At 53.8% G+C, this 69,613-nt stretch overlaps 2 protein-coding genes across 2 annotated transcripts; one reads left to right on the top strand and one right to left on the bottom strand.

Annotated features, from left to right (window-relative positions):
• The first annotated feature begins 26,569 nt into the window (after positions 1-26,569).
• ACOT11 (acyl-CoA thioesterase 11) lies at positions 26,570-46,701 on the top strand. The gene is made up of 16 exons (XM_021684451.1): positions 26,570-26,575; positions 26,896-27,106; positions 28,099-28,168; positions 32,774-32,834; positions 33,981-34,079; positions 34,558-34,693; positions 36,585-36,741; positions 37,181-37,300; positions 39,191-39,335; positions 40,265-40,324; positions 41,117-41,179; positions 41,554-41,637; positions 42,317-42,450; positions 44,892-45,023; positions 45,680-45,806; positions 46,546-46,701. The coding sequence occupies exons 1-16, from the start codon at positions 26,570-26,572 to the stop codon at positions 46,699-46,701; spliced, it is 1,761 nt and encodes a 586-aa protein (XP_021540126.1).
• A 156-nt stretch (positions 46,702-46,857) lies between these two features.
• On the bottom strand, positions 46,858-57,524 carry FAM151A (family with sequence similarity 151 member A). The gene is given in 9 exon segments (XM_021683935.2): positions 46,858-47,531; positions 48,003-48,081; positions 48,083-48,147; positions 48,900-49,039; positions 49,722-49,946; positions 51,336-51,495; positions 52,501-52,649; positions 56,261-56,411; positions 57,398-57,524. Coding segments are annotated over 9 exon segments (1,770 nt in total).
• Between the last annotated feature and the right edge of the window lie 12,089 nt (positions 57,525-69,613).

Raw genomic sequence — 69,613 nt, forward strand, 5'->3', positions numbered from 1 at the left:
TGGAGCAATGTTGTCACCTCCACTTCCTGTCTTGCTGGTATCACTACCTCGCTCCATTGTTCCTCTCTCCGGTCCGCCTCCCCATTTATCCCACAACTTCCTGTACTCTGCCATGCTGAGGCCAAGGGGCCCCCCGAAGGAATGGAGTCTTTAGCTTGGAGAACAGGAGGAGACGATTCATTCATTCATTTGATCATGTACACATTATTTGCTTCCATGCATTCACTCTTTCCCCTCCAGTTACTCCTTCATTCATTCTCGGGACACTTACTGAGCATCTACTATGTTCAAGACCCTGAGTGTTTGGTGGGAGTGGGGGCAGGATGCTCTGATGAATCAACTCCATCCCTGCAGCAACCATTCAAGGTCAAGAAGGGGAAATTAGCACAAATCAGCCCAACTGAAGAGAAAAAACAGTGTGAGAGAGAAATGAAGGGCTGTGAAGTGTGTGGGGGGGAAGTGGTGAGGGGAACAGAGGGGACTGAGGAGGAGGATGGAAGGCCCACTTAGGAGGGGCACAGAAGACTTCCTGGAGGTGGTGCCGTTTGAGCCAGGCCTGGATGGGGGACAGGGTTGGGATGTAGAGCTCTCAGAGGGCATCAGGACAGAGGGAAGAGCAGGACCAGAGGGACCCCCAGGTGTGTGAGAGAACAGTCGGGAGCTCTGTTCATGGCTGGAGACAATTAGAAGAAATGAGTCTGGATGGGGCAGAGGACAGGACATGGGCTCCCATCTGTCTGCCTTCTGTCACAGGCCAGGGGAGCAGCCTTGTTCTGGGTGACCCAGAGCCACGGTCATGGGGTAATGGCAAGACCCTTGTGGCTATTAGAGCTCTTTACTTGTTCAGTCAGCCTTAGATGGAGTGAGCCCTTCAATCTTGGAGGTATGTAAGTGGAGGCTGGGATAGTAGGGGTGTGTGTGTGTGGGTGGAGCAGGGGAGAGTTATAGGTTCTGACCCATGGAGGGGTTCAGCTAGGGCAGTTCTGAAGGTGGGAGTTGGAGTGGATGACATCAGAGGTCCCTTCCTAGCCAGAGTTTGGGGTCCTATCTGGAAAGGCTAAAAGGCCCAGCTGAGGGAATTCCTGGGAGTTTGGTTTTGTATTCACTCATTCATTTCCTCATTTGACCCTATGCCACTTCCTCCCTCCTTTCCTTCCTTCCTTCCCTCCTTCCTATCATTCAGTCACTAAACCCTTGTTCTGGGCAGACCCCATGCTGAGGACTCAGTCTGATGGGAGAGACAGACCATGCCAGACAGTGACGACCTAGTATCACTGTGGCATACAAATGGAGGTTACTTCGCTGTGTTTTGTCACTGAGTGGGGCAGTAGAGCTGGGACATGGGCCTGAAGAATGAATGCAGACATGTGTCTTCCAGCCAGGAGGGCCCCATCTGTGGGGCCAGATGAAGGACGTCACGTGGGGAAACAAAGTGCTTGTGGGAGAGAATACTCAGGGTCTGGGGCCTAAGAGGTAGGCTTTCTTGATTCACAGGACTCCCCAGAGGCGAACTTGGGGACCAGGCCTTTGGGTTACATGAGCCTATGGGGTTCGGGCACTCCTAGAGAAGTCCTTGGTCTGCATAAGCTGTAAGAGGCTACGGAGAGTGCTGGTTACGCCCGTGGGCTCTGGACTTCGATCGGGGTTCAAATCCTTATGCTAACTCTTATCAACTGCATGACTTTGGGCAAATGACTCTTTGCCTCCAGTTTTCCTCTGTAGGAGAATGATAATGGTAGTATCTTCCTCCTAGGATGAGGCCCAAATGTGGTACCATATCTGAGGTGCTTGCACAGGGCTGGGCGTGCCCAAAAAGCTACAACAACAGTGACAGTGGCCATGAGAGGGATGGACGGTCACGAGCCACCTCAACAGTCTCTGGGTCTCATTCTCCCCACCTGTGTCTCCAGCTCATTGGCTCCCACAGTACGGTCCCTGGACCAGCAGCATCAGCAACCCTTGGGATCTTATCAGAAATGCAGATTCTTGGGCTCTCCGGGAGCTTTTGCTTTCAGCAGTCTGAATTTTAAAACACCCTCTGCGTGATTCTGATGCAGGCTGAAGTTTGGGGACCACCGACCTCACTCTCAGTTAAGACCTCCTCTCTACCCACCTTTCCAGGACTGTGACTCAGCCAGGGGTGTGGTGTGTTTCCCATGTTTAGGGCCCTAGTCTGGGGGCTGATGGGGAGAGGGCACAGAGATGAGTAAGATGTGGTGTCAGCCCTCACAGGGCTTCCAGGATGGTCGAGAAGGGGAGGCAGATACCATGGAAATGTTCATTGGAGCCACAGACCGAACAGAGCTGCCGAAGAGACACGAGTCAGTTCTGTACTAAAGAGCAGAGAGGAGAGAGACCTTTGTGGGCTGCAGAGCCCTCTGCAGAAAGGTCTGGCTCTCTGTGGCTTGTTCCTGACAGTATACTGATTCAACCTTGCTGGGAGTCCTCTTGTAAGTCTCACTGAAGCCTCTCTTACTTTGTGCTTTGCTGTGGGGTGAGATGGACTGGGCTCTAGGCTTGAGGTTAGGAATAGTGATTCTAGACAACTTCCTCATGGACTTTGGGTGGCTCACTTGTCATCCCTGGGCTTCAGTGTACCCCTCTGTAAGATAGGGGGACTAGACTGAGTCCAGTGAGTCTGAGACATTGTGGGCCCCTGGCGAGCGGGTAGGCTGGGGACCAGAAGCTCTCTGGGTTTCATTCCCCCGCTCTGTACCATGTGGCCCCGAAATTGCCCTGCTTGGATGCCGTGTGATGACCTGTCCCTTCTCTGGGCTGGTTTTCTTACCAGTCCAGGGAGGTCTCATGATTCTGTCCTGTTCACTTCACATGGCTTTTATCCTGTGGAACACGTTCTTCATTCTTAGAGGCTTCCTGATACCTCAGCCCAGTTGCCTGGCATTCGAGGCCCTCCTCGACAGATTCCCAGCTTTTTTTCTGCAAGATGAGGATCCTGTTCTGTTCCTGTTAGGCCTTCCATCTCACCCCTCTTTTCAGACTATCCAGACCCATTCAGTGTCCAGGCCAGAAAGCACCACCTCCTCCAGGAAGCCTCCTAGATTGCCCCAGCCCTCAGGGCCATCCTTGGACCATCTTGCTGTCTTTATAGTGTGACTTTAATTTCTCATTCGTTAATACCGAACTGTTGACAGACCCCTAAGCTCTTCGAGGGAAAGGCTTAAGTTCACAGGGATGGACATGAGAGCCCTTGACTCCTAGAGCAGGGAGGCTCGGAGACAAGAGGGAACTTGTTCAGAGGCACACAGCACATTAGTGAGAGAACTCGGCCCAGAGTCCAGGTGTCTTAGGCCCAGGGGGAGACATCAGTAGGTGTGTGGGGAGTGAGCTCGAGGCAGTGAAGGGCAGAGGCCTCAGACTGGGCTGACCTGTGTTCCAACATGGCTCTGCACTCAACAGCTGTGCCACCTAGGACCATGTCATGTGCCCTCCCCAAGGGACCTCCCGGTGGGTTGGAGTGAGGACAGCACTAGGCCTTGGACACAGCAGGTGCTCGGTTATCATGAGGTGCTCATTATTACTCCTGATCCATTTGTCTACCCCAGCTCCCCTGCCTGGCTCTCCCCTGCCTTCTCCTCTTAACCACTAAGGACTTTATTTTATTGGCCCATCTTGAAAAGTCCAAGTGTCAGTGTCAAGGCCTCCTCGGGAAGCCTCTTGCAGAAGTGAGAGGGACAAGGGAGAAATCTGGGTGGTCTCTCAGTCGGTGGTGGCTACAGAGGGCCTGGGCTGGGTGCCCAAGGGGCTGAAGCCTGTGGAGCTCATGAGGTGGAATTTGGCAGAGGTCACTTTAAGAAGTCACACTGCTTATTTTAAGGAAGGAGGGGGTGCGCCCTGTCCCTGGCCAGTAGCTACACTGGGCTGCTCTTGGGGGCAGTACTCCTGAGGGGGAAGAGTCCTAGCAAGTGGGTCTGATGTCTCTCTGGGAGGCTGCTGGACGCTCCCTGGCTTCCTGCCACCTCCAGCCTGACCCCTTGTGGACGGATGGGAGCCTGGTGACCGGTGTGCCAGTCTAACTGGCTGGGGCGGGTGGGGTGGGGACTCCCAGCCCCTGGGAGGGACCCCGGAGCCAAGAGGCCCTGTGAGCAGGATGTCAGGGGCTGGAATGGGGGTGACTAAGTTTGGCTGTGGCTGGAAGTAAAGCGAGTGTCCTACTAGGTGCCCAGTGGGCAGCCACAGGGCCCCCTGACGTGGCCGGGGCCCAGTTGGCAGCCGCTCTCCTTCCGCTCTGCCAGGCGGGCACAGGAGCCTCGGAGGGGGGTGCTCCGGGCGAGGGGGGGCAGAGGGCAGTGTGAGGAGAGGCAGGGCTGGGTGATAACAGCTGGGCTCAGGAGGGGCGGGAGCTTGGGAGGAGGGGCGCGAGGAGAGGCTGACCGGCTTCATTTGGAGTCGGAGCCTGGCCGTGGCTCAGGTGACCAGCGTCTCTCTCAGAGGGTGCCACCGACCGTGCCACAGGCTAGTGGGGTCTCGGCCGCAATGATCCAGAATGTCGGAAATCACCTGCGAAGGGTATGCAGGGTGGGCGGGGGTGGGGGGCTGATTGGAGGCCAACGGTGGGTGGGGGAGGGGGCTGCAGGCTGGGGATCCTGAAAGAGAATTGACGTTTCCGTTTTAAGTCAGAAGTTCTCCATCTTCGCTCTCATTTTCCACGGGCCATTTTCTAGCTCTCCTTGGAAGGAGAAACTGCAGAACTCCTAGGCTGGTTTATTAGAGGTAACAATCCCCAGACAAGCCCCAGGGGCCGTGCTGAGGGGAAGTTCTCTGCGTCTGGAATTCTATTCTGGGGTGTGTGTCTCTCCCAGCCGAGTCCTGTGTGTGCTTCTGCCGGACGTCTGCGCTCCGTGCCTCTGTGGCATGCTGGAGTTCAGGGCTCCAAGGCCCGGAGGCCACTAGAAGTTACAGGGCTGGGTGGGGAGGGGGTCTGAGTGGGTGAGGGAGGGTGTGGCAGCCCGCGATTCTCGGGGACAATGACCTTTTTCAGAGAGCAAGCTCAGGACCAGGCGTGGGCTCTTGGACAGGTGTCCTGCTAGATGGCCTTGCAGTGCATGTTTCCCTGGAATGTCTTACCAGGGACTTTGGAGCTGAGATTAGATGTTGAGGCATGGGACAGAGCCAAGTGCTCATCACCGCCTGGCGGGGGCCTTTGATCTGGTGAACGGGAGAAGGGTGCAGGACAGACTGGCGGAGGTTGTGCTGGGCGCAGAGTGGGTGTCCTCTGAGGACGTTCTCAGGAAAAGCCTTTTTAAAGGGGGCGGGGGCAAATAAATCTCTTACCTATCCCCTCCCTCCATCTGCATGACCAGCGCTCACCTCAGACCTCAGCGCCCTCCCCCGTCCAGGGCACCTTCTCCCTGCTTCCCCGATTCCACATCCAGCCCCTCCCATCCCCCTCCACTGGAGGGTTGCTTCTAATAGGTAAATGTGATCATCCCGCACCTGCTGAGCCGGCTGCCTTCAGTATAGCCTTCCTGTTCCTTACCCGATACAAAAGGCTCATACAAAAGGCTCTTGGTAATCTGCTTCGGCCTGCCTCTCCCTCCTCATTCCACCTTCCCCACCCCGATAGATTCAGCCATACTGAACCGCTTGCCACTGCCTCAGTATACCACCTTTGTTCTCTCCTCTGTGCTGTGGTCCCTACTGTGCTTTTTGCTCTGGTGGCCCCTAGCCTCCCCCCGGTCCTCCTGGAAAGTTACCTCTGAGCCTTCAGATCTCAGCTCAGATGCTGGACTCCTCCAGAAAGCCTTCCCAGATTTCTCAGGGCACAGGGAGCCTCTGTGTTAGTTCCTTCTCACACTGGATTGTGTGGTGCACTTGCATGTCCATCCCTCCCACCAGCCAGTGAGTTCCACAAGCCTGCTGTCAGTGTGCCTAGCAGGGGGCTGGGCATGGTCAGAGCTCCAGACAGTGTCTAATGAATGCACGGGCACAGGCAACTTCTCAGTGAGGCCGAGGGTGGGATCTGAGCAGCAGGACCTCTTGCCCCCCATCTCCTGAGCTTGGAGCAGACAGCATTTTCCAGGTGGGGCTGTGTCTTCTCCTGTGCCTTTCATGATTTTTTTCCCATTGATCCCCATCAATAATTGGGGGAGAAGGCAGTGGAGGAAGGATGTATCCTTATCATCATTTTACAGAGATAACAACATCGTAGTCGCAAATCTGTATATAGTGCTGACCATGCTACGCACTGCACCAAATGCTTTGTATATATTAATTCGTTCAGTTCTCTATGAGGTAGGTAAAGTCATCATCCCCATATCCAAGATGAGGAAACTGAGGCTCAGAGGGGTTGAGGACTTGCCCAGGCTCAGAATCACACTGGCAGGAAGTGGCAGAGCTGGGATTTGAACTCAGGCGATCTGGCTCCCAAGTCTGAGCTCTTAAGGAACCTGAGGCTCAGCCCTGCGAAAGCCAAGTGAGACTCCAGCCCACATGTTTCGAGTCTGAGCCCACAACGCATTTTGCTTCCCTACACTCTCTCATCCACTCTCCTGAGTCTGGGAGCGGGGGTAGGTGTGGGGGTGGAATTGGGCCCATGAGGTGACATGGGTGACCTCATGCCGGCTGAGAACACTCTAGCCTTGATTGCCACCTATGGACCATTGCCTGCATGGTAGATCTCCTTGGATGCCCCCATTTCCTCCCGAATTCCCTTAGTTCCCCAATGATACGGGACAGTTTGGGATGGTTTTCTGAGTTGTAACCAAAGCTGTTTTTAATGAAAAGCAAGCAAATAAAAAACCCCACCAAACTCTCTTCACGGGGGACACAGAAAGCCAGGTTAACTGGGAATAGAAGGGGGCCCTCAGATAACCCACAGCCCTGCTTCCCAGAGTTTGGGGGCCCTTGTCAGTATCCCGTGACACTGAGGATGGCGAACGTTTCGGAGTTAGGTGGTTCTGGCTCTTCCCTGCCCCTGGGCACCCATCAAGGCCTCGGAACACGTGAATGAGTTAGGGAGGTGGTAAGCCTGCCAAGCTGAGGGAGCGAGGTGTGTGTGTGTGTGTGTGTGTGTGTGTGTGTGTGTGTGTGTGTGTGTGTGTGTGTGTGTGTGTGTGTTGGGGGAGGGCACTGATTCCCTGTCTGCGGTGCGGGTGCTGGAAAGGTCCTGCTGTCCCGTCTCAGTCCTTGCCTCTCTGTGGAGACCCTCCCCTCCCCCACCCAAGTCTGTACTGGGCCCTGAGTCCCACACTCCTGGGCTGGTGAGGACCCACTGGTACCCTACTGGGAGACTGGGAACCTCTGCTCAGCCTCAGTGTTAGCCGGGTCAAGGTCACCTTCTGGGAACTTTACTTACTCTGGGAAAGCTGATGGGGCTGTCGATCCCAGCTCCCCCGAGAAGCCCCGCAACCCGGCAATGTCGCCGACAGGGAGGTGGGAGGGTCAGAAACAGCTGCGGGCATCTGCGCATGCGCTTGTGCAGCCACGGACGTACATGCTCCTCCCCACTCGTGGTGGTGGGCCCACTGCTTCGCCTTGAACCTGTGGACAGCGGGAGGTTCTCCCTAGCCCAGCTCCCTGGCCTCATGAAGGGTCTAGTTCAGACTGTGAGGAGGTTTCAGGCACTGTGTTTGCCCCCTCCCCGGATTAGAATCTTATCTTCACCCCGTTGCTGTAACCTTGGGCCAGGTGCTCCCCCTCTCTGAGTGTTCTCTGAGGTCCCCACCAGCTTTGACATCCTGGGGGCCTGGACTTTTGTGAAGGGTTTGTGCACCATCTTGAGGTTGGTCCTGACAGCGAAAGGCAGGGGCCTGTCTGCCTTGAGAACCCCGCTGTGAGGAAGAGGAGGGGAGACCCACAGGAATAAAACAACCTGCCTATCATATAGTATGAGTGCAAAAACTACTGAATGAATGAGTGACTGTGGGAGCTCGGAAGGGTGCTGAAGTAGTCCCAGAGGGCTTCCTGGAGGAAGAGGCAAGACTCAGACACTTAGCTTCAGCCTGTTCAGGAACCCCATATGAACCCTGGTCTCAGCCATGGACAGACACCCTTAGTGTTTGTAGTCTGTCTGGAGGACTCTTCTTCATCTTTCAAAACCCAGCTCAGCCATCAGTTCCCATTCCCATCTGCATCCTGCCTGCCCCCAGAATGAATGGTGTCTCCTCAGGATATTGTACTGATTTCAATTCTTCCCTGCCCAGGGATTAGCCTGTGGCAGGTACTGAGTACTCTGTGATGAACCCAGGCTGTTGTGTGGAGCTGACAGCTAATGAAGGAGACACAGTGAGAAAGTAGTCGAGTAAATATAGGATCCGAATCTGTGCCAAGCCCCGCGAACAGTAATAACAATAAGAGTAAATGCCACGTAGGTGCTCCCTGTGTGCCAAGCATGCATTAACTCATTTAGCCTTTATAACAACGCTATGAAGTAGATAACCTTACTATGCCCGTGTTGAAGATGAACCTGAGATACAGAGGTTAAGTAACTTGCCCAAGGTTACACAGCTATTAGCCTCAGATTGCAGGAGAACAGGGGACTGTGAGAGAATAACTGGAGAGGTCAAGGGAGGGCTCTCTGAGCCAGTGACAACTGAGCAGAAACCTAGCAGTTGAGAAGGAGACAGCCAGAGGAAGGCCTGGAAGGGTATTCCAGGCAGAAGGAACAGCATTCATTGGCAGGCTCCAAGGTGTGGGGGGCTTGGTGCCTCTGAGCTACTGAGTGGAGGCTGGTGTGGCTTGGACAGGATCGAGTGAGGGCAGAGCAGGTGGGAGGGCCTGAGACAAGGCTGCAGTAGGCTGGGGGTCTGGGCCTTGCAGGCAGGGTTTCGGCTTTGGAGTGCTAGGGGTTGTATTGTCCTGCCCACCAGACTGTGTGGTACTTGGGGATGCTCTGGTCCCCAGACTTAGTGCCAAGGTACATAGTCCCTGCACACTGTGCTCAGAGAAGCTCAGAGACCTAGGGATACACATCATCATGGTTCCCGTTTGTATGGCCAGCACCACGAAGGTCCTGGCCACCTTCCCACCCACTCCCTGACCCCTCACAACAGGCAGGTGGGTGATAGGCTCAGGCCCCTGGTACAGACGAGGCACGGAGAAGTGAGATGATGTGCCCGGGCTTGTACAGCTGGCGAGAGACTTAGAATCCTTACCTGCCAGGCTGAGACCCCTTTCCCAGCGCCTGTCCTGGCCAGGGAAACATCGGGAACCTCTGCACATCCAGAGAGTGGTCTCACTGTCACCCTCAGACCCACCCCATCACAGCCTCCTAGCCCACTTGGCAATGCAGATTCAGGGCCGATCACCTGCCCCCCTGCCTCGCACATACCGGAGGCTAGCGGAGGCTGCACCCCTGCCCTTCACCTGTGTCGGGTCCAGGCCGGGCCAAGCCGGCCTCCCCAGCACCTCTGCATAGCTGCTCATGAGTCTAGAGACCTGCCTTACAGACACTAACTCACTTGACCCTGTAGGCCTTAGTTTCCTCCTCTGTGAACCCGGGCTGTTCCTGTGGATCTTGCTAGATCACAGGCAAGCTTAATGACTTTGGAGGGGTGCGGAGCTTGGCACACAATCGACCATAGTAGATATGGGTCCTTCTCTTTTCATTTCATCCGGACTTCTGTTTCCTCAGTGTTTCAGAGACAGGGTCGGTTGGTTGGATGAGGTGGTAAAAACTAACTCGTCGAGTACCTGCTGGTGTGAGGGGTACTTCAGCTTCCTGGTAGCGCTGCTACTGGGTATCCGTCTGGCTTTGCATATAAGAAAATGAACGCTCTGGCCTCGAGCCACTTCGAGCTGGTTAGAGAATTCAAGGTCTTGTCTGGGCCCAAGCTACAGCTGGGAGGGGGCCCTGGTGCCATGACTCTTCTCCATGTCCTGGGCCGACCTGGCTAAGCAGAGGAACTGACCCCTCTGCCTTGTGCCTCTCCTGTCCTGTGCCTCCAGGGACGGATGGTGCCGCCGGCTGGAAGCTCCTGCCACTCTCCAGGAGCAGCCTCCCTGCGTGGAGGAGGTGGTATCGGGGCGGGAGGGAAAGGACCAGAGTCTGGCACTTTGGGGACACTGGGATGAGTCAGACTGGACCTGTCCTCAGGTGCCCCCAGGCTGATGTGGAGACAGAGAGAGGTACAAACCACTGATGACATCAGAGTGTGGCCAGCTGTGACAGAGGGAAGCCCAGAGGTGGCCCTTCACCAGCCTCAGGGGCAGGGCAGGCTCCCTGGGGGAAGTGATGGGTTAGCATGGCCTTGGAAGTCTTTTCGGGTCGGGAAGCCTGGTCCAGGCAGAGGCCTCTGTGTGTGAGATGTGGGAAAGGAGCTTGTTCTGCTAGCAGTGGGGAAAGAATTCGGTAGTGACTCCTTGAGGACGCCCTCTCCGGCCCCCTTGTCCATGTAATATGTATGTCCTGCCTGGGGCTTCTTCCATGGAAATAATTTGCCCTCAGCAAATTAGACATTAATTAATGAATGTCGGTAAACATTAAGCATTAAGCATCTCTTTTGGAGACGCAGCTTTGGTAGTGAGAAAAGCAAAGTCCCAGCGCCACCCTCAGGGCACAGGGCCCTTAGGCAAGTCCTTCAGATAGCCCGGGTGTCAGTTTCCTTTTTTGTGCAAGAGGGATAATTGTCCCCCACAGGGGAGGATTACATGATATTATGGATACAAAGCCATTATATAATGTATATAAAGGCCTGGAACATGGTAGGTACTGGAAAAATTATGTCAGGGAGGCTGGGAGAAAGGCGAGATGTGGGTCAAAGGGTACCAACTTTCAGTTACAAGATGAATAAGTTCTGGAGACCTGGTGGACGGTGTGGGGACCACCGTTAACAACAATGTATTACCTACTTGAAATTTGCTAAGAGAGTAAATCTCAGGTGTTCTCATCCCCCCCGCCCGCCGCCCCAAACAGGGTAATTGTAAGGTGATGGATTGTTAATTAGCTTGATTGTGGTCATCATTCCACAATGTATACGGATGTCAAAACATCACTTTCTGTGATCTAAATACACACAGCTTTTATTCGTCAATCGCTGGGACTCTAGGGAGCCATGGGACCTGGTCACATGCTCAAGGAGTCTCCTATTTCTGCATGTCTGCACCCACTTTACAGTCTGGGAAGCGCCCTACAAGCTTTATCTTGTCCGGTTGTTCAGAAGCCCAGCGAGTTGGCAGGCAGTCCCCAGTGGCACCTCTGTTGTGGCCCGTCCCTCACTGCCCCACGGCGGTGCCAAAACCCAGCCTCTCCACTCCTTGCCGGTGTCCTATTTGTGACCTCTAGAACAGGCTGTGATCTGCCCCCCGGGGGTGCGGCCCTGCCAGGTGTGGCCCATTCCCAAGCCTGGAAAGTGGTCAGAGGTCGAGAAGGGGTGTGGCTCTTAAGCCTTCCTAAAGCAGCCTCGGTTTCCGGCGTTCGCCAGGGCCGAGCTGAACCAGGTGGGTCTCAATTTCCATTTGATCCCTTAGGGAGGGTGTGGCGAGACCCAGCTCCTGTCCTTCTCTGGGGATACTACCCTGTATGAGCAGGGGCAGGGACAAACGGGGGTTCTGGAGTCAGAAGATTCTGGCTGGCTCTGGGCTAGTGGCTAGTGGCTGGCTACTCCTTTCTCAGCCTTAGTTTCCTTGTCTGTACCATGGGGCTGTGGGGGTAGTAATGGGCCTGGTCACATATGCCAAGCAGGTTAGTGCCATGCTGGCTTTTCCACAGAGAAGACGAGTTTTAAGAATGAGTGGTGTGCCTCCAGGCTTTGAGAGTGGTGGGGTATGTGGGGGAGGGGGCCGGAGAGAGGAAGGGGCCCAAGGACTATGACTTTGGGGCAAGGGAAGGGGCAAGCCCCACATTGCTCTCAGCACTGCTCACCCCACCTCAGGGCCCCGTGGGACTCTGAGTTTATCTGATCCCCACCCCCTTGCTTAAGACTAAGAGAAGGTGTGTCCCACCATGCAAACTGGTTCTCAGCGAGGCAAGCAGGAGAGTGGGATGGACTTCTGAGCCCACTAGGCCCTCTGGATAGGCCATTGTGGGGGTGATGATGGTGGTTGGGGTGCTGAGATCCCTTTGGTGCCGGCGGGATGGACTGTCAGAGACCACAGCACTTCCAGCTCTTTCTCCATATCACCTGGAAGGCAATCCATGGAGGGTCTCCAAAGTGCCGGGCTCTGTCTCAGAAGTCCCATGGGCTATATGATCTAATCTGCCTCCAGGGCTGGTGTTCCCCCTGCAGCACCCCGGCCAGGCTTTGGAGTCAGAAGAACCCAAGTCCACTCCCCCCTCTGCCTTTCTTTCTCTCTCTCTCTTTTTTTCTTTTTAATAAACTCTATGCCCAACGTGGGGCTCAAACTCACAACTCGGAGATCAAGAGTTGCATGTTCTTCCCACAAAGCCAGCTGGGCACCCCACCCCTCTGCCTTTTGCTGGCTGCGTGTCTTCCAGTGGATCTTTCCGTGTTCCTTGTCTGAATTTCCTTTTCCTCAGCTATAAATGAGGACTCCTGCTTCAGAGTGGACTTGAGAATTCCCAAGGACTAGGCCCGGCCTACAGTCGGCGCACAATAGATGGTAGCCATAGATTTATAAAGTGGCGTCTTCAAGCTTCTGCCGGGCCAGTTCTTGGGCAGCTCTCTGGCTTGGGGAGATCCCTCTCCTACTGGTTGTGTCCCATCAGCTGCCAGATGAGACCTCCGGTATCTCCCAGCTTCTAAGGCAGACAATACCCCTTTCTTGTACCCAGGTCCCCTTCCAACTACTTCCTGGTTTCTTTGCCCCCCTTTCCCAGAAAAATCTCTGCAGTTTTCTGTGGTCTCTGCTTCCACTTCTTTACCTCTCACCCTGTCCCTAATCCATGACTCCTCTCCCTACCCTCCCTCCAACCCCTTATAGCTTCTCTGCTCATCTGCTGGGACTGCTCAGCTCCTCGACCAGCAGGCACCCTTGCGGAGACCCACCCCACCTTAGTGTCCTTCCACCTCACCTGACTCCCTCTGCTTCCCTCTGCAGGCTGCTCCCTCCCACTGACCTCTAAATAGCTCTGTCTTTGCTCGCTCCTTGGACGATGTCTATTCTGTCTGCTGTGGCTCTGTGAAAAACTATCCCCACACCTAGTGGCTTAAAAAAGGAACCGTTTTACTGTATCTTAAGACTTTGTGGGTCAGGAATTTGGGCAGGGCTTGGCAGGGTGACTGTTCTGCTCTCCACGGTGTGGGGTGGAGGTTACTTGGTGGTATTCAGCTGGTGGACAGGCTGGCCTAGGGAATCCAAGATGGCATCCCTGGTATCTGGTCCCTCGGCGGGAATGGTTGGGGGTTGGGCCTAGCTGGGACTGGCCGCCCTGCTGTTCCTCCAGCAGCCAGACTTGTCCCAGATCCTCCTTGGGCTCTTTGCACCCTCTGTTCCCCTGCCTTGGAACCCTGTGCCTCCAGAGCCTTGCATGATCGCTCCTGCTTTCATTCATTCAGAGCTGGGCCTTGAAGCCTTCTTGATTACCTAGGCTGAATTAGCATCTACCACTCCACCACCTTCTCTTTTCATCACATCTGCTGTTTCTCATAGCACTTTTCAGTCTCTAAAATGATCATGTTCCTTTGCTTGTTTATTGTCTGTCTATCAGAGAATACATTTAATGTTGTATTCCCAGCATCTTAAGGGAATGAATAGGAGTTTTAAAAAAGATTGATGTTGATCCCCAGGCAGCACTGGCCTCTTTCTAGCCTTGTGCACCCCTGTATGGTCTTGTTTTGTTATTTTTTTTTTTGAAGATTTTATTTTTTAAGTAATCTCTACCTCCAACGTGTAGCTCAAACTCAGAACCCTGAGATCAAGGGTCACATACTCTCCCGACTGAACCAGCTATGTGCCCCTTGTCTTGGTTTTATCTCTCACTGAACCCTCCTGTCCTCTGACTCAGCCAGCCCTGAGATGTGTAGCAGGAGGCCCATCACCAGGCTAAACGTAGCCCTACGCCCTCACGGTCTCCCTCCTGCCTGGTTTTCTTCCCATGCAACCCCTGCCCTCAGCTCCCCCTCACAGGGATGGGCCTCGTGCTGCCTACCACAACCCTGCTGCAGGCTGCCTCCTCCCTGTCACCGCGACATTCCTGCCCTGAGCACGTCCCCACCCTCAGCACCGCAGAAACCTTCAGCCGGAATCGGCACTGCTGTGGGCCGATGAAATGATGAAATCGTGCGGCCGCTTCCGCAGATCCAGCCATGAAGCTAGAGCCTCCCCAGCAGTCATATCACTTAAAACAAAGTGAGGGCGACAGAAAGACAAAAATGCAGGCGGAGCCCATGAATCCTGTGCATTTCACCCCTTGGTCTTGTGTTCATAAGTTACAGCCTTTCAGGTAGCCACCTGCAACCAGGTTTGTCTTCGTCCCGGCCGTTTGATCACGTGTTGAATGGAACAGACAAATGTGGTACTCCACTGGAGACCCCTCCAGGTTCAATCGAACACATTTTCACATTTTTACTGAGCATTTACAATGTTCTGGGTCTGTGCAAATGCAAACTGCACAGAATGTGTCTATTCCTGCCTCGCCATCTCTTTCTTGCGCCTGGGATGCCGTGTTCCCAGTGAGCCCGAGCTGGTTTCCAGGATCGCTGCCTTCTCCCCCTTTGTGAGGGGTCTCGAGCCTTTCAGGGGCCTGGGAAAGGAGATATCCCGGCAACCGTTGCGTCTGCTTCGACTGTGTGTGGACATCCGTGCGAGGCCTCTGTGGCGTGCCACAGACTTTTGCCTGTTCAACATCTTGGCTCGTGGCTGAAGCGAAGCCCTGGTAGTTGGTAGACAGATGGCAGGTTCAACTGGCAGGGATTGTCACAGAGCAGGGCCGAGAGGGCCATCTGATGCTACCGCTGCTGGAGCTTTCCTGCCCCTTTCCTGTCCTCCCAAATCCTGGGTCCTTGTCCTCAAGCTCTGCGTGGCCTCTGCGAAGGCTGCCGAGCCAGTCGTGACAGGCGTCTCTCACCCCCAGGCACTGTGCAGGCTCCTGGCGAGGCTGATTTCCTGGGTCGCTCATCATTGCCTGGATTTGTAGTAACATGAAGAGCTGACACTTTTTAATTACTTTCTCTGGGTCAGAGTCTGTGCTAAGCACCTGGCACGTATAATCTCACTGAATCCTGTCAGTGATATTATTATTCCCATTTTATAGATGTGGAAAGTGAGGTTTACAGTAGCTGCAGTACTAAAGGGCTTCAGGTTATCCAGGGAAACAGGATGGGCCAGGACTCCAACACAGCTTCTGTCCGCCGGGCCTCGCTGTGGCCCTCCTGCCAGCTCCCTGGCCTTCCTGTTTGCTTCCTTCTTCTCTCTCTGCCCTGCTCATCCTTTCCTCCACAAGCCCTTCTCGAATTCCTCGGAGACAGTGTAGGGCACACAGGGACAGGTATGAGAAGGCCACCTTGTGGCTGGAGAACTCGGGGCTCAGGGAAGGCCCTGGGAGTGCCCAGGGAGAACCCGCGGTGCACCTGCTCAGCGCGGCAGCCTCTGCCAGAGCCCAGGCCCAGCTCCGCGTCTCTGACGCTTCCACCTGGCCACTCGGGGCCTCCAAAGCAGCCTTTTGGAGTTGGCGGTCCTTTGCCAGGCTTATTCTGGCTCCTGGTTCACTCCTTGCCAGTGTAAGGAATGCATCTGCGGCTAAAGTCATAGCTCTCACTCGGGCCACTCCTCTGCTTTGGAATGGTTTCTTGAAGACTTTGGGGGGGCAAAAGTTGGTGTGCTGTGTGAGGGGAAGCTGGGCGAGGTGGGAGAGAAGAGATGAGAGGACTGCAGACCCCGGGTGGGGGGCAGGAGAACTGGGGGCATCTGGGGCCTCCTGCCTAAGCGTGGGAGAAGGGGCCCCACCTGCTGGGGAGGACAGGACCCCATCCCTCAGCACGAGGGGCCTGCAGGGGCTGGAGAAGCAGCTGGAGCCTCAGAGGGGCCATGGTCTGCCAGCTTCCTGGGGCAGGAAGTCCTGGCTGTGTGGCCAGAATCCCTCCCTCGGGGCTGAGAGCAGCTCAGGCCTGAGGAATGTGTGCAGCGGGGGGAGGGGGGGTAGAAGGGGGCCCCTTCCTGCCCTGTTACTTCCCCCTCTGCCTCTCTTCTACTTCTGTTCCCTATCAGCCTCTGTGCTGTGACCTCATGGTTTCCCATTCTCTCTCCCCTTCCCTTCCCTTCTTTCCCTCCTTCTCTCTCTGTAACCTCTCTCTTCTTCTCCCCACTTCCCTCTTCTGACTCTTTCTCCCTCTCCGCCTTGCCGTCCTGGAGGGGCTCGGGTGCCTGCTGCTGTGCCCAGCTCCAGGGTGAGCGGGGTGTGCCCGCAGGAGCTGGGGTGCCCGTTGCCATGGTGACCCAGAGGCAGGCTGGAAGCAGTTTTGGCAGTCTGGCAGGGAGGGTGGAGAGGCCTGTGCTGAGGGGAGAGGCTGGGCTTGTTCTCCCCAGTCCCCAAAGGGCCCACCTCACCGCCAGGGGCTCCAGCATCGGGGTGTCACCCGTGAATGTAGGTCTCTGGCTGGATGCTATCTGAGCGTCTCCCTGAAGAGCCACCTCGTGCGGGCCAGTCACACTGGGGGTCAGATTGCCTGTGTTCGGATCCCTCCTGCCTCTTCCTGGGGTTTGCTGGAGGCCGGGAAGGGAGGTGGCAAACAGCCCCAGGGCAGGGAGCTACGGGGAGGCAGGTGCCAGTGGTGTGGGGGGGCGTGGAAGAACTCTGACGGGCAGCCCGGCTCCTCACTGGAAGGGTCCGTGTGCCAAGGGAGTGAGCCCCTGTCTCTGCGACTGAGCAAGCTCATGCTGGACGACCAATGAGGGGGTGTGGTAGCTGAGATCCTGAACATGGGTAATCTCACTGACGTGAGGTTTCCATGCACTGCGGAGATCTGAGGATTTACAAAGGACAGCGTTCAGCTCAGAGAGCTTGGGGCGGCCACCTCCCTCCCTCCTGGGCTGCTGGACCTTGAACATCCAGTAGGACCAGTGCTATGACCGTGGGCCGTGGGGCGGGGGGGGGGCAGGGGCACGGATACCCTCGCTGTTTCCTGCAGAGGCCCTCAGGGGAGGGGAGCTTGTGCATATGGATTCTGGAAGGGCCGGTAGCTGGCGATGTATGGGATGCAGCAGGAACTACCCTGCCTGGCAGACGAGAGAGGCAGTTACAGCAAAGCGACCAAGCAGCCTCAGCCTTTAAGTGAAACAGACTTGAGTTCCGGTCCCAACTCTGCGCTTACTGGCTGTGCAATTTTGCACCTGTGTGCACGCGTGCACTCGCCTGTGTGTGTGTGCACGTGTGTGTGTGTGTACGTACAAGTTCCTGACCCTTTCCAAGCCTCTATTTTCCCATTTGTAAGCTGCAGATAATAGCAAAGCTGATGACTGGAGCTGTGTAAAGAGGAAAAGAGATAATGTGATAATGCACACAACATACTTAGCATATAATAAATGGTATTTATTGGCATATAATATACTGGCATATAATAAATACTGAACGAAGGGGGTTGGCGATTGTTCTCACTGTCCTCTGCACGCCTACCCCTGCAACTTTATAAATGAGGAAACTGGGGCCAGTGAGATGAAAACATGTGCTCCCATCCCATAGGTCCTCAGTCTGGGGCGCACGGCACGGAGCGTGCCCAGTCAGTACGGAGGGGCGGGAATGGGGGTGCGGGCGGGGGGGCCGCACACAGCCAGTCCCTGGTCCGCAGCTTCCCCGCGTGCACGCTCTGCGGGCCCTGCCACCTCTTGCTGTAACAGCCCCTCCTAGGTTGCCCCGTCTAGACCTTGGCTCCTGGAGGGCAGGGCCCCCCTCAGGCTTGTCCACCGGGCAGGCCCTACTCAGCCTTGCAAGAAGCGCTGGAGTAAAAGGGAGGCAGAGCCCCCACAAATTACAAAGCACTTGTCTCCCTCCTTTATAGCTCAGGACAGCTCTGCAGGGGGCTCATTAGTCTCATCTTACCAATGGGGGAGCAGGTGCGTGTTGTTGAACACGTGAGTAACCGGGTGGAGAGGAAGCGAGTTCCCCGGGGCCCCTGCGCCTCTGAGGGTAGGTCTGGGACTCCCATGCAGTTGGCCCGCCTCCAGAACCCACTGGCCCACACCGCCTCCGCTCCCCACATTTCTGTTTCCCCAAAGTGAGAAACAAAGGCTGGGGGCGTCTGTGGTGGTTCAGGAGAGACAAGTCCCCATCCAGCCAATGGCCCCCTCACAAAGGCACAGCACCTCACAGTTAGCTGGGTGCCTTTGGTTTGGGGACCTCCCTTAATCCTCACGCTACTCTTGGATGGAGGTGGAGTGGGGGTATATGTCTCCCCCCCCCCCCCCGCCAAGGAGGAAATAACTTCTCAGTAACTTACCCAAGGTCCTGACTCTAAAGACCTTTGGACAGAGATCCACCCGTGCCTCAGTTTCCCCACCCACACAAGCAAGCAGTTGTAATCAGTCTCCAAAGCCCTTCTCACTCTCATGGTGGAAGAAGGGTCTGTTGTGTAGATGGAGGCAGGAGGCCAGGGTTCTGTGGTTCAAAGCTGGGGGACCGTGGGCAGGACTTGGGACTACTCTGGGCTCGGGTCCCCTGTGTACTTTGCCAGGGACCATGCCTCAAATATTTGTCCATGGGACAGATGAGGTACAGATGGGAAAGCATTCAGAAAAGGCCCTCCTCACCCTGGCTGGTTCCGGACAGCCTTCTCAGTGGGACAGGGGGAGTTTTCAAGATGACCTAGCTGAGGGGAGGTGTCAGATTTCAGACAAAGTTATTTTTACCCTTGGGAGTGGAGGGTGTCAGGTGATGTTTAGGCTCTTTCCTAGAATGGGCTGAGGGGGCAGGGGTGGGAGTTAGGCCTCTGGTGGGGAACCTCACCTGACCTCATGGCTGACATTCTCCCTGGTCTGCATGGGGTGACACTAGTGGAGATTGGGGACCCACTGACAAGCTCATTCATTTGGTCCACAGTGAGCGAGGCACTATGCTGGGCCCTGTGGATACCAGGAGTAGAGAGACAGGGCTCCTGCCTGGTGGGTCTTCAGATCCAGGCCACCCAAATACTCCCACAACTCAGTGAACGTTGTTGGAGTGGACAGCATTAGAGAGGGGAGGTACCTGGTGCCAGAAGCATGACAGTGGGGAAGAGGTAATGGATCTGAGGGGTGAGTAGGCTTTGCAGACACAGAGTGCTCCAGGCACAGGGAACAGCATGGGCAAAGGCCCTGTGGTGGGAGGTGTGACAGGGCACTCTGTGGGGCCTCATGGGGTTCTTCCTGTAAGCCAAACCCTTCATGGTTGGAAAGAGTCTTGGAGACTATCTAGTTAAACGTCCCACTGGATAGATGAGGAAACTGAGGCCTACATAGCTAATAATGAAACCTATCATTTTTACCATGCCAAACACGCCTACTTCCGATACCTTTTTTAAAAAAAACGTGTTTGGCATTTTACATTTAATTTATGTTAAATTAGCAGACTTACCTGATATTCGTCTAAAATGGTTTCTCTTAACAATTAAAAAAATAATTTATCAAGGTGACATACACATAATATCTAATTCACCATTTTCAAGTATACAGTGCAGTGGAACTTGGTACATTCACAATTTGGGCCACCACCACCTCTGTCTAGATCCAAAACATTTCTGTCACTGCAAAGTAAAGCCCCTTACCCTTTAAGAAGTTTCTCCCCTGTCCTCCCCTCCCCAGCCCCTGGCAACCACCAGTCTGCTTTCTGTCTCTGTGGGTTTGTCTGTACTGGAGACTTCACGGAACCATGCAGTGGGTGACCTTTTGTGTCTGGCTTGTTTCACTCAGCATGATCTTTCTGAAATTCAGCCATGTTTTACGTATGGCTGCTTCGTTCCTTCTCATGTCTGACTAATGTTCCATTGTATGTACATACCACAATTGGTCTATCCATTTATTCACTGGTGGACGTTTGGACTGTTTCCACCTTTTGGCTATTGTGAATAGTGCTGCTATGAACATGGGTGTGGATACATTTGTTGGAATCTTTGTTTTCCGTTCCTTTGGGTCTCTACCCAGGATTGGAGTTGCAAAGTCATACGGCGTTTCTATGCTCAGTTTTTTGAGGACCTGCCAAACTGTTTTCCACAGTGGCTCCAGCATCTTCTTTTTTTTTTTTTAAGATTATTTATTTATTTATTTATTTGACAGAGAGAGAGACAGCTAGAGAGGGAACACAAGCAGGGGGAGTGGGAGAGGGAGAAGCAGGCTTCCCGCCGAGCAGGGAGCCCGATGCGGGGCTCGATCCCAGGACCCTGGGATCATGACCTGAGCCGAAGGCAGGCGCTTAACGACTGAGCCACCCAGGCGCCCCTGCTCCAGCATCTTCTATCCCCCCCGCCCCAGCAGTGTACTGTGTTCTCCAGACCCTTGCCAACACTTGTTATTGTCCATGATTTTGCTTATAGCCATTCTAGTGTTCACTGTCTTTTAGAATCCTCACTGTGAGCTCAGGTTCTTTTATTTATCTTTTAGGCAGATGAGGAAGCTGAGTCACGGAGAGGTGATATAACTTTTTCCAAGGCCTTCTGGGAAGGATGAGCTGGTGAAAGTTCCGTTAATATTCACTTTTACAGGAAGACAACTAAACTGAAAATGTCCCGTGAGGCTCTACTTCCGAAGGAGGGATGGGGCTACCCTGAGGAAAGCTTGTCCTTACCTCAGAGTTTCTATTATGCTCTGTATCCCTCCACCCTTCCTCAACAGGTTGGGGGTGTAGGGCGGGATTAGAAAGCTGGAGGCCCTCCCATCTTCCTCTTCCATGCTGGCAGAGCATAAGAGCTGGCTGTCAGAAGAAGGGAGAAACCCAGTGCCTGATCAGCCCACACCACACTGTGTGCTCTGGACAGAGACTCGGGGCCGTGGCCTCTGTTCTCCTTGGTCACTGACTGGCTGTGAGACTTGAAGTCATTTGCTTCCTGTCTCTGAGTCTTAGACTGGAAGAACTTCTTTCATCTTCCCCAGCCCCAAGGCCCCGTGAAAGTTCTAGAGAGATGTAAATGTGGACTCCAGCTGGTGGGTCTGGGATTGCCTTAAACTCTACCATTTCCCAGGGGCTGCTCAGAAGCAAGGTATCTGAGTTGGCTCATCAGTAAAATGGGTAGAATAATAATGCCTCACAGGGTAGATGTAAAAATTACTGAGATAATCCCTATGAAATGTCCTAGCACAGAACTCCATACATAGCAGGTGTTCAATAAATGTCGAACCAAGTGAATGGCACATAGGAGGTGCTTACTACAAAATAGTGGTTTAATTTTCTACCTTTCCCACCCCATAATCTTGACAAATGTCAAGTACCAGCACAGCCTGTAGCCAGAAGTAAAATGGGGATGTTTGTAGAGGGCACTGGGGACCATTATTTATCCTGTAGAATGCAGATGCGAGCTGATGTTACACGACAATCAGAAACCAATGGAACAGCCCACTGGGGTCCTCCTAGCCCTTAGGCTGGCTTCCTGGATGAGAGCTCTCTCTTTTTATCTACAAGTTTGGTAACCACTGCTACCCCTTTTCGCCTTTTTTTGTCTGCCGGGAACCTCAGGGCAAAATGCAATTCTCTATGGCAGCATTTTTGAGCAATTGGATTCCTAACATAATCCTCTCTTCCCTTATTTGGTTCCTCAGCTTTGTTTGCATTTTGGCTCTGGGTGCCAGATGGGGTCTGTGTGCTGTGCACATGCAGACTGCCTCAGAGCCTTTTTTGGGAGGAAGGTAGGGCGTAGGCCTGAAGGGGAATTTGGGAGGTTGACAAATGCTCCCGCTTTTGCTGGTGTGGAAGCCGCCAGGAGGACACCCTGGTTTCTCTGAGAGGCTGGATCCCTCTTTGTGGGGCCGGGCCGTCTGGTTTGGACAGCTTCCTTTCAGTGCTTAGAGTGGCCCGGCTCAGACAATCAGGCCTTTCATGAGACCTGGCCAGTGGCTCCTGGGGCAGTCCAAAGCTGCTTCTCCCTGCGCCCCACCTCGGGGCCTGCCTGCTGGTCCCCACCCCCTCAGGAAGTGGGGAGGGAGGAACAGGGGCTTTGCAGTCTCCTATCCAGGCTGGAATTTTTGTTCCACTGTCACTAGCTTGAATTCTCACAGAGCCTCACAACCTTTCCCCTCACAGGGTGGCCCTGAGGTTCTGGTGAACTCAGGTGAGAAAGTACTATGTTTGGGGCTCTCCTGGCTGTATTTCTGTAGAAAGCCCAAACTCAGCTTTATGATGCTAACAGTAAATGCTCGGTCAATGCCGGCCCTGTGGTGGGTATGCACTAGCCTCAAACACTCAGTCCCGTTTAATTTCATCCCCACAATGACACTTAGAGGTAGGTGTTAGAATCCCGTTCTTAGAGATGAGGAAATTGAGGCCCACAGAGGTTGAGCAGCTTGCCCAAGGTCACACGAGTTAGTTGTGGAACCGAACTTGAACCCAGGCCAGGCCGACTCCTAAGGCCTGTGTACAGACAGCCTCATGTCAAGGTGGGTCGGATGAGAGGTCACGCAAGCCTGCTCCTTCCTGCCAAGACAGGTGGGTCTCCTCTGCTCTAGGCCTGTTGTTCCAGATGGTTCTTGAAGGCACTAAGATCTCTCTGCTGGCTGGTCTCATTTCCTGGCTCATCCCTGTAGGCCACACCTTTCTCCAGGAGTCTTCCACAGTTCCTGGAGACTCCTTGGCCCCTGTCCCTCTGACTCACCTAGTACTTTCCACCCACTTCCTTTGGCCCCATGGGTCGCATCACCCAAGCCACTGTCATTCTACTCTCCCTTTCTGCTGTTCTTCATGTCCTTTCTGCCTCGTCTTCAAGCCTCACCTCTAGAGCCACCCTGTCTCTCGCACTTTCCTTCCTTTTCCTCTTTCGTAGGTGTTTTTTGGCATCTGCGCTGTGGCAGGCCTGAGTCTGTCCCTGTCCCGTGGGAATGCCTGTCTGATGGCGGAGGTGGCTCACAAAACAGTGACCACACAGCTTGGTTAGGGCTGTGATAGAGACAGACGAGGTTGCGGGGCCAGGGAGGCCCTAACTCTCTCTGGGGAAGAGGTGGTGGGGGCTTGAAGAGGGTGGACGAAGGGCTCACCTGGCGCATAGGGCAGATAAAGGAATCCTAGGCAGAAGCAGCACCCACATAGTGGGGGGATGGAGCTGGGTGAGAGTGGTGCTCTGAGGAATGGCATGTGGTCTCTAGCTTGGGAGAGCAGCTGCAGGACCCGCAGAGTGGAGCCTTGATCCTGAGAGCAGCAGGGAGCCATTGAGGAATCTTGAGCAGGGGAGGTGTCTGGTCAGGCTTGCTCTTCAGAAAGGTCTGTGTGGTCCTGAGGGACAAATGAAGTCCCACAGTGGGGGGAGTTATAAAGACTGGACCTAGTGTCCCTGCAAGGCAGGATACAGAAAGCTATGGTTGTCATGTTGGTGGATTTGCTGTTGGAAAACATGGGCCTGGTGCTTGTGGAAGCTAGAAGGAGGTGGAGAGACTGGAGGCCTGTGGACAGGCTGTGGGAACAATCTAGTGAGCTAGCAGTGCCTAGGGGGGACCTGAGGGTTTAGGGAGGTGGGCCTACAGTGGGGTCAACAGTCCTCACCCTCTGCCTTCCTTGTGAGGATCCAGTGGGGTGGTAGACATGAAAATCGGTTTGTGAGGCAGGGACATGGGACTTGGTACTCGGAAGAGAGAGGAAATCGGGGTTAAGTCTGTTGGTATGGGGTTGCTGTCACAGGAGGGCTCATCCTGGCTCCTCAGCTGTGTGACCCAGGGCCAGCCTTTCCCTCTGTGTGCGTCATTCTCCCTAGCTATGAAGGATTGGGTGAAGTGGTCCCTCCTGCTCTGACCCAGCAGGTCTGTGACATGGCTGTGGCCCAGGAGGAAGGACACAGGGCCCATGGTGTAGCCAGCTGAGGCCGGGTCTGGGCTGACCAAATCTGGCCAGGTCTGCTGTGGTCTGGGGCCAGTGTAGGCAGATCTACCCTCTGAGAGGGCACAAACTCTGACCCCCAGATGCCCTCCCCACCTTCATAGCAGGCTCTGCCCTCCCAGTCAGCTGTCTTGGCTCAGCCTGGCCTGGCCGCCCCAGGCCTTGACTCCATCCAGGGCCTCTGCTCTCCCCGTGACTGGCCCTGGGAGGAGTGACCTGGCTCTGGGGCCCCATTGGCTGAACGTGGTCTGGGCTGCACACGCCCCTGCCTCCCAGGCTGGCTGCCTGCCCAATTGGGATGGGAGGAGGGCCAGCCTGGCCTGCCATGACATGGGCAGACTGCCTTGGAGCTAAGGAAGGAGTTGGAGTCTGAGAGGCCGTGCCTGGGGCCACTGGTGCTGCTCTGGCCCCTCCACTCATGCTCCAGCCCAGGGGCTCTGCGCCCCTCTCTTGGATGAGAGTGGGGGATGGCCACAGTGGGTCTTGTCCCTCAGTTTGCCTGGGCACTCAGCCCTGTTCAGAGGAGCATGATATTTCCTGTCTGATAGCGTGGCAGGACCTCTCAGCTTTCTCACTGGAAATGTCAGCTGGGCATGTGAGAATCCTGTAGGGGCAGAGTCCAGTCCTGGAACGAGGACCGGGGGTGCCTTAGGGATTGGCAATCTTCCCCTGCCCCTGCCTGCCCAGTGAGTGACAGATGAAGTTCAGGAGAGGCGGGGACGTGCTCAGAATCACATAGCACCAGAGGGACAGGGCTAGGATTTGAACTCAAGTCTGTCTCTGCTCATCCCTCCACAAACCTTTGATGAGGTCCTACTGTGGGCCAGGCCCTTCTAAGCATGAGCACTAGAGTAGGAGCTTCTCAGAGGGAATGGACCAGTTTATCTTTGTTCTCTCGATGTTTGGTCTCAGGGCACAGAGGAAGTGCTCAGTGAATGAATGAATGAATGAATGAATGAACAAATAAGGCAAAGATCCTGCCTCCTCCAGGCCTGTAGAGTCCAATGGGAGGGTAGCGACTCCTTGTCACAGAACAGGAAATAGGAGGCTGTTGAGAGTGGAGACTGACCAGGTGAAAAGCAGAGGGAGGACTGAACTCAGATGTCCCACCTGCTGGTCTAGGGCTGTTTCCATCCTCACTTTCCACATCTGTAAAATGGGGTCAACAGTCCTCACCCTCTGCCTTCCTTGTGAGGATCCAGTGGGGTGGTAGACATGAAAATCGGTTTGTGAAGCAGGGACATTGCGTGTAGGGCTTCCTTGTGTGCATGCCTGGAACTGCCCAGAAATCCCATTATGTTCTGCTCCCTTTCTTCTGACTGCTTACCCTTTGCATCTTGCTTCCCCCATTTCCCTAGCTTGCTCTATGGCTTCTTTCTGGAATGTTCTGCCCAGAACCCCTAGCTGTGGGACAGGTTTGGGAAGAGTACGGGTGACTGGAGTCTCTCTGCCTCCTCCCTCTACCATCTCCCGCACCCAGAAAGGCAGCCATGCAGCCACATCTATGCGGGCCTCCAATGCACAACAGGCCGGAAATGCCTTGGCAGTGGTTACCATGGTGACAGGTCCTGCTGCTTGGACCACAGTGGTCTGCCAGACACCTGCAGGAGCCTGCAAGCCTGGCAGCCTGGCACCCTGCAGGGCCTCTTCCCAGGCTGAGTGCTCCTGGGGCTGCCTCATCTCTCTCCTTGATGCCGAGCACTGTACCTCATACCCAGGGGTTCTCAGGAATGAGCTGCCTCTCTGGGGACCCATAAGCTGTCCTGGGTCAGACAGGCCTGGTTTGAATCCCAGTTCTGCTACTTGGGGGTCGGTGACCTTGAACAAGTCACCTTGGCGTGTTTTGAATTTGTTAAATTGGCTATGGGAGCCTCATGGGGGAACTTAGCCAAGGAGGACAGACCCCAGCACAAGAGCCATCCTTGCTCCCATCTGCAGCTGTGGTGGGGTCAGTGTTGGGTCGTGGCACTGGGGCATCTCAGCCCCAGCAGTAGACAGTGTAGTGTGGTGGGTAGGACCTCAGACTCTGTAGCCAGACCTTGGGCCACAGCTGTGCTCGCCACTTCCTGGAGCCTCCCCTGCAGAGTGAGGGTAGCGATGAACCCACCTCAGGGGTTTGTTGAGTGGATAAAATGGAATTGGGACATGAGAAGTGCTTAGAAGAGTATTTGACGCCTAGGAAGCGTGCTATAAATGTTGGCAGCAACTGTCCCAGTGGCCACGAGAATTGGAACTCGTGTCCCTTCTCTCACACAGGCAGGGGTACTCAGCTCTCGTTCACAGCCTGTTAGGGAAAGCGGGCCAGAGAGACAGGAGGCCCCCTTCCTCATCCCACCCCATCCAGAGTACTGCCAGGTCCCCCCCATCCCTTCTGCCTGGGGACAGGCAAGCTAGGCCCTGGGCAGAAACTCCACCTCCAGTCTGAGTTTGAGGACTTTCTCTGCTGTTCCTCCAGCCGGCCACTGCTGTCACCCTGGCCTGGATCAGACAGCTGGTTGGTGGCGGCCCAGAGCCCTCCCGGTCAGGAAAGCCAAGTGCTGAGGACGGATGAACACCCAACTGAGGTGCCACCTCTGATGTCATCTGAAGAATGAGGGAGCCCGAGGAAGGGCGCTCAGGGGGTGAAATAGGAGCTGCTTCTGGGGACACTATATTGGGGACAGATCCCCAGACCTGACTGCTAGAGTGCTTACCAGGCCTCCCTGCATGGGGAGGGGCAGGGATCTTTCAAGAATGAAGGTCAGTCTGAGGCACAACTTTAGCAAGCTGGCCCACGAGCAGAAGGGAGGACTGAATCTCTCTCCCCCTCCCTCAGGTTCAGCCAAGGTCCTGCTAACATGGAGTTGGTGTCCAGAAGGAAGCTGGGCGGAACTGGCATCCAGTGAGCCCCCTGGGCTCCGAGTGCCTGGGCTGGAAGGTGGTGGCCGCTCTTGGAGTTGGGGTCTGGTGGGAGGTGGCCCCGGGGTGCTCTCCGCTCCCCCTCTGGCACTCAGTCTTGGGACGCGCAGACCTGGGAGAGCCTGCAGCGAGCTGACCTTTCTGTCCCCACCTTTTCCCAGGGCATCGCGTCTGTGTTCTCGGGCCGCACGTCCCGGAAGTCAGCCTCTCGCGCAGAGCACGCCGACGGTGCCATGGTGGACAGTGAGGGGTACCGGAGCCCCACGGAGGTGCAGATGAGCCAGATGGTGCTGCCTTGCCACACCAACCAGCGCGGCGAGCTGAGTGTCGGGCAGCTGCTCAAGTGGATCGACACCACCGCCTGCCTGTCCGGTGAGGCTCCGCCTGGCACGGGTGTCCTCCCGCTGGTGCCCGCCACCCCGAGGAGAGGCCTCGATCATCAGAGAGGGTCACTGTCCCCCCCGAGCGCCACGCTCATTCCTCATCCTGCTCTCTGCTCACGCTGGTCCACCTGCCTGAGATGTCCCCTCCCAGTTCTCGATGCTCAGCTCGGGCCCACCCTCTCTCCCCCAGATGCCCACAGCTCTGAGGGCTGGCCTGCACCCTCGGGTCCCTGCTCCAACACAGTGCCGCCTCAAGTGGGGCTGCCCCAGGCTGGCCTGAGGGCGCCGTGAGCCAGGGCCACGGCTGCCTGCCTTCCTGAGTTGAGTGGAGCTGAAGCGAGCTCGTTCCTCTCCTTTTGGAGTCTGAATATTCTCCAACCCACAGGGAGCTCGCAGCCCAGTGGGGGCACAGACAGGTGACTTCCCTGCACTGCTTGATGGGGGCTGGGCAAGAGGCACAGTTGGGTCTGTGGGAGAACAGATCAGAGGCCCTGACCCTGCCCCAGCAGGGGAGGGATTCCCAAGGGACTAAGGCGGCGGCGGTGAGCACAGTCCTGAGGGTAAGAGTGACTCAGCCAACAAAACAGAGGTGGGTGAAGCCCACGGCAGAGGCCAGAGGCGTGGCACCTGGGAGAGCTGGGAAGTGGAATAGCCCAGGGTGATCACTCAGTCGTTCAACAGCCGCTCACTGGGTGTCTACCTCAGGCCAGGCACTGCTCCCGGCCCAGGGCCCAGCAGTGAACAAGACGGGCAAAACTCCCGGCCCTCAAGCGACTTGCCGTCTCCCAGCAGGGAGAGACACCAGACAGACAAAACCAAGATAAACAAAGAGGGTCAGTGTGTATTAGTAATCGAGGTGAAGAAAGAGGAGGGCGGGGGTGTGGGCCAAGAGGCACAGCCTTAGCTCGGGCCACCTGACCATTGCTCAGAGGCCTGGTGACATGGGGATGCTGCTAATGCACGGCTTTCTTCCGATACCAGCCGAGAGGCACGCTGGCTGCCCCTGCGTCACCGCTTCCATGGACGATATCTACTTTGAGCACACCATTAGGTAAGTGGCCCCCCCTGCTTCTTGGTCCCCTTGGTCTGCCCACCACAGAGCCGGGGCCCCTCCTCCATCTCCCCACCTGGTCGGCCTGTGAGCTGCCTGGAACCCTGGAACCTGACTCGACTGACCGAGGGCCTCTGCAGAGCAGGTACAGGCCCGTCTGCAGGGGTCTGGGGGACCCATGGGCCAGGAGCTGGCCTGCTGCTGGGTGCTGTGGGGTGGGTTCCTGTGGCCAGGTTTGTGGTTGGACGTTGCTGAGGCGGCATCGTGGGGTGCTGTGTGACTTCGGGGAAGTCAGTCTCTTTCTCTGGGCCTCAGTTTTCTTATCTGCCAAATGGAAGGGATTAGACTTAATCGGTGCTTGTCCTTTGGAACTTGGACATTCTCTGGGGGTTGTTGGTCACTGGACTGTAGAAAGGTTTCTAGGCAAGGTCCTTTGGCAAAGCCTGAGTCAGAAGCTTGGGCCATTCAACCTCTGCTTACATACCTTCTGGAACGAGGAGTTCACTACCTCACAGTTTTGTTTTGTGGTTGCCTTTTAAAATGTCTATCCTGGTTAGAAAACTCTTCATCACCCTGTGCCAAGCTTTGCCTCCATTTAGCTTTGCTGGGACTCATGGAGCATGCCAAGCCCTTGGCCCAGGACAGGCCGCAGGGGTTGCACACAGTGTTCTGGCCTCCAGGACTGCTCCTGAACTCAGCATCAGTGCCTAGGACACCAGACGCCAAGGGCTGATTCAGGGCTTTCTGGGTACCCAGCATGTTGCGGTTAAGGAGAGAATTTGGCCAATCCCTGTCTTCATTTATTCGGTCCTTTGTCACGACTAGCATCTGTTCCGGACCAAGGCCCATTCTGGGTTTGGGGTATGCAAAGTCAACTGGAGCATAGTGCTTGTGCCCCAGGAACTCCCATTTGTCAGGAGGCAAATGTAGAAACATAATTTCAATTCAGAGGGGTACCTGCCTTGCTAATAATGAACTCTCACATATGGGTGCTTTGTAACACTTTTTCTAAATATCTTTTATTTCAGTTTTTGTTGTACAAAAAAGTTGTATCTCAGAAGATCATATGGAGAGTTCCTACATATCTCACACCCAGCACCCAGTTTCCCTATTATTAACATTTTAATTAGTACAGTACCTTTGTCACTATGAATGAACTAATATTGATGTGTTATTTGTAATGCCTTTTTAATACATTAACTCATTTAATCCTCGGAACAATGCTACGAGGTTCTGGCTATTAGGATCCTCATTTTACAGATGAAGAAACTGAAGGTCATACAGCTAGTGGAGGACCCAGGAGCCCCAGAGCTCTTGTTTTTAACCAATGGGCCACATTTCCTATATGTCTGGGGGTGAGTGTGATGGCATAGAGGGTAGTCAAAGGGGGCGCCCTGGAGGAGGTGTTCGAGCTGGCTTCAGTACCATCAACACCATATGTATGACATTCTGAAGGCCAGAGGAGCTGTGTCTGGGCCAGTTCTAGGTCTCTGCTGCCAACACGGTTTTTGGCACTCAGAGGAGGCAGGGAGGAGAGGGCTGGGGGTAGGGAGTGGGCATGCATGATGGATGTACCTGCTGCAGGACTCAGAGAGTGAAGGTGAGTCTGGGCCGAGGAGGGTGTGTGTGGGAGGAGAAGCCAGAAAGGATCCTGGGAAGGAGGGCAAGCTAGGGATGGGTCAGGAGCAAGGTTGGTGAGGAAAGGCCTGGCTGCCCCTGAGGCAACCTGCAGAAGGTTTTTTGGTTTGTTTTTGTTTTTGCCATTTAAAAATATTTCAAAATGTATCTCTAAGTGGTAAGAACTCCTTTAAGCATAACCTCAACATCATTGCTACACCTAAACAAAATTAGCAATAATTTCTCGTGAACATCAAATAGCCAGTCAGCATTCAGGGGCTGTCTCCTAATTTTGTTTTTATTTTGTTTTGCTTTATAATTATTTTTGTTGTTCAAGTCAAGATGCAGATAAGGTTGCAACTGATTGCTGTGTCTCTTAAGTCTTTTTTTTAAGATTTTATTTATTTATCTGACAGAGAGAGAGACAGGAGAGAGGGAACACAAGTAGGGGGAGTGGGAGAGGGAGAAGCAGGCTTCCTGCTGAGTGGGGAGCCCAATGCGGGGCTTGATCCCAGGACCTTGGGATCATGACCTGAGCCGAAGGCAGCCGCTTAACCGACTGAGCCACCCAGGCACCCCTCTTAAGTCTTTTTTATCTATAGGTGCTCCCCAACCCCGCCCAGCACCCTGTCCCCTCACCATCTCTCTCCTTTTTTCCTCAGAATTTATTTGTGGAGGAGACCTGGTTGTTTGCCCTCTCAAGTTCTCCACCATCTGGGTTTTGCTGTTAGCATCACTGTGGTGTCATTTAATATGCTCCTCTGTTCCCTGCCAGTAAATTGGTCCCGGGGAAGGGCTTGCACAGGGCTCAGATTGTTTGCGGGAGCTGTCTTTCTGTGATGTGAAGAACACCCAGAGGGTGTGTTGGGGAGCTAGACTAGGCGGAGGCTGGGCAGTGACCCTGGGGAAGGAGCCAGTTTTGGCCTGAGCTGTGGGATGGAAGAGTCAGGAGGAAAGAGGAGCTCGGAAGTCCAAATGGTTGTCTGCCCGGCTTTGGGGGAAGCTAGTCAGGGGGAGGGAGAGCCGGGGCCGGGGGCAAGGGGGGGAAGAGGAGGAGGAGGAAGAAGAAGAAGAGGGGGAAGAGGAAAAAGAGGAGGGAGAAGAGGAAGAGACACAAGTATCTCTTTTTGGGGGTGCCTGGGTGGCTCAGTCGTTAGGCGTCTGCCTTCAGCTCAGGTCATGATCTCAGGGTCCTGGGATCGAGCCCCATATCGGGCTCCCTGCTCAGCAGGGAAGCCTGTTTGTCTCTCTCCCACTCCCCCTGCTTGTGTTCCCTCTCTCGCTGTGTCTCTCTCTGTCAAATGGATAAATAAAATTAAAAAAAAAACAACAAACAAAAAAAACACAAATCTCTCTCTTTTTTTTAGCACCACAGAAAATAGGCTTATTTTTTATTTTAGGGATCATGGAAATTTTTTCCTAATTTCTTATCATGAAAACTCTTAAAACTCTAGAAAACTTGAATAGTGCAATGGTCACCACCAGTGAGATTCAAGAGTTAACATTTTTTTTTTGCTAAATATGCTTTATCTATATATGGATAAATAAATACACATACTTCTCTCTCTCTTTTCTCAACTATTTGAAAGTAAGTTGCAGATGTCTTGATACTTCATCCCTCCACGTGTGCATCTCCTAGAAATGACAGTCCTTCCATGCCGATTAGGACTGCTGACAGAATAAACAGAAATGGACAAGTCCTTGGCAAACATGAGCTTCTGTTATTTATGGGGGGCCAGGCCTGGCGCTGGCTCTGTCACACCCCCTCTCACTTGACCCTCAGTAGTCGTGCATCTCGGTACTTTACAGACAAGGAGATAGGCTCAGAGAGGCAAAGTGACTCATCCAAGGTCACGCAACTCAGGAGTGTGACAGTCATGCTGGAGCTGGACTGGAACCCAGGCCCATGTGGTTCTTCCCGCTGTGTCCACTGCCGCCCTTCGACAGGCAGGCCCCTTGGAAGGGACCCTTCCTAGTTTTGGCGAGGAGGCTGTGTATTTGAGGAAGAAATTTGCACAGTGCTCTCTATGTTTGTTGCGACGACTTGCTCAAGGTCGTCCCAGCCCCTGTCTGGCTCCTTCTCCTCGTCTATCCTCTGGGCACCCTCTGCTGCCCCTAGTTAGACACGGAGCAGGCAAAGTGGCTCCTCTAGGGATTCTGCCTGTTCATCCGGACATGGGAATTATTCCAGAGGGACAGGCTGCAGCTCGAAAGAGTGGGGCCACTGTAGTCCACAGAACAGTGTAGAACCCTGGCTCTGTTACCTTTTAGTCGGGTGACCTTGGGCAGATGGCTTACCCGCTCTGATGTTCAATCCCCCTAAACCTACCTGGCAAGCTAATCTGGAGGCTCTAATGAGGTAATGCACGGTGCTTGGCACGGAGTAGGCTCGGCACAGAGTAGGCGTTCTTTAAATGTTTCCATTTTCCTTCCCACCCTCTGTTTATAATCCCTTGCACTTAGTAGGCATTCAAAAGATGTGGAGTGCATTGATCCAGTAGGCCACTATTTATGGAGGACCTACCCCGTGCCGTGTGCTAGGCCTTGAAGCGTCAATGGGGAGCAGGACAGATGTGATCCTGGCCCCAGTGGAGTTTAAGGGTTGTGGGGGAGACAGAGGTGCATCTGTTGGAAGAAATGTCAGGAAGGTGAATCTTATCGAGTGACAGAGGGGCAGGGCAGGTTCCCTGAGGAGGGGACTGTCGAGCCTCACGCAAAGAGAAGCTTCAACATTCACTGGACAAGGGAGAGATGAATGAAATCGTGCCACTTCTCTCAGCCTCCGCCTCCCCACCTGTAAAATGAGGTGCTAACGCTGTCTTGCCAGCTTGCCTTGAGGACTCAGTGACATTGCCGATGTGAACATGGTCTGTAAGCCATGACATTGCCCTGCCAGTTCCCCCAGCAGAGGCCCTACAAGTATCTGGGGCCCCTCTTCCTTCCCTCTCTCCCTTCTGGAAGACCCACCTCCTGCTTTTCTCTCCCCAGTGTCGGACAAGTGGTGAATATCAAGGCCAAGGTGAACCGGGCCTTCAACTCCAGCATGGAGGTGTGTGGGGTCGTTGCTGCCTGGTGGTGGGTAGCGGGGTGGCTGGGGTTTCTACCTCCTCTCCCTTCTCTGCCCCCAGCCTGGGCACACTCACACTCACAGGGCCCTGGTGGAGGCAGCAGAGTTCAGGAACAGCTGGCCGGGCTGGGAGGATCCTAAGGCTCTTCCTGTCCAATACCCCATAACACAAAAGGGAAAACTGAGGCCCAGGGAGGGGAAGAGACTTGCCCCAGGTCACCAGGTCACATAGATTCCAACCCGAGACTTGACTCTCAGCCTCCTGGTTCTTCACATCTCACCTCAGACCCTCTTCAGCAGCAGGTGGTCATGGGAAAGCGGGGAAGACGGCCGCTGGGCCTGACCCTGGAGGCAGCAGGGCTGGAGCAGAGAAAGCCTGGACTTCAGTGCATTAGCTTACCTCCCACAGCCTCTGTCTTCCCATCGGTGAAACGGGAGCATGATTCCTGTGCTGCGGGGTTCTTAAGTGAGCCCTGTGAGCTCTGGGGGAGAGACTCTTTCCCACCTGTGGATGGCAGTCCCGGGCAGCTTCCCCTGGCCGGGCCGCTGGTTACTGAGGGGCCACTGAGGCTGGGAGGGCAGAGTCCTGACTGCCTCTGGGTACCCTCTGGACACCCCGCCAGATGTCTGTCTTTTCATTGTAGCCAACATTTTACCTACTTTAAGTCCTTTCCTAGATACAGTCTCATTTTCATTCTCTCCTAGGTATGTTCATTCCCATTTCTTTCTTTCTTTCTTTCTTTCATTCATTCATTCATTCATTCATTCATTCATTCATTCATATTTTAAGTAGGCTCCATGCCCAATGTGGGGCTTGAACTCACAACCCTGAGATTAAGAGTCACATGCTCTATCCACGGAGCCAGCCAGGCGCCCTGTGCTCACTCCCATTTTATAGATGAGGAAACCAAGGACCACAGAAGGGAAGTGACTTGCCCAAGGCTTTCCAGGGATCCTGGGGTAGAATCAGAACCTGTCTCAGGTTTCTGGCCTCCTCGACTCAGTAGGTGATACAGAAACATGAGGCCTGGCCTGCGGCGGGCCTTCCTATCTCATGGATTGTGGAGCCTCAGGTTGGGACCTCCATTTCTCCCCTCCTCACTCCTCCTACCTTTTCTTCCTGTCCAGGTGGGCATCCAGGTGGCCTCTGAGGACCTGTGCTCTGAGAAGCAGTGGAGTGTGTGCAAGGCCTTGGCCACCTTTGTGGCCTACCGGGAGCTCTCCAAGGTAGGGGGCTACACCTGGCCGCTCCATGCTGCTGGGCCACCTGGCTGCTTGTCACGGCAGGCCAGGACCAGGGTGATGAGGTTGGGGGTTAGTGCAGGGGTGGAGGTGGGGGAGCTTCAGGGAATTCACAGAGGAAGCTCCCCCCAACTGTGGCCAGACCTCAGGCACTTTCCCTCGCTCCTCTTCTCCACCTCTCCGTGTGCATCTCGTGGGATTCTTCAGATCTCACCATTCCCTTACGTGTCGTATAGACCCCACCCCCCCCATCTTCTGTGCCTTTGCCCAAGAAAGGGGTCTGGGGACATTTGGAGAACGAAAGTGATATATCAGTCCACTTGGAGACAGGAAGATGGGGACAAAGAGGGGATGAAGACTTGTAACCATCCAGCAGCAGCCCCAGGTGTGCGATGAGGCACAGCCCCTCCTGCTGCTTCAGGAAACCTGTCCTAAGCATCCCCCCTGTCACCCCCCGCCGCAGGTGAAGCTGAAGCAGACCACGCCACGGACGGAGGAGGAGAAGACGGAGCACAGCGTGGCAGCTGAGCGCCGGCGCATGCGGTTGCTCTACGCGGACACCATCAAGGACCTCCTGGCCAACTGCGCCATTCAGGATGGTGAGCGGCCGTGGGTGCGGAGGGCAGCTGACATCCTGCATGCCCCCGTCTGTCCTCGGCCCCCGCTGGGCAGTCGGAGGAAGGAGACTCCCATGCACTGGCCTGATGGCCCTCTCGTCTCAAGGTCTCCTTCAGGGCAGGGCATGCTTGGGCCTCTTGCTCAGCTCCCAGGAGCTGTGAAGACGGAATTAGGACATGAGGAAAACCCTTTGTTGTCCACAGAGTGTATTTGGATGTTTAGGATTCAGGGTATTTGGGAAGGTACTATTGAGCATGGCCTTGAAGACTATAGGATTTTTTAAAAAGCATATATATGTGTGTGTGTGTGTACACATATATACATATATATGCACACATATATACATATAGATATATGCACACATACATAAATAATATAGATATAGATATACATATAGAATAAAAACCGCAAGACTCTCTCTTACCCAGAACCCGGGCCTCCTCCAGTTACTCATTTTTGGGCACCTTTCCAGAAGATTCCCTGCATATTTAAACATACTATGTATTATTTAGCCCTCTCTTTTTACCCAAAAGGGAGCATACAGTACATACTGTTCTATATCTTACTTCTTTCCGCTTAAAGGTACATCTTGGAGATTGTTCTATACCAGCACACACAGATCTCCTGTGGACTGGTAGGATTTTGGCAGATGGAAAGATAAGGAAAAGTTTTTCTTGATGGAGAACACAGGCTGGGCAAAGGCCCAGAGGGGTAACCTTGGATCCACTCACTGATCTCCAGAGCCGTAGGATGTGGAGTCTTCCTTGAACCCTAGAGGAGGCAATTGTAGGACAATTCAAATGTAGTTCAGCTGCCCAGAGGGGGAGAAAGCAGGTGGGAGCAGTTGGCCCCAGTGAAGCAGCGAAAGGGGCTCCCAGTTCCGTGTACCTTATGTATACGGAGTCTGGGGGGCTGTGGCTGAGGAGGCCCGGTTCTTCCTACTGTCTTTGAGATCCCCCCTAGAGCCATCCATCCACTGCAGCCTCCAAATCCCTGTTGTCCTGACAGCCCTTCCACCCAAGGGTTAGTCCAAATGCCTTAGCGTGGCATCCGGGCCCGTGGCCGGCTACTCAGCTTCACCTGGTGCTGACCTTTTACTTGCCCTTGGCTCCACCTAAACCAAGGCCTCGTTGCTTCCTGTGACTGTCCTACCCGTCCTGTCTCCAGATCTCAGCTCAGGCCCCCCCTCCACCTCCCCTCCTGCCTGTCTGTGGCATCTTGGAGCAGCCTGTAAGCCAAGTGAAAGGCCACCTCTCTGATGGGCCCTCCCTGATGAAGTCTCTCTTCCTGGTCGGTGGGAGATAGACTGCACCTCCTTGGGTTGGGGGGTCATATCAGCATCTGCTCCTCTGACCCCCACAGCCCTGTCCACTCTTGGGCCTCTCCTACTGAGGATCTCCTGATGCCATTCCCCTGAGGGACAGGGCCTGTCAGGGCAGAGAGAGGGAAGAACTATCGTTTTGAGAGTCTGTCTCCTATGTTTGGTACCAAGCACTCTAGAATCACGATCACACTTCATCTTCACAATCCAATGGGTTGGGTCTGACATCTGCCCTTCACCAATGAGGAAACTGAGGGTCAGAGGGTCAGGTTCTCTGACTGCCTGTCGTACAACCTGTGTAGGGTGGTTCTGGGGTTCAGACCAGGTGTGTCTTCTCTGTAGGTGGGTGTCCCGCCCATTGCCCCATGACAGCCTCACCTCACTCAGCCCGAGTCCCCCTTCTCCTCACTCTCAGTGCTGAGTTAATACAAGAATCTGGGTGACCGGGAATGCTGGTGGCGGGGGGGGTCCCTGGGTTTGCCCCGTGGGAGGGTCTGCCCTTGGGAACCTCTCCGCTTCCCACCTCCCTCCCTCTGCCCTTCCCGGGTCAGATCTGGAAAGCAGGGACTGCAGCTGCATGGTGCCGGCCGAGAAGACCCGTGTGGAGAGCGTGGAGCTGGTCCTGCCTCCTCATGCCAATCACCAAGGCAATACCTTTGGGGGTCAAATCATGGCCTGGATGGAGAACGTGGCCACCATCGCAGCCAGGTGAGGGGAGAGCGCACTGTCTCTGCCTCCCCTCCTTTCTCTCCCTCTTTCCCTTGGCCCGCTCCTCCTGGGGGAGAAACCCCAGCTTGGTGTTGGCGTTCAAGGCTTCAGGAGCTTGGCTGTTCTGTTAGGGAAACCTAGGGCTTTCAGACCCAGAGAGCCAGAGAGGAGTGATTTTTCCTTGAGCTGGCCATTCCCTCGGCGCAGTCCTCATCACCTGCGTGGGAAATGCCACCTCCCTGGCCCTGCACTGCAGCCTCCCATTGACCTGGCCCTGCCTGCTTTCTTCCTGTATCTTATGCTCCCCGTACCTCAAGCCATTTGCCTTTCCCATTCCTGTCCTCCGGGTTGCCATTTTGGGCAGGGGAGAGGCTGGTCCAGGCCTGGGGCGGAAGCACTGGGGCATTTGTCCTGTCTCTCTGACCCCTGCCTCCTCCAGCCGCCTGTGCCGCGCCCACCCTACGCTGAAGGCCATTGAGATGTTCCACTTCCGGGGCCCCTCCCAGGTCGGGGACCGCCTAGTGCTCAAGGCCATCGTGAACAACGCCTTCAAACATAGGTAAGAAGTGGGACCAGGGCCCCCTGGGATTGAGGGCTCTTCCTGACCCAGTTGCAAAGCTGCCAGGAACCCTTTCCCCTGCAGATGAGGCCCATGAGGTCTAAACCCTGCCCAGCTGCAGGGCGCCTTCACCGTGACCGAGATGCAGCTCTGCCCTTCCCTCCTCTGGGCTCCCCAGCCCCGTGGCTCCTGTGGTCTCAGAGCAGACCCTATGCTCGGTGTGTCTCTGTCTCTCTTCCCGTCTCCGGCCTCTGGGCCTGGCGCACTGTGCGTGCTCACATCATAGGGCCCCCTCTTGCCAGTGTTCCATCATTTATCAAATCCTTCCCTTTCTCCTAAAACAACAATTCGTTCCCGGAGCCCTTAATTTGGAATGAAACCTAATACCTCCGAGAAAGCTTACTTTAAATATGTATCTTTGTTGGTGATTTCAAAGATCATACTGTAATTGTTAAAAGTGAGGGAGCCACGGGGCACCTGGGTGGCTCAGTCCATTAAGCGTCTGCCTTCGGCTCAGGTCATGATCCCAGGGTCCTGGGATTGAGCCCCACGTTGGGCTCCCTGCTCAGGGGGGAGTCTGCTTCTCCCTCTCCCTCTGCCCTTCCCCCTGTTCATGCTCTCTCTCTCAAATAAATAAATAAAATCTTTAAAAAGAAAAGTGAGGGAACCAGGCTCCCTGGGTTCAAGTTTGGCTCACCTTTTACTGGGTGTGTGGCAAGTTACTCAACATCTCTGAGTTTCCGTTTTTTTATAGCTGTACTCTTTATTTGTTTATTTATTTATTTCAGGGAGAGAGAGAGAGAGAGCCTGCGAACAGGGGTGGGGGTCAGGGGAGGACCAGAGGCAAAAGGAGAGAGAGAATCACAAGCAGGCTCCGCAGTCAGTATGCAGTCCCACACGGGGCTCCATCCCACGACCCTGAGATCATGACCTGAGCCAAAATCAAGAGTCAGACGCTCAACTGACTGAGCCACCCAGGCGTCCCACTCGAGCTTCAGCTCTTTTGCCCATAAAATGGGGCTCACCACAACAACATCATAGTTATGAGGATTCAGTGCGGTCTTACTGGTAGCCTGCCAGGGAAACTGTGCAGTGCAGGATTATTATTACTGTTATGGTCATCACTCAGTCTGCCGCTGTGCGGGGGGAAGGGAGGGGACGCCCTGAACTAGGAACTGCAAGGCCCCCCTTCCAGCTTGGCTTCCCTTCCTGGCTGCTGTGTGACCTTGGCCCAGTGACTGTCCTGTTCTAGGTCTTTGTTCCCCCTCCGCAGAACGTCCACATGCTGGGATCATAGAGCTTCCTAAGCGAGGGGGGTGGGTGAGGGTGGCTGCTTTTTATAATTCATGAAGATGGATATATAGAAATAGCAGCAACTGAGCTGTCAGGAGCACGGCTGTTAGAGCTTTGTGAAGATGTGCGTAAGGGACATTTTTGCAAGTAGGCTCTGCACCCCCACCTTCATGCTCATGTCCTTCCAGAATCCTTTGCAGTTTACATTGCATATTATATACATATATGTACACATATGTGTATATTCTTATGTGTACATATTATATACATATATTACATATTATATATACATATATATGTACATACGTGTGTGTGTGTATACACACTTCCTTATTGCCCCATTCCCTAGCTGTTAGCCCATGAGCTCATGGACCGACCCAGTTTATTCACTTCTGTGCGCCCAGTGACTAGCATAGGGCCAGACATGTAGTGGGTGCTCTGTAAACACTGATGAAAGGGAACAGTTCTGGGTTTCCTACCAGAGGGATTCTGGTCCGGGCTGCTGGGAGAGCTGCAGGAGTGTGCGTGTGTGCTGGGGAGTGGGCACGGGCTCAGGAAGGTCCGTCCAGCATGGGAGCGGCCGTCCCTGTCCTTCAGCATGGAGGTGGGCGTGTGCGTGGAGGCTTACCGCCAGGAGGCTGAGACCCATCGGCGACACATCAACAGTGCCTTCATGACCTTCGTGGTCCTGGACGCGGATGAGCAGCCTCGGACACTGCCCTGGATTCGGCCCCAGCCTGGGGTGAGTGGCACCCTGCCCCACCACCAGCTCCCTTCCCTCCCTGCCCAGGGGTGGTGGGGCCTGCTAGCCCCTGACACAGCCGGGGAGTGACGGGCTCAGCCCTGCTCCTCTGTCGGGGCACAGCCAGCTCGCAGTGCCCCATGACCCCCAGAGATGCCCCTTGTGCTAGGCAGGCACCTTGGTCTGCCTGGAAGAACTCGGCCCCGTGTATGGGTCTAGCTCAGTTAGGTGCCTCCCAGTGGGGAGAATTGGCTGGGAAAACCCCGCATTCCGCAGCTGGGCGTTGGCGGGGATGGGGTTGGGGGAGGGGGGGCCCGACAGACGAGGGGCGGTGAACAGTCCACAAGGGCCTCTCAGCCTGTGCCGGTTAATGTTCATGAGTGGGGAGACATCAGAAACACTGGTTAAGAGGGTGGGATCCGGGTCAGGCCGTCAGGGTTCTGTTCCTGGCCCCACTCCTTCCCCCTGAGACCTTGGGTAAGCCACTCACCTTTCTGTGCCTCAGTTTCGTCCTCTGTAAAATGGGGCTCATATGAGTACCAACTTGAGAGGGTTGTAGCGAGGCTTGACATTCTGCACGGAAGGCACTTTAGAAGAGTGCCTGGTAGCAGCAAGTGCCCAGGAAATGTGGGTTCTTACTAGCACTGTCTGTGCAGAGGAGGATGTCGAGGTCCAGCGAGGGCAGGTGGTGTTCCCAGAGTCACTCAGAGAGTCTGGGGGAAGCTGGGGCTGGAGCTCAGAGACTCGGCCCTTTCCTGTCTGAGCGGCTTTGCCTCAGGCTACCCCCGTGAGGCCTGAGCTCCACATCAGGGCTGCAGGGCCTCCTCGGGCCTTGGGGGGCAGACAGTAACACGGGAGTGGGAGTGGGGAGCAGGGCACAAGCAGCTCGTCTGGCCCGCACCACAGTCTGTCCCTGCGTCTCTCCCCAGGATGGCGAGCGGCGCTACCGAGAGGCTAGTGCCAGGAAGAAGATCCGACTGGACAGGCGAGTGCGGGTTGGGTGACAGGAGGGGACACGGGTTCAGGGCTGTCCACCTGCTCCCCAGGCCCCAGGGACCACCATTTCTTCAGTGCCGTCCCTGGGTTGGGCACTGGGCTGGGCCCTTTACTTCCACGCAGCCTCTCTACCCGGGGGTCTTCCTGGCCCCTTATCCAGGTGAGGACACTGAGCACAGAGGGATGAGGCGGCCATGGGCACACAGATATAGGAATGATGGGCAGAGTGCAAATTTGAACCTGGTGGGGTCTGGCCACTTCTGAATCCTGGGTTCCTTCCGTTGACCCTGATGTGTGTTGGGCAGACGAAGAAAGGTCCCTAGAGAAGAGGCGGTTGCTCAAGACACACAGCTGGGTGTGACCCATTGCTGCCGAAGCACTTTCCAGAGCGGAAAGTGCTGGAAGTACACTGAGGTTTGCTCTCTCCGGAGCACTTATCATAGGCCGACCCCCATCCTCATGATGACCCCACGAGGCAGATGCAACACCCAATCCCACTGTTGAGAAGAGGCCACTGAGGCACCGGGGCGAAGCTGCTTTAGCCAGAGTCAACCGCTCAGGGAGGGCGTGGGGACCGAGCCTTCCCCCGGCACCCTGCCCCTGGCCTTGCTCTGCTTCTGAATGAGTTTGTATGCTCTCAGCTCCCATTTTCTGGGTGCCCAGCCCGTCTCCCTGGCCAGACAGGAGTCCCTCCCCCACTGCTGGGCTGAGCACCCAGAGCGAAGTCTTCTGAAAGACCTGGGCTCCCCAGGGACCATGGTTGTCCTCTTCCCTCTCCCAGGAAGTACATCGTGTCCTGTAAACAGGCAGAAATGCCCCTCTCTGTCCCCTGGGACCCTAGCAACCAGGTAAGGCCTTCTGCTCTGAGGGGACAGTCCACCGGCCCATGTTGGGACCGGGGAGGGGGTACCCTGACTCTGCATTCTTGTCAGAATGGGTTTGGGAGTAGGCCTAAAGGGGACAGGATACTGTGTCATGACTCAAGATTAGTACAGTTAGCAAGGGGCTTTCCCTGGTCCCCATTTGGCAGGAGGGAGCTGAGGCCCCGAGATGAGCATCACACAGCAAGTCTGCCCGAGGCGGGGCCTCCTGTCCCAAAGCCCAGGGCCCGGCTCCCACCCCCCTTCACAGCCCAATGTCCTCTCCCCCGGTCCAGCGTGGCCTGGCCCAGAGCCCCTGAGGAAGGGGAGAAGGTGAGGCTTCTCTGTGTGTTCTGGTCCAGGTGTACCTGAGCTACAACAATGTCTCCTCCCTGAAGATGCTCGTGGCCAAGGACAACTGGGTGCTGTCTTCGGAGGTCAACCAGGTAGCTGACCCCACCCAGCAGCAGAGGTGGCTGATCTCAAGCAACAGAAGTTCTCTCAACCACTCATGTCAAAAGGGGATTTCTTTTTTTTTAAATATTTTATTTATTTATTTGAGAGAGAGAGAGAGTAGGTTGAGAGAGAGCGAGCACATGAGTGGGGATGAGGGGCAGAGGAAGAGGGAGAAGCTCCCACAGGACCTGGAGTGGAGAACCCCCAAATCCTTCTCTCCTGCCCACCCACCATCTGGCCCCCAACCCCTCATCTCTACTGTTCTCTGCCCTGCTGCTTCCTCCCTGCAGAGCTAGGGCCAATGGACAAGCCTGGGTTGAGGGAAGACGTGAGCTCTGCCTGTGCCCTGGGGAGAGTCACTTCCCCCACCTGTGACATTAGGGGCTTTAACAGGTGCCTGGCTCTGAGGACCCATTCCATTGTTGCCTTAGTCACTGCTTCCTACTGCACCCTCATGTCCCCCTGCGCCGAATTCTCTCAGCAGCCCCTTTTCATGGGGATGGGACTGAGGCTCAGAGAGGTTGAGTCACTTTTTCACAGTCACACAGCAAGTCAGTGGCAGCCCGGAGCTGCCAGCCGCGGGCCTCCAGCATCTGAGTCAGCCCAGTCCATCACCCGGCATGGCCTGGGGACGGGGCACGGCATGAGGCTGCCCTCCGTCCCCTGCAGGTCCGCCTGTACACTCTGGAGGAAGACAAGTTCCTCTCCTTCCACATGGAGATGTCAGTGCACGTGGACACCACCCAGGCCTTCCTGCTGCTCTCGGACCTGCTTCGGAGGCCCGAGTGGGACAAGCACTACCGGTGAGGGCCAAGGTGCCAACGGGGTAGGGTGCTTTGCTCAGGTCTGGTGGGGAAGCTGGGCCCTCAGGTGTCCCTTGCTGAGCATCCCCCATTATGCTCAGCCCCTCCTAGCCGGCTAAAGCCGGGCATGGGGGGGAGGGTGGTGTGGGGGTAATTGTAGTTATGTGTTGGGTGGGTGTCAGAGTCAAGGGCATTCTGAGCCCTCAGGGAAGGGACTGAGCCTGGAGTTGGAGTTGGAGCCTGGGTTTAAGTCCTGTTTCTAGGGGCGCCTGGGTGGCTCAGTCATTAAGTGTCTGCCTTCGGCTCAGGTCATGATCTCAGGGTCCTGGGATCGAGCCCCGCAACGTGCTCCCTGCTCCGCGGGAAGCCTGCTTCTCCCTCTCCCACTCCCCCTGCTTGTGTTCCCTCTCTCGCTGTGTCTCTCTGTCAAATAAATAAAATCTTAAAAACAACAAAAAAAAGCCCTGTTTCTGACCCAATTGGCTTTGTGACCTTGGGCAAGTCCCTTCCCCTCTAGGCCTGTTTTCCTCCTCTTAAAATGGGTACTTGAGGTGTAGGTCATGCATTTGCACTCTGGGATAGAGCAGTGATTTTCTTTCTTTTTTTTCTTTTAAATCTCCCCTTTTTGTTTTTTCTTTTAAATTTCCCCTTTTTTAATTTTTTATTTTATTTGAGAGCGAGAGAGGGAGAGAGAGCACAAGCGGGGGGAGGGACAGAGGCAGAGGGAGAAGCAGGCTTCCCACTGAGCGGGGAGCCTGATGTGGGACTCGATCCCAGGACCCTGGGATCATGACCCGAGCCAAAGGCAGACGCTTAACCGACTGAGCCACCCAGGCACCCCTAGATCAGTGATTTTCAAACCATGTTCTGTGGAGTTCTGTGTCCCCACAGGAAGCTCAGGGACCACTTGGTGGGGGTTAGAAGGCTGAGGGGGCAGGTGGGCCCCCTCCCAGCTTCAAGGGAACTAATGGGACGGGCAGTTTGATGAATTCACCCAGTTTGCCAGCTCTTCTTAGGGATATGTGCGTGTATATGTTATTTTTGAATGTAGTGAGTTACTGAATATAAATGTTATTCCTAGGAATACGTTTGTTCCCCGAATTTACTGATTCTCCATGTGAATATTTTCTTCCTGAATTTAGCCAAGGAAGATATATCTGTTCTTAGGAAAACAAGCCAAAATTTCAGTATTTAATATGAGAATGTTAAAGTTGAACCTGGTATTTTTTCAAATTCCTTTAAAGTCATTTTCTGTTGTGCCAACACCTTACTTTGGTCATTTCTCCCATGGCTGCTTTACGAGGAGCCTATATTCCCAAGTATATCCATAAGGAGGGTCTTTGTGTATGGAAGTTCAGTGAGCAGGTTGTCTGGCGAGTTGAGTTTTGACAAATTGCCTTCCCCTTCCTACCCCCCTTCTATCTTACCAGAGTGGGCCTACTTGTGGTTGTTTTTACACAGGCTTTCTGTTTAAGATTTGGTGCATAAAAGGCTATTGCTTTAAAAAGCCTTGGTCAGGGAATGCCTGGGTGGCTCAGTCGGTTAAGTGTCTGCCTTTGGCTCAGGTCATGATCCCAGGGTCCTGGGATTGAGCCCCCCATCTGGCTCTTTGCTCAGCAAGGAGTCTGCTTCTCCCTCTTCCTCTGCCTCTCCCCCCCACTTATGCTGTCTGTCTCTCAAATAAATGAATAAAATCTTAAAAAAAAAAAAAAAGTAAAAAGCCTTGGTCTAGGTGACCCCAAGCCTATTGGTAGTGACATTCTACAAAGCTGGGAGGTAATTTGGTGGTGGATGTTGGGGGCGTTGGGCCTATGGTAGGAAGGCTTCTTGGAGGAGCCAAGCTGCTGTGGGCCTTGAAGGCTAAGTCAGATCTCCATACTTGATGGGATTGGAGCGGGGGAGTGTCCCAAGGGGAAAGGGAGCCCTTAGCTGTTTCCCCCCACCCTGCCCATAGCGCCCTGTTCATGAGGCAGCCTCTGAGGGTGGGTGGGAGAGCAGGGAAGAAGGTGGCAGCGTTGGACGTGGTCATACGTGTTTCTGTGCGTGCGTGTGTATTGGTGTAAGTAAGTGCGTGTGGCACTTGGAACAGTGCCTGGCACACGGGAGCTGCTCCTACCCAGTAAACTGCCACACATCTGTGTGGGGCTGTGTATGCACTGGTGGGTATCTACGTGAGTCTGTGTGTGCTCACAGGTGTGCCTTTGTGCTTATCTTTGTTCCCGTGTCTGTTTGCATTTGCGTGTGTACGTGTCTATGTGTGTTCCCGTGTGTTCATGCGTGCTTGGCCTGGGCTTCCTGCCCTCCTGTGGCCCCTGCTGAGCAGGGTAGGGGGTAAAGTGTCCCCCAGACATCTGCTCAAGAAGGCTGAAGCGTGGGAGGGCCTGGGCCAGACTGGCTGGCACAGAAGGAGCCCAAGTCCTGACCTCTGGGCCTCCCCATAGGAGCGTGGAGCTAGTGCAGCAGGTGGATGAGGACGATGCCATCTACCATGTCATCAGCCCTGTCCTTGGTGGCGATGCCAAGCCCCAGGACTTTGTGATCCTGGCCTCTCGGCGGAAACCTTGTGATAACGGGTAGGTGCCGGCCTGCGGAGGCAGGAGGCGAGCAGGAGGGGTCATCAGCTTAGACTCAGAGCTCTGTTTGCTGTGTGGGACTCCAGGCACCGCTTGGCTTTTAGGGGCTGCCCTGGCCTTGCTGTGGGTAAAATGGAGGACGGGGGGACACATCTCGCCTCTGGTCATGTGTGCTCTAAGGCAGGGTGGTCTCCGTCCCTGGGGTGGCAAGGCTGCCTCACCCCAGGCATGGCAGGCCCTTGCTCACGTGGCCACCTCCTTGGCCTCCACCCTCTGAAGGCCCCCCGTTGACTGAAGAGGGATAAGGCCGCCAGCTCGTCAGGACGCACCATATCACTTCTGCTGGAGACAAGCACAGAAAAGTGAAGCATGAAATCCCAAAGCGTGAGACTCCTTTGAGCATCTGCAGTGGAGGGGCTTTTCCAGAAAATCTGCAATGAAACCACGCTGGCTCCTGGCAAATTCAGGGCTGCTAATGCACAAGCACGTCCTCTCTCTAGCCTGGCCCAGAGCCAGCTGTCGGGCCTTTTAAGAGTTTATGTGCCTCAGAGTCTGGTGAGGGGGTCTGTGCGGAGGGGGCTCCGGGGCCTGAACTGGGCGGAAACAGGCCCTCACCTTCTCCTCCTGTGCCCTTGTCCGCCCTTGCTCGTTTCCAGGGACCCCTATGTCATTGCGATGCGGTCAGTTACGCTGCCCACACACCCCGAGATGCCAGCATATAGACGCGGGGAGACCCTCTGCTCGGGTTTCTGCTTCTGGAGAGAGGGGGACCAGCTGACCAAGGTGAGGCCGGTGTTCCCTTACCACCCCCCAGGTCCCCCCAAAGCCACATGCATGTCCAGAGCTCTGTGCTGTGGGCTCAACTCCATACCTGGGCCCCACCTGCAGGCTCTCTTCTAGCTCAGGGGAGCCTAAGAGTGTTAGGGGCTGAAAACATAAGATCTGTGCAGAGACAAGACAGTAGGGTTTTGGAAAAAGCTCTGGATGCTGAGGGCAGAGGCCTGGGTTCTGACCTAAAATTCATCTCTTTACTTGTATACCTCTCTTGTCTGGGAAGGCTTTATATGGCTCTCAGGGCCCATAAGACTCAGCAGGGCAGTCAGTGCTAATTGAAACTGTGGGGGAGGAGGCCGAGTGGGGGGGGGTTACTGCAGCTCCCCGCCTCAGGGCCCAGGCAGGGATGAGGCTGGTGCTCGCTAACTTCCAATGCACTTACCTCGGACTTCTCAGCACAGTCCCCGAGCTTATTTCTAACTGGCTTCCATGACCCTAGAGCGCCATTTGTACATGCTGGGCTGTGGAGACCCGGCTATCCTCCAGAACCTCCCCCATCTGAACGGTGTGTGGTGACTGCGGGAAGCGGGGTTGTCAGCCCCCAGGAGAGGGGTCACACCAGGTCATCTTCTCGGGCCCCAGGGTGCTGGCTTGGATCTGCTGCCCTTCCCACCTGGCTCATGGCCATGGGCTCCCCGCCCCCTCCCCCGCCCGGCTCCCTGAATGTGGCTTCCTTCCCGTCCTGCAGGTGTCCTACTACAACCAGGCTACCCCGGGCTTTCTCAACTACGTGACCACCAACGTGGCTGGTCTCTCCTCAGAGTTCTACACCACCTTCAAGGCCTGTGAGCAGTTCCTGCTGGACAACCGGAACGACCTGGCGCCCAGCCTGCAGACCCTCTAAGCCACCGGCAGTGGCCACTGCACCCCCACTCCCCCTCCATCCTGCCCCCAGGGACACACAGGCAGCGCACTGAGGCAGGCAGGGACATTTATTCTTGCTGCCTCCCCCGTGGGAAGCCTGCAGCCAGGGGCCCACCGGCCCAGCACCCATGGGTGCTCAGCTCCCTCCAGCATCTGCCAGCAAGTCTTCGTGGTAACTCGGGGGCAGCCGGTAGTAGACCCGGGTCCTGTCCACAGCCCTGGCTCCCAGCAGCCCCGCCCGCACCGATGCGTAGTCGCCCCCCTCAGGACGGTGCTCCACCGTGACAGTGGCCTGGGGGGAGGCCGCCAACAGCCTGGCCACCACCCCAGCCGGGTTCGGGCCCAAGAGCCTGGCCTGCAACTGGAAGGACACAGGTTGCCAGAGACCCTGGCACAGCTCCAGCATATCCGCAAGCAGCTGGTCCCTGTAGCCACCGCCCAGCGCCTCCTCCGGCCAGCCTGGTGCCACCGTCACGTGGGGGAACACCTCAGCCACAGTCGTCAGCAGCTCCCTGCCGGCCACATGGCCAGGGGCCGCAAAGCTGCCATGGGAGACTGTGGCCCCGATCCACACAGGCCGAGGCAGGTGGCCCAGGGCAGACAGGCGGGCCAGCATGGTCAGGGCCGGCCGGAGGGCTGAGGGCTCTGCTATGAGCAGATGGACACCCCAGCGCCCGGGCCGCCCGGCCAGCTGCAGGAGGCAGGACTCCAGCGTCGGGGCGGGACCTCCCAGGGCGCGTATGACGGGCGCGGGGTCCTTGGCTGCAGGCCCCTGGAGGCCAACGGTCAGCAGGATCATGCCTTCTCCGTCTGAAAGAGGCAGTGGACGGAGGAGGCGAAGTGTCAGGAGTTTGGGTGATGGTGGGCTGTCAGAGGCCCTGTTAAAGGGGTGCCAATGGGGGGGGCAGCCAAGGATAAGCTGGTGCTCCGTCTGCTGAGATCTGTCGAGGGTCTGGGCTCCAGGTGGAAAGGCTGCTTTATAAATGTGCCTGGGGCTCATCTGACCACCTGAACGACATGATCAGCTGCTAGCTCGGCTCTTGGCCTTTGACTGGGGCTTGGTCCTGGGGCCTGGGCCTGCCTCTCCTGTAGTAGATAGGGCTCAGGGCTCAAGGGCACTGACGGTTAGGGGCCCCTGCCCGATACCACTGCACTCGGCCACCATGGCGTCCAGCACATTGCCGCAGTAACAGAGGCCTTAGCTTCCTGCCCCGAGCAAAGGAATCCCCCCTCTGCCCCCCCAGTTTAGCTAGGAGCACAGGGGCTGAAGGCAGGCCCTACCTGGAAGGCTGACTGTTGCTGTTCTTCTGTTGCCCTGGAGGTCAGGAACCAGCCACTCCACGCTCAGACCGTCCCCCCCCAGGGGGCTGGAGGAGAGGGATCAGGCTGCCTCCCGTGTAGTAAATGCGCTTCCGTGTGGCATTCGCTGTGGGGCCCCAAATTGTCAAGATGCACTGGCCACCATTCACGGAGCCCCTTCTCTGAGTCCTGTGTCTACACACAGTCTCTCTCAGACTCACAGCACCCTTCCAGGCAGACGTACTCCCATCAGAGATTACAAGGAGGGATTCCCCAAGGTCCCACAGCCACCTGGGGTTAGAACCTGATGGAACCAAGTCTGCCAGCCCCAAAGCTGGAACTCCCTCTCCCCGCACCGGCATGGCTCCCATGGTAGGAATGTTGAGTCTCATGGGTTCCCTTTGAGATGGCTTAACTGCAGGCTCTCCTAGGTCCAGGGTCAAGGGAATGAGGGGTCTGGACAAGCAAACGGGTAGTATCTGGGTCTTTGATTAGTAGGTACATTGGTGTGGGGGGGGGGCGGTCTCTGAGGAACTACGCTGTAAGGGAAACGCACATGGGGTTTGGAATTTGTTGGGTTCCAATCTAAGCTGTGCTATGTACAAGGGAATGACTTGGTGTAGATTATTTTACTGGTCTGAACCTCAGTTTCCCTATCTATAGAATGGAATCACTACTTCCTAGATATTTGAGGCTTACATAGCATACCATACCCACGTCGGGCATACAGTAGGCGCTTAAAAGCATTCTTTGACCCGATTCCACCCAGAATTTTCCCTTCTGATGCCTCACCCCTCCAGCTCTGCTCCACTGTCCACCAAATGCTGCCCGCCGAATCCAGCCCTACCAGCTTCCCTGGCCGCCCCACACCCCTCCTACCGGCCAGTCGCTTGAACTGTGACAGGACAGGCTCAAAGAGGTCATAGTAGACTTGGTGGGAAGCACTGTTGTCTCGGACATAGAGGAGATCATCCACCGACACGGGGTCCAAGACACCCTGCCACAGCGTCAGGCTGTACCTGGGGCCCAGAGACCAAGCTCAGCACCTGCCTGGGCCCAACAAGGTCCTCAGTCCCACTCTTGTGCTCAGAACGGGACCCTAGCTGGGCAGGGATAGAGTAGCTGGCCTCCAGCTTCCCACCAGGCCCTTCTCCCTGAGAACTGCCCCCCTTCCCAAGGGTAGAAGAAGTCACAGGGGCTTCAGGAAGGAAGAGTAAAGAGGCTGAGCAGGAGGGGCTGACCCGCCCTGCCTCCTCACTGGGAGTATCTATTTCTGGTCCTGTCTTAGGAATAGGACAAGGACAGAAAGTGATGGGTACAGGCAGTGGGGAAGAAGTTAGGTGTGGAGGGGGAAGGGGACAGCCCTGGAACTCCTGTGGGAAGTGGCCGAGGAAGGTGGGACTGGGCAGTTGGGAGTCCCTCAATCCCTAGAAGACGATCCTGGGCACAGCTGGCTCCCATGGGAGGAAGACTTGCCACTAGGTCAAGTTATCCACTAATGGACTGGCTGCCTTGGGTGGTAGTGAGCAGCCCATCACCAGAGGTATACAAGCAGAGAGCAGGGATGCTGTAGAGGATGTGAGCACCAGTGGGTATTGGACAGATATGGTTAAGTGGCTGGGATCTCCCCAGGGAGTAACAGTGCCCGGGGGGGTGGGTCTGGTGGATCAGGGGCTGTGGCAGGGGCCTGGGAGTTTTCACCTCTTCGATTGGCCCAGCAGCCAGCTGAAGTGGGGCCAGGCAGCCCGTACCATGACAGCCCGCACGGGGAAGGTGACCCTCTGTGGCAGTGCGCCCACCAGCTCCTGCATCCTCTCCACCATGGCTCGGGTGTATGTCCTGTTCAGGAACAGGGGCACATAGAGGGTGGTCCAGCCTGGAGACAGGGTGGCCTCAGGATACTTCTCCTGGACCAAGGCCAGGAACCTGCGGAGAATCAGAGACACTGGTCTTTGAGAGCCTTGCTGGCCCCTTCCTCATCTCCTGGGTTCCCATCACTGGGCTAGGAAGTGGCAAGTCCTGTTAAATGTAGAGTATAAGGACCGAAGCTGAGTCCTAAAGAACAGAAGTGACTTAAGGTCCTACAAATGGGGCATGGACTTTGGAGTCAGGGGCTTCTGGGTTCAGGTCCTGGACTCTATAACCTTGGGCAGCTCAATTCAACCTCTTTGATTCTCAAAGATGTCATCCCTTCTGGTAGGGCAGGGCCTCTTCAGCATCCCCATTTGGACAGGGGAGACAAGCCAGGGCCCCAGATAGGGGGATCTAGACTCTGCCACTTGTCTCTGAAGCTTCAGATTTTTAAATTCCATGTAAATTTTCCCTTGAAAGAAACTTTAACAGAGGAATAATATTACCCTCTCCTCCTCCCCAAACTATTGAGTAAAATCAACACTCTAAGAAGATGAGCCATTATTTATCTTGGGCCACTGATTACGTATTTTTCCAATGGCTGCTTTCCAAATGCACCTCAGTTTGAGAATCACAATAAATACTGGATGGATGGATGGAGAGATGGATGACTAGAATCAGGAAGGCCTGGCTTTGAATCTTTGCAGTTTTTAGACCTAGGCCAGTTGTGTAACCTCGATGAGATAGTTCCTGTATTAATAAAATGAAAATATAATAATACCTACCTCATTCTCTTGATAACTAAAGTACTTTCTGAAACAGTGCCTGGGCACATAATAAACATTCAATAAATTGAATCTCGATTACTATCAGCTTTCTCTTCTGCAACATGGGGGGAGATGCTCCCAACCCGGCACTGCTAGGTAAGGGTCAAATTGGACACACTTTGTCCTTCTGTGTGGCCCTTAGTCTGTTGTTATGTGCAGCTGGTCTATGTGGAGGGTATTGGTGGCAGTGCTGGGATTTCAGGGGGGGCTGGGGAAGGAGTTAGCACTTTTAGACTTTTCTCTAGCAGGCCAAGCCCTGCCTTGGTCACTGGGGATGCAGAAGGACTGGGCCCTGTCTGCCTTCCAGGAGTCCACTGTGGAGTAGGGGCTATAGACCGGTAATCTGGCAGTGATAGCCCAGTGAAATCAGGGTTGTGTTAGGAGGACGTGTTGAAGGCTCTCAGCAGCCTGGGATGTGTCAGGGTAGATTTGGGAGCAGGTAACGACTGGGCAAAGGTTCATCAGGAAATTTGGGCAAGGCATTCGAGGCAAAGGGAACAGCATGTGCAAAGGCTCAGAGGTCAGGTTATATGGTATGGCTGGAGGTAAACTCAGCAAAGGTGCCCCGATCAGTTTCTGTGCCAGATGGTGAAGGAAGAGAGCTGGACACAGCTGGGGCAGAGAAGTGAACACTCACCGTGTGGCATTGACCTCGATTGAGATGGGCACATTGGGGCCCCTCAGGATGTCCGCATTGATCCACACAGGCCTCTGCACTCTCCCGTCCTCTGTCAGCTGCCGCAGGAGGTCCAGCGAGGGGCCCACAGCCTTGAGGCTCTTGAAGTCCAGTTTGATACCTGTGGGGAGGGGCCCAAGGGCTTGGGGAAATGGACCCTCATGCTCAGGGCAGAAGGAACCAGCGGACACGACTTCCTGGAACAGAGAGAGCAGTGGGGTTGGGGGCAGGAGGTGGGCAGACAGGGACCAGACTCCATCTGGGTGTGAAGAGGGCTTTCAAACAAGCCAAGCCACCCACAGAGGAAGGACCTGCCCCTGCCCCTGCCCCTGGGGGGAGAAAGCTGAGGCCAGCCAAGGGCTCAGACAGGGGTTGTCAAGCATCGGAGAAAAAGAGACTGTGGTTCTTGGACAGGGTAGGCTTAGAGCATCCTAAGCCAACTTAGCCTGAGTGCAAGTTCCTCAGCCTGCAGAAAGAGGCATTTGAGTAGAGGAGGGCCATGGAAGTGGAGGAGGGGCCCCTGTGAACAAAAGCCTGTCCTATTCAGGCAGCTGGGCGCTGGGGGTGAATGGCGACGAGGGGAACTGCAGACGGATGAGGTTGTGAAGTTGGAGACGGCTGTTGAAAGCCAGGCCAAGGAGATGACACTTTGTCCCAGGAAAATGGGGAGCCATGCAGGGCCAAAGAGGGGAGTGACAAATTTGGTGTTTGTGGAAAGCTCACTCAGATGTACATGGTGGTAGTGGTGGTGGAGGGAAGACAGAGCGGCTGAGTCTGGAGGCAGGACATGGTGAATGACAGAGGGGGAGGCAGGAGGGTGATGCCTAGATTCTGACCAAAACTGGGCAAAGGGACCCGGGAGGGAAGGGCGGAGTTGGGCTTTGAACAGGTTATACCTAGTTCCAGAGGATTCAGGAGGGAACAGTCTGAACGTGTCTGCACTTTGTGGTGTACCCTGCCCTTTCCCATCCCCCACCTCACCCAGAATTCCCTAGGCCTGGGTGTCTTGAACCCGGGGGGCAGGGGGGGGGAGCGGGGGAAGCCCAGGCAATGAGCAGTGAGCCTGGGACTGGCCTGGCTTCAGCAGAGGACCAGAGGGCTGGGGAGGGGCTGAGAGAGTACTTACCCTTCTGGGAAGAGGCCAGCACAGCCTCCAGCCACTGCTGCAGCGTGTTGTCACTGTAGATGGCTGGGGGGTGCGCCATGATGGGGACCCCTGTCTCGTTGGCTGTGTTGAGTCCTTCTACGGTGATGTCTGCTTCCAGGACCATGGCGCTGCCTGAGCAAGAGGCAGAACTTGGTCACTTCCTTTGAAAATTTGAAAATTTTTCTTCTTATCAAAGTATTACACATTTATCAAAGAACATTTGGAGAATACAGAAAAGCGGAAGAAGAATACTCATCCACATTTCCATCATAGTTCACATTTTGTATGTATTTTCTTCCGTTTTTGTCTATGTACGGTTTTCTATGCAGTTGAGACCACACTGCATTTGTAATTTTTAATCCTTTTCTTTCAATGACATTTTCACAATCTTCTATGTCTCATTTTTTTTAGAGGTTATAAAAGCTTTGGTTGAGGGTCATTAGCTACCTCTTATTCCTGAGACAGTTTGGTAGTTTCCAATTCTTTGCTACTCAAATGATAACACAGTTTATCCTGGTGTTTGAATTATTTCCAGTCCCTACTTGTGGCATTTGAGTTAGGGCCACACGGGGTCATTTTTAAAGCCCACATTATTCAATTACCGTCCAGAAAAATTGTTCTGATTCATGTTCCCGCCTGAAGTACATAAGCTTGCCCACCTCCCTGCACCTTTATAGCACTGAGCCTTGTTATTTTAATTTTTAAATTTCTAAAATCCTGTCCTCCAGAGTTCGGCCTAGGAGGGAGCTAAGGCCTTCCCAATGGAAGCAGACTTGGAAGACTCTGCCAGGGCCACTGGCATTTGGGGTGTGCAGTGGAGGGAGGGGAAGGAGGGAGGCAGGGATCACGTTCGACTCTGCAACATCATAGACCCTTGGCATCAGAAGGGGCCTTTTCTCCTGGTTTATACTCACAACCTCCTGACCTCCCATCTCTAGGCCTGCTCCCCTGGAAGTCCATTCTCTACACGGCAACTAGAGTTTTCTAAACATGCACCTGCCCAGGTCACTTTCTGTTAAAAAACAAAACGGCCCCACCCATTGCCCTTAGACTCAAACCCAAATTCCTTAGCATAGCCTCTGCGGTCCCGCTTGACCCAGCCCTGACAAAATTTCCAATCTCACCCGAGTGCCTCTCTCCCTCCATCTCTAGGTTCCAGCCCCTCCAGCTTCTGCAACATTACTGTGCACACAAATCATCCAGGAGCTGTTAAAATTCAAGCTCCTATCAGTAGGTCAGGGGTGGGGCCGAGGTTCTGCGCATCTCACGGCTCCCCAGCCATGCCCAAGCTGCTGGGCTTTGGACTGTACTTCTAGTGAGGCTTGAATTTGTTCTGTCCTCCCATCTCTGGGCTCTTACTCCTGGTTGTTGCCTTGGCAACTCTCCCCTCTGCAGCTTTACTAGGCTACCTTCTGCTCATCTGTTAGTGTTTGGCTTAAAATATCACTTCCTCAGGGAGGCCATGCCTGAACCCCATGCCCAGTCTGACTCAGTCATCCGCTTCGGGGCTACTCTTTTTGAGTGCTTAGCCCCATGTAATTGCTCACTTAGCATCAGCCTTCCTGAGTATAGGTACCAGGGTGCAGGGTCTGGGTCTGAATTGACCATCACTTGAATTTCTGGTGCCTAGATGGTATCAGGCCTGAAAAAGGAGCTTTAAAAATGGTTGTTGAATGATGAACACCTGAATGACTTAATGATAGAAAAGTCAAGCTCAGTAAGCCTAGGTCCACAAAGGTAAGAAAGAGCTTGGCCAAAGTCAGAGAATTTTTACAGATTTCTCTAAAATCTAGGTGCCTGGATTTCTAGGAGGGGAAGAAGGTGAGTGCCGGGATGTCCCTGGCAGTGAGTCAGGCATTTCCCATCATCCCGTTTCCTCCAAATGTTGTGGATGCTGCTTCTAGGGCATGGGACTCCCAGGTTTCCTCATTGGCAAGGTGGGGATGAGCCCCCCTGGGCCATGGAAACAGGACATGAACATAAAAACACGTTGTTAAACCATTAAGGGCTTTATGAAGGCAACCTTCATTTTTGGACTTGAGCACAAAGTTCTTTCTCATCTTAATTTATGGTTACTTGGGAATGCAGAGAGGGGGGGTCTGAAAGACTTGGGCCCCAGTGAGGCCCACAGAAGCCAGGCTGGAACCCGGCTGGGGTGCAGGTAAGAGGGTAGCTCCTGAGAATGGATGCATCGGAGTCTCCTTCCCATCCAATGGGGGGGCCAGTTCCAGTCTTGGCGGGGTGGGGGTGCATCGAGAGCCCTCTTTGAGTCCTGGTGACCTCCTGATGCTGCTGCCTTGCTTAACTTGCACTAGCCAACCTCCCTGAAGACACTGAGTCCCTTGGAGACAAGGTCACATCTCACTCATTTCTAAACCCTTCTCCTGAGATCGACCCAGAGCAGGGACCCAGTGAAGTGAATTGGACTGAAGACCAGCAGAAAGTACATTCTGGACTTAACCTGCCTCCTTGCAATTGCCACCTAGGCCCAGCTTCTTCCTGGAAAAGTCTTCTCTCTTATTGTGGAAAGTTGTTACTTGCCTTCCAGATGCTGAATCTGAAGGTTGACATGTTTGGGTGGGGTGTGAGGGACGGACAAGCAAGGAGGGAAGGATCCATTTCCTGCGGCCCCAGAAGGGGAGGAGGGCTGGCCCCCCCAGGGAAGAGACAGGAAGTTATGGAGCCCCCCGCCCCCCAACATGGGGCAGGCCCCTGAACCCAGATTGCAGGCATGAGCACTAGGACAAACAGCGATCGGTGTTACTCGGGCAGGGTACTTGTCTTCTCTGTGCCTCCTCTTTCTCATTTACAAGAATTAAATAATAAGATAGCCCTGGTTAGGCATTCACTAAGTGTTAATCATTATTTACATGCAGTAGGCTCACTTAACTAGAGTCGCCACATCCTCCCCCCGCCCCCTGCCGCCCTTCCCTTTGCCTGGGAGAGTCTGGTGTATTTCTGTATGCTCAGCATTATTTAGTTTGGATGATAAATGATACGGGAATTCTACCAATCCACATTTGGCAGAGGGAAAAACTGAACTGTGGACAGGTGAAGTCACCTGTCCCAAATCACTGTGCCACTGAAGAGCCAAGGTAGGATTTGAACCCAGTTCTGTCTGCCTCCCAGATCTTCGCTTTGGCCCCTTCTCTCCACGTGGAAGTCCGTTCATGTCCAAGATGACTTCACCAGTCCGGCCCTACCCCTGGGTCTCACCCAGGGTCCCCACCCCAGCTGTGCGCCTCTTCCCAGAGGCCTACCGCAGGGACCCGGCAGAACCCTCAGGGAGGAAACGGGGCCTCTGGACCCCTGAGCTATGCTAAGGGGTATCTGTCCCTGCTCCCTGCTGTTGGGCACTGCCTGGTTGGGGCCATTGGCCTTCTTCTTGGCCAAGGTCCTTATGTCGTGGGGCTGGGTCTCTCGTCCACTACCCCAGGGCCGCCATCATCACTCTGAATCGGAGGCTCAGGGGCATTTTCCAATTTGCTCAGCTTTTCTGCTCGTTTTTGATAGCACTGGGCCTCAAAGTCACGTCTTCTGGCTTCCACAGGCTTGGGGGGCAAGGACCTCCGAGCAGGCACAGCTGGCCATCACAGAAGGGGTAGCTGGGGCAGAGGACAGCAGACATCTGGGTTGAACCCTAATGCCGCCACATACGTCATGCTGTCTCATCTCCACCTCTGCTCTCCCCCATCTCCTGCACCCCTGCCCTGGCCTGTCCCAGTCCTGGCAGACAGACTTACTGCTCAGGGCAGCTTTCATCTCCTCCCGGCTGTTGGCAGCGTGGTACCAGGTGACCAGCAGACCGTCCGGTTGGCTGATCTGGCCCAGGCTCTGCAGGTAGTCCAGCATGTCTGCGTTGGGGCGGCAGGCCGCATCCTGCTCACAGTCTGGAATGGAAGCCAAGCGAGCTGTTAGCCTCAATTCTCGCCTCTGCCCAAGATTCCCGTCTGTTCATCCCTCTGACCCTCCCTGGGCTCCCAGGGTGTGTCCAGCTCTCCATCTAGCAGAGGGACAGGGGGACCCCAGAGCCATCAAGTGCTACGAGAAATACGTGGGCTCCTGGGCACAAGGAGCCCCCATACCAGCCTGGGCAGTCAGGAAGTTTACACACAGAGGAGGGAACATTTAAGGGGGCTTTGAGGATGGGTGTAAATTTGACAGAGAAGGGGGACAGAGAGAACAGTATCAGCAAAGGCTGGGCTGAAGGACAGAGTGTGGTCACCTGGAGGAACAGCCACTGGCCGGTACAGATGGCCTGAGACATGGAGAGGGCAGGCCTGGAAAGGGGTGTTGTGATCAGGCTGTAAACGGCCATGAACGCCAGCAAAGGGGTTGGCTGTGTGCTGAGGGCAAGGCGGGCTTTTGTTTAGCAAGATCTCATGGGCTGCAGAGTGAGCACTGGCTGGGAGAGTAGGCTGCAGACAAGAGACTGTGTGCAGGGAAACCGCAGCAGGGGTCAAGGACACCAGAGGCCTGGGAGCTCGGGGTCAGGGAGGGCAGAGGGTGGTAAGGCAGAAGCCTCAAGATGCCAGGCCTGAGGGTACAGACACGAGGCAGAGCGGGGAGTGGAGGCTGCCCCCAGGTTTCTGTGGAAAGGGAGGGGCCCTTCACCCAAAGAGGGCACAAGGAGGAGCGGGTGTGGGGGAAAGGTGAATTGAGCCTAGTGTGCTGAGTCTGAGATGCCCACAGGACCCCCCAAAAGGAAGGTCCATTCAGGGGCACGGGAGGGAGGTGTGGGCTGAAGGCAACAAGCCTGGTGGAGGCGGGGGGAAGTTGATGGGGATAGAGTTTTAGTGGAGATGCGGGATGGGAGAGGAGGCCATCAGAGCGGTCCGTGGGGAAGCCAACCAGACGGCATGACAGGGGGCCCTACCCGGCTGGCTTCGCGGCGACAGTACGAAGCTCAGGATCAATCCAATGGCGATCACCAGAACCACGCTGGCACTGCCCAGAAGGGCCCACTTGGTCTGACTGTTTGAGCACCCCTTCTTGCAGGCCATGATGATCCTCTCTGCGGAATGCCTCCCGAGTCCCCACAGCCCAGAGGCCCCCAAGGCTCCCTGTAGCTGGGATCCAGTGGGACGCGGGAGCCCCGTGTAGCATCCAGTTCTCCACCAAGGCCCCAGCTCCGGCAGGCCAGAAATGTCTCCTGAGGAGGTAGCCCCTGAGGCTCCTCCTCCCTCCCTCCCCACCCTCCTCCCGGCTCCACACCCTTCGAGGATCTTAATAAATCAAGCAGAAAGTCCTACTGCCTCCAAAATGACCTTTGAGCACACCAAAGGGCCAGAAAATGTTGGACCAAGCGTCTGTCTCCTGCCTGTCTCTGCTGCCTGGGAGTTGGGAGACCAGGACCTAGACCCAGCTTGACCTTGCTTTCCCGACCCGGAGCAGGAGTCTTCCCCTCCCTGGGCCCAGTTCTTCTCCTGTGCAAAAGATGGCACCTGGATCATTATTTCCCTGTGTTGCCGTGCCCCAGGAAGTCACCAGGGTCAGACAAGTGTTGATGATAAGCACATATTAGATCTGCCCAACGCTATGAATTTTCCTTCCATCCCAGATTGTGGTTGATAGATTATCTACCCGAGATTGAAGCTGATAGGCTTGGCGTGCTGGCCTATAGGGCACATAGGCCACTCCTGGGGCAGTGAGTCCACAAGGAAGGGGCTGAGTCAGCCCCGCAAGCGGAGGGTGTCCTGGGGGCTCTGGTGTGGGAAGTAAGTTAGAGACTATCTCTACTTAAGGGACCCTGGAGTTGAGTTTATCTTATTTTTTTAAGATTTATTTATTTGTCAGAGAGAGAGAGAGCACAAGCAGGGGGAGTGGCAGGCAGGGGAGAAGCAGGCTCCCTGCTGAGCATGGAGCCTGATGTGGGACTCGATCCCAGGACCCTGGGATCATCACCTGAGCTAAGGCAGACGCTTAACTGACTGAGCCACCCAGGCGTGGGACCCTGGAGTTTAAATGAGTCCAAGAATCACCTGTAATGTACACAGGGACTTTGGTTTATAGAGGTTCACAGAGAAATTTATCAGGGTCACTGGTGCCTGATTCAGAGTGTGTGTGTGTATATATGTGTGTGTGTGTGTAAGAATATCTAAAATGATGAATGATGCCCAGGTGGGCAGATGGAGGGAATCTGGGGGGATGGGGAGCAGGTCGGGAGGGAGTTTGGTTCAGGTCTTGTGGAGTCGTGGGGATTGTGGGTCATCCCTGAAGAGTTACCCAGGAGGACACTGGATATAGAGGTCTGAGGCTTGGGACCAAAGCCCAAGGGTGAGAGCATCATCTCTTGCCCTAAGGCAAAGAGAGAAGGGTCTTTCCAAGCAGCACACTGTGTGCTGCTCATTATCCTTGGGAAAGATGCCAAGAGCTCTGAGCTTGCCCGCTTTGCTTGGCTCTGAGGGTTCTGCAGCCTACGTCTTGGAGGAAGAGGGACCTTATCCAACTCTGGCTTTGGTAGGTGGAATAGCTCTGAAATGGACACCAGGCTGCAAAAGATTCCACCGCCCGTGACACTTCCCGAGACAGATGACTAATTGTTGCTGAGCCCCACTCTGCATGCAGCACTATGCCAGGCTCCGGGGAGCACCCCCGCCACGACATACTGTAGAAGAGAAGAAGCCAAGGGGTGTCAGGAGGCTTCAGCAACTCAGATGTGGAGCTGCCGTTTTAGGGCTGGTGTTGAAGGAGGGGAGTCCAAGCCCGTAAGGATGTCAGACTTGGCAAGTACCAACGGCAGGGCCCCCATGGGGAACATGATGGATCGGGGAGACATAAGGGGATTAGGAGTCCAGAGGAGGAGCCCCAGCCTCCTGGGGGGGGTGCAGGTGGTCTTCAGAAGAGGCATGGCCTGAGTTGACTTGGGGAACCATGGGGGCAGGGAGTAGGGAAGGATGCTTGTGGGAGCGAGCAAAGGCGTGTGGGAGAGGGCTTGCCTGGGGACGTGGACAGTGCAGTGTGACTGGATCTCCAGGTGCAGTAGGGGTGCTCGGGGAGATAGGTGTGGGTCACCCTGGTAAAAAGCTTGGCCCCAGCCTGGATGGGTGGGAACCCTTCACCTATGGCATAAGCAGGAGAGAGACTTCTTTAGCTTTGCATTTCAGAGGGTGATTCTGGAAGCTGGTATTGAGAAATGGCTGGAGAAGGTCTGACTGTCCCTAGCACCTGGGCCATCTGTTTTAGCACCGTCCCTCCAACCCCCCAGCCACATGACTTCCCCCACCATACCGCTCAGAAAGACAAAAGGCTCACCAAAATTTGAACCCCAGGCTTTGTTACCTGGGTCACTTTGATATATTACAGAGAAAAATGAGAGGGTGTTGGGAAGCACCAACATTTCAGATGAGGAGCAGCCATCTTTAGAGCTGGTACCACAGAAGGCTCTGCCCACTGGGCCCTGAGAGCCCCCCCACCGAGCTTCTGTGAGGCTGCATTCCCACCCCCCTCATGCCCCCAGAGAAGCTCATCAGAGTATGGGGAAATGCAGCCTTGAAATACCTCAGCTAGGAAAAATCCAGCTCATGAACGTTCAACTTGTACTAGCTGGGGCCCTGCTGAGTCTTGGGAAGACTCCAACATAGACCCTGCTCCTGAGGCATTTGGAACCCAGTTGCAGTGTTAAGGCCATGGGAGCAGAGAGAAGGCCCCCGGCCAAGGCAGAGCTATCTGGGAGGCTTCCTGGGGGAGGCAGGGTTTGATCTGGACCTTGAAGGGTGGATAGGATCTCTTAGGGAGAAAATAAAAGCTGATTATTTTTCCCCTTATAAAAGTGGTATAAGAAAGATACTGGAAATTCAGAAACATGGAAAAAGGAAATGATCATCTTAAAATGAACAATGAGATCCACTAACCAGTTATAATTTGTTTTCATTTTATTTATTTATTTATTATTTTTTTTAATTTTTTTAAAAGATTTTATTTATTTATTTGAGAGAGAGAATGAGAGAGAGAGGGAATGAGAGAGAGAGAGCATGAGAGGGGGGAGGGTCAGAGGGAGAAGCAGACTCCCTGCTGAGCAGGGAGTCTGATGCGGGACTCGATCCCGGGACTCCAGCATCATGACCTGAGCCGAAGGCAGTCGCTTAACCAACTGAGCCACCCAGGCGCCCTGTTTTCATTTTATTGAAGATCTTTCCAATCATTTCAGTGCGCATTTATTATTAGTATTTTTGTTTTGTTTTGCCTTTTTGGTGGGTGTGCTAGTTTTCTTTCTTTTGGGGGGGTTTCCTTTTTAAATTTAAATTCAATTAATTAACATATAGTGTATTATTAGTTTCAGAGGTAGAGTTCAGTGATTCATCAGTTGCCTAGAATACCCAGTGCTTATTCCATCACATGCCCTCCTTCATGCCCATCCCCTAGTTACACCATCCCCCCCCACCCCCCCTCCAGCAACCCTCAGTTTCTTTCCTATGCTTAAGAGCCTCTTATGGTTTGTCTCCCTCTCTGATTTCATCTTATTTTATTCTTTCCAGGTTTGTTTGTTTGTTTGTTTTTACTAACCAGAATCATGCTGTATGTATTGTTCTTTGATGTGCTTGTTGGAGATGTTCTCAGACTAGCACACTCCTTTTATCCATTCTATATTCCACAGAAATAGTGTCACTGGGTTGCTTCATTCCGCTGTTGTAATTATGCCCACTTTTGTGCACAAACTTGAGCACAGGGGCTGGAATTTGAGGGAAAGAGTGCCAGTTTGAGCCCTTGGCAATCTGAGGCGAAGGCATGTTGACTAGGCATTGTAGTTTTCTATTGCTGCTGTAACAGCATGGGGTAGAGAGTGAGGCATGTGGGGGCTGGGGTGGTGCAGAGTAAGAATAAGACTCATTTCTCCCGCAAGATGTTGATGTACCAGCTCTGATGAAGATGTTGGGTACCGGCCCTGGGGCAGGCTTTGGGTACAAGGCAAGCAAAGATGAAAAGACATCATCTCTGTCCTTAAAACATGCTCAGTATAATGAGGGAAATAATCCAGTGAGGAGAAATTTACAGCATGCTGTCAGAAGTGTTCTGAGTTATGCTGCAAGAGCAGAGGAGAAAATCCTAACCCAGCTGTGGGGAGGGCATCACGGAGGACTTCCTGGAGATGATACCTATCAGGTTTTGACAGATGGGTAGGAGTTAGACAGGTGAGGTGGGAGGGGAACTGTAAGCAGAAAGAGTTAGGGGTCCCCAGAAAGAGAAAGACAAACACAGCTTTCTTGACATAAGAAAAGTCATGTTAGGCCCTCAGCCAGCCTGTGAAAGAACGTAAGAACAAACAGCCACCGTGAGGTCAGGACATAGGCCCATCATATTCAGAAGTGAAGACAGAGCTGACACACATTCTGAGTTATTTCTGCAGGACCTCAGCCCCTCTGAACACTGAGATAGCGGACCCACTGGAGCTGGAGACTCGGTGATGTTGACTCTTGTAGGCCTCGAGATTTTGACCTGGGCTCAGTCACCATCACATGACTTTTGTCCCAAGTCCATGCTGTATTCCCCACTGCACAAGCCCCTTCGTGAATATGTGTGCATCCTTAGCTTAAAACTTCCCCAATTTTGTTGTTTGAGGGGACATTGCTTTGGGAAAGATCTCCGGAATGCTCCTTTTCTTGTTGCAGGTAAAACCCTTCCTTGTCCTATCCTTGGGCTTGTCTGTGTCTTTTGTCTGTGTCTTGTTCACCTCTGAGGTAAACCCAGTTTTGGGCAACAGAGTGAGAGGGAAAGAAGATTCTAGACGGAGGGCATATCACGAGAAAAGGCACAGAGGCAAGAACCATTACCGTGAGTTTGGAGAAACCACTGTGTTGCTACAGCAGAAATTGTGTAGGAGGGAATGGGAGGAGAGGAGACGGGGGTACAGTTTCAGCAGTGTAATGAACTAAACACACCGGACAAACCTCCCAGGGAAAACAACTTAAATGCTGGATAAAATATAATAATCGCTTAAAGTGCATCTCTCAGCTGATGTAATAGGAAACTCTGAGAAATGACATGCAAACAGGAGCTCTGAGGGGTAAGCAACTGTCAAGGCTGACTTTTGTCCTGAGGAATCTTGCCAAACCCTGGCGACACTGAGCTTCCCCTCTGGTGGCTGTACAGATTGAGGTGACAAAGGATAAAGCCTAGGACTCCCTCCAAAGTGGGGATCCTAGCAGGATACACCTTCATGAAAATGGAATCCAAAGGTTGCACCCTTAGTAAAGGTTAAGGAGAAATAAACCCACTTGCAGTTTGATATTGGCACTTGGTGGGTTAAAAAAATTCCTCTGGGGGAGCCTGGCTGGCTCAGTCGGTTGAGCATGCGACTCTTGATCTTGGGGTCGTGAGTTCAAGTCCCACGTTGGGCATGGAACCTACTTTAAAAAAAATAAATTCCTCTGAAAATTATTAACCACAGGTTGTCCCTCACACTGGTTCTTGGTCCAAATTCATATCGCCTAAGGGGTCCAAAAACTCTAAATGGTAGAATTTAGTTAAAGGTAGTTGGGCGTGCCCCAAGGTAACTAGCAGAAGCAAAAACAAATCTTTTCAAGAGGAAATATATAGCTTCATCCAGGACTTAAGGAATTCCCAAGCAAAGGGTCAAAGAAAATGAACAGCTCATAGACTGCAACCCCAAAACTCATAAGAAAACAAGGCCCCATGAGTGAAAACTGACAGAAAGGCAAACAGCAGAATCAGACCCAGGAGGTCTTTAGAAGTCAAAACAACCAGACACAGAATAAAATATGTTTAAAGAAATAGAAACTACCTTGAAAATGTGAACAAACAGCAGTAGACTAAACAGAATGACCAAGCAAATTTTGAGAGGGAGCAAAACAGACCTTCTAGAAATGAAAAATACAATTAAAATAAAAAATTTAATGGGAAGACTTAACACAGCATAGACACAGCCGATTAGAGAATTATGTAAGATCTCTCCAGAAATCAGAGATGGGAAGTATGAGAGGTGAAGACAGAGAGAAGGGCTAGCGTGCATGTAGTCAGAGTAGTAGAGGAACTGAAAGAGAATGAGGGAAAGGCAATTATTTTCTAATATTTGTGGGAAAACTTCCAAATGATTGAGCACCAACCTCCAGATTTAGGAATCACAATGAATTCCAACTAGGATAAAGTAAAATAAAAAGCAATCCATAGGGGCGCCTGGATGGCTCAGTCGGTTAAGCGGCTGCCTTTGGCTCAGGTTGTGATCCTGGGGTCTTGGGATCGAGCCCCACGTCCGGCTCCCTGCTCAGCGGAGAGCTTGCTTCTCCCTTTCCCTCTGCCTGCCACTCTGCCTACTTGTGCTGTCTCTCTATCTCTCTGTCAAAAAAATAAATAAAATCTTTAAAAAAAAAATCTCTTTGAAATTCTTAAAAAAAAAAAAGCAATCCATAACCACATATGTCATAGAAAAATTGCAGAACACTCAAGTCAAAGATCTCAGAAGCAGCCGGAAATAATAGGTTGATCACACAAAAGCTGGCAAACTGACTTCTCAAAGCATCGATGGGAGCCAGGAGTCAGTGGACTATTAATATTACCATTGCTGTGCTCAAATAAAATAATACATACAGTGAAAACAGTTTCAAGAAAGAGGATAAAATGAAGTGTTGTTTTTTTTTTTTAAGCTATTAGAGCTCATCCCTAAAAAACTCTTACTCAGAAAATGATAAAGTCTATTCTTTTTTTTTTTTAAGATTTTATTTATTTATTTGTCAGAGAGAGCACAAGCTGGGGGACCCGCCGGCAGAGGGAGAAGCAGATACCCTGCTGAGCAGGGAGCCCAGTGCGGGACTTGATCCCAGGACCCTGGGATCATGACCTGAGCCAAAGGCAGACGCTTAACTGACTGAGCCACCAAGCGCCCCAAGGCTATTCTTTTTTTAAAAAGATTTATTTATTTATTTTAGAGAGCCAAGTGAGTGGGGGGAGGGGCAGAGGGAGAGGGAGAGTCACTCTCAAGCAGACACTATGCTGAGCGCAGAGCCGAACGTGGAGCTCGATCTCAAGACCCTGAGATCACGACCTGAGCCGAAATCAAGAGTCAGCCCCTTCATGACTGAGCCATCCAGATGCCCCGATAAAGGCTATTCTTTAGGCAGAAGGAAATTGATCTCAGGTGGTGGGTCCGAGACTCAATTTAAAAAATGGTCTGCCAAGATATCGGTTAAACCTAAACAAACATGGATCACATAAAACAATAATGTCTAATTGGTAGGGTTTAAAAAACAGAACCGGACTAAAATAAAGGATGACAATAGCATAGAAGTTGGCAGGTGGCGGACTAAACTTGAACTCTTGTAAGCTCCTTTTGGTTTTCGTTTGTTGGTTTTCCAAAGGTGGATAACACTATTACTTAATTTTAGACTTTGCCAGTAAGTATGCATGTTCAAATGGCTAGGGTAACCCTAAAGAATAGACGTGAAATATGTAACTTTCACCAAGTAGAAGAGAGGAAAGCAGAGTAAGAGAAGGCAGGCAAATTCAGAAATCCTAAAGCAAGTAGGAAAAAAGAAAAATAAGAAAAAAAATTAAGAGGAGAGAGTCTACTTCCAGTAACGGCAAAGCAGCTCCTTCGGACCAACCCTCCTAGAGATAACAACTGTGAACTCTGGACAAAATATAAAAAAACCAACTTCCCGGGGGCACCTGGCTGGCTTACTCAGTGGAGCACATGACTCTTGATCTCGGGGTCATGGGTTCAAGCCCCATGTTAGGTGAAGAGCTTAATTAAAAAAAAAAAAAAGAAAAAAACTTACAAAGAAAAACAAAAAACAACTACCTGAAGATTCTGGAAAGAGAGAAAAAGCAGGAAGAGACCAGAGGGGGGCCAACATTTGGAAGGAGCCACTACCACATGCAAAAATATGTGAAATCTCACAAACAGTATTCAACTGAGGAAGCTAGAAACAAGAGTGTGTGCTGTATAATTCCCCTTAATGAAGTACCATCTGAATGATGGTGTTAGAAGTCGGGATAGTGGTTACCCTTGGTGGGGGTTAGTGACCGGAAGGTCTCTGGGAGTCCCGGCAATGTCCCATTTCTACATCTGGGCACTGGTTACGTGGTGCACTTGGTGAAAATTCATCAGAATTGGCATGATACGCACAGTATCCTGTATGCATATGGTGTTCCAGTATGAATTAACAAAATTCCAAGGGAGCAGAAACAGGCAGGTAGGAGCAGACTGCGGAAGGGCCTCGATGCCAGACCAAAGAGCTTGAACGTGCCCTGTGGGCAGTGGGTGACATGGAAGGCGTGGGAATGAGTTGTCAGGGAGGCTCCTTTGCTGCAGGATACTTTAAGTATCCTGTATTTTGCTGCAAATACTTGCTGCAAATATTTGCTGCAAATACTTGTCCTGTGGGACAGTATTTAGAAGACTGGCCAAAATCTGGGCTTCCGGTGATGAGGACTGAGCCAGAGCGGAGGGTGTGGGGTTGGAGGGACAGGACAAAATTGGAAGGACCTTTGGTTCATTGGGTGCATGAGGCCAGGGGAGGAGAGGAGGGAGTCAGAGGGGGTTCTTGGGAGAGGCTTGGCACTGCAGCTGAAGGACGGGTGAGGGGCTACTGGGACAAGAGAGGAGTTCCTGCCTGAGGAGGATTTTGCTGAAAAAGAAAACTTGGCCATGTTGGGTGGTAGGCCATGTGGAAGAGGCAAGTGGGCAGGAGCTCTAGATGGCACGGGGCCCTGAGGCCGCAGGTGGGTGGGGAGGGGGCAGAGCCAGGAGCAGGCAGGGCAGGGTGTGGAAGGCAGAGGGGTGGGGGCAGAAAAGGGAGATCTGAGGTGGTAGGAGGGTATTCACTGTTGAGCGCTGAGGCGCCTGGGGTGGGGGCTTCGGGGGCTGAGGCGGATTTCCAGGCCGGATTGAATGACCTGGGTAATCGGGAATATAGTTTAGTGGATAGTTTCAGTACGGCTTTTTATTTTTTTTATTTTTTTATTTTTTATTTTTTATTTTTTAAAGATTTTATTTATTTATTTGACAGAGCGAGAGCAGGAACACAAGCAGGGGGAGTGGGAGAGGGAGAAGCAGGCTTCCCGCTGAGCAGGGAGCCCGATGTGGGACTCGATCCCAGGACCCTGGGATCATGACCTGAGCTGAAGGCAGACGCTTAACGACTGAGCCACCCAGGCGCCCTCAGTACGGCTTTTTAAACGGTGCCCAGTGAAGTTTTTCAGAGTGGTCACTGGTAATCTTAAGCGTTACAAAGCTTCTTTAGCAAGAGAGTAGTGTCTTCATTGCCTTATCCTGGAATCTAGGTTTCAGGGTCTGGGTCTCCCGGCCGGGCCCTCATTCCTGCCCCACTCCACACTGTTATCTGTGCCTTGGGTGAGGAGGCAGGGTGGAGTAGGGAAAAGATAAGGGACACTCATGACCTTGGGCCAGGGTTTTCCCTCTGTGGGTCTCAGTTTCCTCCACACGGACTGCCTGGTTCCAAAGACCTTTGCACACAGCCCACTACCCGCAGGCCTCCCTCTCAGATATGCTGTGCCCTAAGCCTGCCACATTCCTCAGAACGAGGCTGTCACCCCAAGACAAACAAAGGCGTAAGGTCATATGGTGAGGGGCTTTGATGGGGAGGCTTGAATGCTGGGCAAGGAACCTGGTCTTCCTTTGAGTAAGGTCATTTCTCGGCAGTGGTGGAGGGTCCTCCTTTGAAAGGATACCTCCCTGCTTCTAGCTACTGTGTAGGCAAGAGGAGGGGCCTCATTGGCTGGGAACTCCTGAGTCATGGTGACCTCACAAAGACCGTAACACCAGCCTGGGCTGAGGGGAGACTAGGTAAGCTGAGGGGTGGCTCTGGGAAAGTCCCAGGGGTGGGGGCGGCCTGCACAGCCTCAAGGCATTTACCACCTTGACCCCACCCCCCTGGGTAAATTCCACAGTTAGAACTTCATACCTTTGGCTTAAAGCTGAATTTTCTGTTACCATGTGGATGCCCCAGGTGGAGGTAACACATTGAACTTTATATCAGCAGCTCAAGGCTCATGGAGAAAGAGTTAGCCTTGTTTTGAGAGTATGGTGGGTGGGAGTTGGGGGAGCTGAGAAGACCCAGGAAGGAATGCCATAGACTGGGGGTGGTGGTGGGGGCAAGAAGGCAGAGACCCTGGAAGCCAGACTTGGTCTTTATCTCAAGTTCTTCTACCCTATCTTGACCCAGAGGGAGGAGGGGATGATGAGGAGGAGCATTTACTGGGGGACTCTTGGGGGTCAGGTGCTGTGATCCTCACAATGTCCATTATCCATTTTACTCCCTACACTAATGTTGTGGATTGAGTATTAATACTGATGCTCAGCACGGTGAGGCCACCTGCCCATGCTCACACCACTCGTGAGAGACCAAGTAGGTTTCAAATTCAGGTCTAGCTGACCACAAAGCCCTGGATTGGTGCATTATAACTGGGCATCAGGAGAGTTGTGTTGTTTTCTTTGGACTTTTCCTCTAGGGTAGGGCCTAAGTGGCAACGGGAATGAGGAGTGAGAAACAGGGAGATGTGGGCTCACTGAGTGATTCATGGCTCAGAAATCCCTGGGGTGTTGTAGGAAAAGCTGTCAGTTGAGAAGACCTGGGTTTGAATTCTGGCTGCCATTTTCTGGGGCTTTGCAAACATTACTTTAGATTCCTGAATAGTCTGAATTAACATGTCAGTAAGTGAAGATAATGATACCTATCTTAAAGAGTTGTCATCCATCCATCCATCCATCCTTCCATCCATCCATCCATTCCCTTACTCCATGAATTGTTTCTGAACCTCCCCTGTGTGCTAGGCACTGTGCCATGTGCCAGGAAAACAGGGGTACCAAGATAGCCAGAGACTGACAAGCTCATTTTTTAGAGTGGAGACATATGAGTAAACAGAGTGATCCTCTAGAACAGAGTGATCACATGCAGAGGGCACTTCACCCACATTTGAGGGTCCCAGGAAGACCTCCTGGAGGAAGCGACTCCTAAACTGGCATCTACAATGTTAGATGTTAGCCAGGAGAAGTGATGGAGGTTTAGATGGGTAATCTTGGGGAAGTTTATAGGAAGAGGAAAGAGTATTTACAAAGGCCCCAAGTCAAGAAGGAGGCCAACACATTTGAGGCACTGGGAGAAGTTGAGAGTGGTTCAAGTATGGGGTTGGGGAAGGGAATGGATGGAGCTGGAGAGATAGAGGGGCCAGGCCTGTGGGCTGAGGGTCCTGGTAAAAGAAACACAGCCATCACCTTGTAGACCAGGATGTCTCCACCAGTGGCCTACCCACCAGTTATGTGATAATCACTTTGGGGAGGGGCGGAAGGGGGAGAGTTTGATAAAAGTCTGATTCCTCAGCCCCTTCAGAGGTGCAAAGTGGAGGCCCAGAAATCTGTCTTATGAAAAATATAAGCTTTACTTACAACCCATCGTCTGAAAACCCATGAGAAGTCACAGAGGGGTTCTACAGGGGAATGACATGGTTGGATTGGCATGCATTTTTCCTTTGTCTGAGAATATCTTTCTTTCCCCTTCATTCCTGAGGGATAGTTTTGCCTGATCTAGAATTCACAGTTGACAGGTTTTTTTTGTTTCAGCACTGGAAAAAATGTGTCCAACTTCTTTCTGGCCTCCCTGGTTTCAGATGAGAAATCTTCTATCATTCGAATTGGTGTTCTCTGATACGTAATACTCTCTGGTTGCTTTTAAGGTTTTTTTCATTGTTTTTAGTTTTTGGAAGTTTAATCATGATGCATTTTGGGGTGGATTTCTTTGGGTTTATCCTGTTTGTGGTTTTCTCAGCTCCCTAAAACTGTATGTTTATGTCTTTCACTAAATTTGGGATATTTTCGGCTATTCTTTTTTTTTTTTTTAACATTTTATTCATTTATTTCAGAGAGACAGAGAGCACAAGCAGGGGGAGTGGCAGGCAGAGGGAGCAGGGAGCCCGACATGGGGCTCGATCCCAGGACCCTGGGATCATGACCCTAGCCAAAGGCAGACGCTTAACTGACTGAGCCACCCAGGCGCCCCTCAGCTGTTACTTCTTTGAATGTTTTCGGTACCCTCTCTTCCTCTGGAACCCTGACTAAGAGTGTTAGATATTTTGTTTTGTACCACAGTTTCCTGAGGCTCTGTTTGTATTTTTTAGTCCA

This window comes from Neomonachus schauinslandi, chromosome 4, assembly GCF_002201575.2.
Source record: "Neomonachus schauinslandi chromosome 4, ASM220157v2, whole genome shotgun sequence".
Lineage (NCBI taxonomy): Eukaryota > Metazoa > Chordata > Mammalia > Carnivora > Phocidae > Neomonachus > Neomonachus schauinslandi.

What these genes read in the sequence shown, in the direction of transcription:
- ACOT11 (XM_021684451.1), top strand. An exon ending in TACTTTGAGCACACCATTAG is followed by an intron (nt 28,169 to 32,773) that starts GTAAGTGGCCCC and finishes TTCTCTCCCCAG; the next exon opens with TGTCGGACAAGTGGTGAATA. An exon ending in CCTACCGGGAGCTCTCCAAG is followed by an intron (nt 34,080 to 34,557) that starts GTAGGGGGCTAC and finishes CCCCCGCCGCAG; the next exon opens with GTGAAGCTGAAGCAGACCAC.